This window comes from Peromyscus leucopus, chromosome 6, assembly GCF_004664715.2.
Source record: "Peromyscus leucopus breed LL Stock chromosome 6, UCI_PerLeu_2.1, whole genome shotgun sequence".
Classification (NCBI taxonomy): Eukaryota; Metazoa; Chordata; class Mammalia; order Rodentia; family Cricetidae; genus Peromyscus; species Peromyscus leucopus.
Genome location: NC_051068.1, coordinates 83,406,652 through 83,477,942, shown reverse-complemented (window position 1 = coordinate 83,477,942; position 71,291 = coordinate 83,406,652). Strand labels below are relative to the sequence as shown.

At 44.7% G+C, this 71,291-nt stretch overlaps 1 protein-coding gene across 1 annotated transcript; it reads left to right on the top strand.

Annotated features, from left to right (window-relative positions):
- Window positions 1–10,652: 10,652 nt before the first annotated feature.
- Fam102b (family with sequence similarity 102 member B) lies at window positions 10,653–64,826 on the top strand. The gene is made up of 11 exons (XM_028879330.2): window positions 10,653–10,888; window positions 34,033–34,153; window positions 38,811–38,840; window positions 41,402–41,518; window positions 45,892–45,938; window positions 49,038–49,141; window positions 54,536–54,631; window positions 55,436–55,625; window positions 55,724–55,851; window positions 56,743–56,812; window positions 60,441–64,826. Exons 1-11 carry the CDS (start codon window positions 10,752–10,754, stop codon window positions 60,481–60,483), a joined length of 1,083 nt encoding a protein of 360 aa, XP_028735163.1. The 5' UTR covers window positions 10,653–10,751; the 3' UTR covers window positions 60,484–64,826.
- The last annotated feature ends 6,465 nt before the right edge of the window (window positions 64,827–71,291 follow it).

Below are 71,291 nucleotides of genomic sequence, written 5' to 3'. Positions count from 1 at the left end.
ATCAAATTCAAGTCACCAGGCGCGGGAGGGAAGCACCTTTACCCCCTGAGACATCTTGTCAGCTCAAAAGATGTGATTTTTTTAACTGCTACATTTCCTTTGAAGTGAAATATAAAAGCCTTTTTAAAAGCTAGGTATTTGATTATGTAAGTTCCACATTGTATCTTCTAATCAAGGCCAAATAACTGTAGCTCACTTGTGTGTGTGTGTGTGTGTGTGTGTGTGTGTGTGTGTGTGTGAGAGAGAGAGAGAGAGAGAGAGAGAGAGAGAGAGAGAGAGAGAGAGAGAGAGAAAAGGAGAAAGAGAGTCCCTATATAGCCCAGGCTGGCCTAGAACTCTCAATCATCCTACCTCAGACTTGTTAGTATTGGGATTACAGGCCCACACCATCATGACCAACAAATTCATGCTTCCTAAATAACCTAGTTGATTAATTTTCCAAAGATTAATTATGGGATTGGGATAAAAGGGTTATGGGACCCTATTATTGATTTTTTTCCCAAAGTTTTCTTCAAAACCTTATATGAAGTATTACAAATAAGCAAATTTTCATCTTCATCTTCTTCTTCATCTTGGTTGATCTGGAGGTAATGTAACTCCTTTCGTTGTTAGCAATTATGTTTAACCGATCACATTGACCATTCTTCTTCAAATATACATTGGCAACATATTTCTGGTACCTTTGGGAAAAAGTTATGTCATAGTTACAGTTAATATTGCTCTGACGAAGCATCATTACCAAAAGCAACATGGGAAGAAAAGTGCTTATTTGTCTTACATATCGAACTCAAGCAGGGCAGGAACCTGGAGGCAGGAGCTGGTGCGGAGGCCATGGCGAGGTGCTGCTTACTGACTTGCACCTCATGGCTTTCTCAGCCTGCTTTCTTGTAGAACCCAGAACCACCAGCCCAGGGGGGACACCACAGACAATGGGCTCAGCTTTCATACATCAATCACTAATTAAGAAAATGCCCTACATTCTGATCTTATGGGAACATTTTCTCAATTGAGGCTCCCTCCTCCCAGCTGACTCTGGCTTGTGTCAAGCTGACATAAAAATTAGCCAGCACAAGGTATATGGAAAGTGACAATGATACCGCTCTTGCTCCTTTCCCACCCCACTCTCCATCCCAAGCCTAGGGCTACAATGCTCAGCCAGTCCTCTACCCCTAAGCTACATCTCCAGCCACTTTTTGTTTGCTTTGCTTTATTACCATCATTGTTATTATTATTTTATTATTATTTACTTTGAGACGAGGTCTTGCTGGCCTTGAATTTGTCGTCCTCTGTCTCAGCCTCCCATGTAGCTGAGATTACAGGCCTACGCCACCAGACCCAGCTCACTCTTTTTCCTGTCGGTGACTACAACCTCTCTGTTCTCCGGCTGGATTCCTAGCTCTTCCGCTCACTTTGATTCTGTCCAGGAGAAACTGCTTGAAGTTGGCAACCCCAGTGATTCTACCTTCCACAAGAAGCACCCAATCAAGGGTGGACTTCGCAACCTGCCTCTGTTTCTTTTTCTTTTTCTCCCCAACCCCCTTGGACCACAAGCTTTTTCATGGGCGCCTTGATGGCCTGATGGTGATTTAAATTATTATAATTGTTTCTGAAGATTTGTTTGTGTGTACCTGTGTGTGTGTGTACAGGTACCCATGGAGGCCAGTAGTGGGTGCCCAATCCCTTGAGCTGTAGTTACCCACACTTGTGAGCTGCCTTATGTGGGTGCTGACATCTGAACTCCAGTGTTCTGATAGATGCTGTACCATCTCTTCAACCCCTGTAACCATCTCTTCTACAGCAATAGTAAACTCGAATTTAGTTGTATCGGGACTTTTATACAACTATAAATCATTATAAATTTGATTACAAATTAACAACAACTCAAGGTTCACTTAGACGATAAACATTGGCTTTAGAAGTTATTGCCTGCTCCAGGCACACAATATGTATTTTGGTGGTTTGACAAATTAAATGTTTAAGCACTGCGCTAGAATGTCATCCTAGCGTGAATGAAGCCCTGAGTTCAATCCCTAGAAAGACAAAAAGAAAAAAGAAAAACTAAACATTCAACAGAAATAGGCTTGTCACAAAAGGATAAATACCATTATATGAGTTCCCTACGTTAGTCAAATCTACAAAGAAAGAGTAGAATGGTCCCAGGGGCTGTGGGAGGTAGATTAGTTACTGTTCAATGGCTAAAGAGTCTCCATTCTTCAAGATGGAGAGTTCTGGGAAGGATAGTGGTACACAAGATGTACTTAATGTTGCTGAGCTATACATTTAAAATGATTAAAGATGGATGTTTTTATGTATATTTTACTGTATTTTAAAAATAATAATTAAAGGCCTAAAATGTAGACCATATGCTTAGCAGACAAGACATCCTAGGTTCAATTTCCAAAACCAATAGTAATAACTCTATTACTATTATTTTTTAATTGACTGATAATTTCTCACTCCTTCCAGACCAGTATTCTGGCTAATGGAATTGGGAAAACAAGTAGGATCTTTGCTGTAAGGTGCCAGTAGGGGACCCAGGGTGATGGGGGCTTGATTCCCCCATCGTCCAAGATTATCTTTGACATCAACATCCAGCTGTCAGATAGAGTGAAAACATCATGCGCACGAAGCTTGTATGGGCCATGCCTGAGAGTTGCACACTAACTGGAAAACGTAGTCAAACTATTTACTCAAGCAAACAGGTTTCATGATGGCCCCGAATTTTCTGCCATAGTCTATCCATTTGCTCACCAAATAACCAAGTCATTCTCTTGACAAAACAAATAATATGCACGTTCCCTCCCCAGTGAGATGGCCCAAACTCTCACACAGTCTCTGCATGTAAGTTTGACAGTACAGGACACCAAGGTCATGCTGAAGAGTTTCCATGAGGTCTGGATATAATTCCACATCCTACTGTGGGCTACTTACTCTTGATGGGAGGGATTTGGGTCCCACAGCAGATATTAGTCAATGTCTAGACATACTTTTGACTGACTCGGCTGAGAGGGAGGGGAATGCCTAGAGGCCAGGAATGTTTCTGAACACTCTACAATGTACATAACAGTCCCTACAGCACATGGTCTGGTACGACATATCACCAGTTCATGAGCCAAGAGCTAATAAAACGTCTTTCCCTACTCCTCAACAATGACAGGACACACGGATGTGGTAAATAGTTCCAGATGCGAAAGCAAAGGGGCGGTGCCAGCCCATCACTAAGATCTAATTCTGCCATTGTGACGGCATAATGGTGAGGTGCCTCCTTTGTCATGGTCCTCTGTGGTCACTTTTCTGGCCTCTGGAAGTTTTTTTTCTACTGTGGAATTTGAAGTGGGAAGCACCACTTCCTTGGGGGAAACATAGCTTTTAAAACAGATCTGTGTTGGACAGTGGTGGCGCCTGCCTTTAATCCCAACACTCAGGAAGCAGAGGCAGGTGGATCTCTGTGAGTTCAAAGCCAGCCTGGTCTACAGAGTGAGTTCCACCACAGCCAAGGCTGCACAGAGAAACCCTGTCTCAAAAAACAAAACAAAAAAGCAAACAAACAAACAAACAAACAAAAAAAAACCCTGAGACTTCTTATCAGTCTGTTTCCAGTCAGTACTATGAGCCACTAACATTAAAGTGTCCTACAGATAGTTCTCAGTCCTGATTTATGTCTTTGCTGCTTCGATCCTAGGCCTTTTCCTCTCAGGTTAAGGCAGCTCCTTGGAGACCATTAGGCTGCAATGTGGAGCCACATCCAACCTAATCTTTGTTGCATGGCTGAGTCTTAATGGGCCCTTGTTGCTCAAAAGCCTTTTCAATCTCATTTTCTATCCTTTGAAGAACAGAGCAGACCGTTTTTCCAAGCCCTGGAGGCTTCACGTTTCCAGTACTTTATTTCCTTTTCATCCATGCCTACAAACCTGCTAATCATTGCATGAGTCCATCTGTGTTGGCAGTATCTTGTTGAATGCAGCCAATAAACATAACCGACAGCACTCCCATTTTCCAATATTTTTATAAAGCTATGTGATTTATAGGCATCATGTTTCCTTCCAAATCATTGCAGGCACCTCTGATCAAAAATGTCTTGTGCTGTGATTTGAACTGTGTATGAAATCTAAGCCTTGCTATGAAATATTAAGAAGTGGGACCTTCAAGAGGTGATTAGAGCACTACTCTCATGAATGGATTTATTCGATCATCTAATTAATGGATTGATGGGTTAATGGGCCATCTAGAGTGAGTCTGCTATAAAAGCCAGTTTGGCTGGATCTCTTTCGAGTTCCTCGACTCTCCCCAGGAAATGGATGCCCTGCACTACGCACTACTTTGGCATTATGTCAGCATTTGACCCTGGACCAGAACCATGAGCCAAAATAAACCTCTTCTCTTTACTTAGCCGATCTGTGGTATTATTCTTTTAGCGAAAAAAAAAAAAAAATGGACCAAGGCACTTGTCAAGGATTTCTGTTTTTCCACCTCCAGTGTTTCCTCATTCCTGCCTGAGTAGAGATTTTTATAATTTTACCCTGCCTTCTGTAACAGTTTTTGTATTAAAGCATTGCTAGCTATTTGTGGCAAGAATACTTCAAACATTTATACTGGAAAAAAAAAATGTTTCTTGCTCACACAACACTTCAGTGTAAGCACTCCTGATCAGGAGTGCAGAGGTGAGGTTCCCCTCTGCTACACAATCACCTAGGGACCCAGGCTCCGCCATCTTTATTACGTGACTTCTAAAGTTTCCCTTGACATCAAAATCCAACCAGCAGATGCCAGAAGTAAAGGAAGGTGACCTGTGGGAGGTTTCTATGGAGCCTGGAATTAGTGCCGTGATTTCTCTCAAATGGCAAGGGGATTTAAATAAAAATGGATTATGCATCTTTCAGGAAATGTTCTCAAGGGAAGAGAACACACCTTCCTTCCATCCTCCTTCCTTCCTTCCATCCTTCCTTCCTTCCTTCCATCCTTCCTTCCTCCCTTCCACCTTCTTGTCATATTTAATCCACTGTTATTTTGGAGTTGTATTTACAGCTAGCCTAGCTTTACCTTGCTCGATTGCTTGGCTATAGCTACTTTTTCTACCTCTTTGCTTTGAACAGGAAATGCCCTCCACAGGCTCACGTTGGTGAGGACTCGGGCCCCAGCTGGTGGCACTTTTTTAGGAGGTGGGGAAAACTAGGAGATGGGTCTGGGAGGAGGAAATGGTCATCAGAAGAGGGGTGGCTTTGAAGCGTATTTTGTCTCTGCTCCCTTCCAGTTTCTTTCATTCTGCTTCCTGGCCACGATGAGGTGAGGCAGCCTCTACCACAAGCTCTCCTACCAGGATACTCTGCCTTACCGTGATCCCAAAGCAACAGATCTAGCTATGCACTGAAGCTATGAACCAAAATAAATCCTTCTTTTAAAACAGTCCTTCTTGAGTATTGTCACAGAGACAGACAGTCTGACTACCACACCACCTCCACCTTCCCTTTCCGGTGACCACCTCACCCTTTCTCACAGTAGAGTGTACTGTAAGAACTGTCAAGCCTTTGGCAGCTAATAATCTTGGAACGTGTCCTACAGCTCCGTCATGCCACCTGAGGTGAAAAACAGCTTAGTCCAAGTCATTTCAAGAAATACTTATTGATGACCTAGTAATATCAGCTATATCAAACTTTACACAAAAGATACGAAGATGACTAACCAATGAGCACTGCCCTTGCAGAACTTGCACGATGAATGTTGACATCCTTGGGTACGTTACTTTCCATTCTACCATACTATTTGAAGAGCTTGGAAAAGTTTAAAAAAAAAAAAAAATTACACCACTGAGATTCCCTTGGGAATCAAACTATAGGTTCAAAGAAGTTCTGCTAAAGAGATGTACTTAAGATAAAAACGGGTATGAGTAAATACAGGCTATTGCCTGGCATTTACGGCCATTTGCAAGCAAGTTATGACGTCAGGAATATGCTAGACTCCTCTTAAGGTCCTCATGATGGGAGGAGAGTCAGCAGCAGAGTCCTATTATCAGCCCCACATCTACATTGTAAGCAGAATAAGCCTGCCTGGTGCTGTTGTAACACATAGTCTCCAAATCTCACTGGCCTGATACAAGTTTCTTCTTCCATCCAAAGTGTTTACTGCAGGTGTGGGCCATTGCTCTCTTTGTTCTTACACAGAGATCAGCGCTCTCTTGATTTTGTGGCTATTCCATCCTAGGTCAAGGTCTTCCCCATAACTCTCTATAACTACTGTGGCAGGGGAAAGATGGTCCAGAAAACTGTTCAAAGACTTGTTTTATCTCATCCTGGAAGTGGAGTATTACTTCTCATAGAGTATTGGCTAGAATGGTGGTTCTCAACCTGAGGGCCACAACCTCTTTGGCAAACCTCTGTCTCCAAAAACACTTACATTATGATTCATGAGAGTAGCAAAATTGCCGTTATGAAGTAGAAGCGAAAATAACTTTATGGTTGCTGGCCACCACAACATGAGGAACTGTGTTAAAGGGTCTCAGCATCAGGAAGGTTGAGAACCACTGGGTTAGAACAAGACACATAGCTATACCTGCCTACAAGTAGAATGGGAAATGCAAACTTTCAAATGTCAGAAGCTGGAGGACCAAGCAGGTAATGTGACTTGGAATTCAATACCCTGCAGATTTCCAATCCTCAGTCCCTTCCGAGGACTTCGGAAGAACCGAAATGCTGATTTTTTTTTTTTTTCTCAAAATATTTAGCATTGTTTTGGATTCCAGTAGGGAATGCTGGCTGAGTCAACTGTGTGCTCACAGCTTTCTGTCCTCTTATTTGGATCTGTTCCCACCCCTGTATGTGCCGCCCCCCCCCCCCCCCCCCCCCCCCCCCCGGGCCCCCCCCCCCCCGGCTGTCTCCTCTAAACAGCATTTTTCAGGCTCCTTTGTTCTCTGACTTTGGGCTAGCTTGGGCTCATGGGAAGCACCTGCAGAGATCAGAAGTGAGGGGTGAGAGGTATCAGGGTTATTTCCCCCCACCTCTCTGCCCTCCACTCTGTACCAAGTCCTTTCATTGAGCTTTCCTTTTCTAAACACTGGGAGTACAAGGCTGTTTCCTGCCTTCATCCTGACTCATCCCAGGTGTTTAACAGTCAAACTGCATGCTGTTTTCCAGTGTCACTCCAGCTGGAGAGCCTTATAAAATGCAGATCTGAACACATCACTCCTCTAGTTTAAAACATCAATGGCTCTCAATTACACCCATTTCCAAGTAGGGCTCTGAATTGCAGACAGACAGAACTAATTTCAGTTCCCTCTGTAACACAGTACCTCTTCCTCTGAGCCTCTGCTCATGAGAACAGGATAGAAACTGCTCCCCACCCCCACCATATCTCCAGGCCTCAGCTCTAGTATCACTAATCCCAGAAAGCCTTCCATAAATCTACTTGACTTGGCTACATGTGTTATCTTCTAGCACAGCAATCTCCCTTCTCCATCACTTACAGACAGCTGCTACATTGCACTACAACTCTCTGCTTATTTTCTTACATAGATGCAGCATCTGTGATACACCTCAGATCTATAAAGTGCTTGACACATAATAGGAACCCACTAAGTGCTGGAAAGTTCCTGAGTACCGCTGAAAGGTTGGAAGCCTCCTTGGATGAATGCCACCTCTCATTCAATGACAAAAATCAGGGGGGAAAAAAAGCAAAGCAAAACAAACAAACAAAAAACCCTTTTAGTCATCCTTCCTCATAACTACCTTCCACTCACTTGCGAAACCATTTTAATATCACTTTGCCAACATCTGGTGTGGAAAATTCTCTTGCTAAGGTAACTAATTAGCTCTTCAGTTCTGCAGCTGCTTTTCAATCCAAATCCTGCAAGTTCCTCTCTCTCTCTCCTCTGTGTGTGTGTGTGTGTGTGTGTGTGTGTGTGTGTGTGTCCGTGTGTGTAGGCCAGAGGTCCACATCAGGTATTTATATCAATCGTTCTCGGATGCCTTTTTGAGACCAAGTGTCCCTGAACCTAGAGCTTGCCGGTTGGTTAGACCCCAGGAATCCTCCTGTCTCTGCATGCAACACCCCAGTAGATATTAATAACTGATGTTCTAAGGTTCAAACTCTTTCTCGGCTTTCAGGCCATCTCTCTTAATCTCTTTCTCGGGCTGCTTGTTCTTGGAAGCCTTCACAATCACCTCCTCCGCCATCTGCCCATTAAATATTCTCCAGAGCAGCTCACTCTTACCCGCCTTTTGGGCTTCCGCCATCAGCGAATACCACAATTCCCAAATGCATAGTTTCAACCTTAACCTTTCACAGGCACTGTAAGGCCCAGCCTCACTCCCTGCAAACTGCCCAGATCCTCATTATTTCCTCTCTTCCCAGTCTGCCCTCCTGCTTGCCATGCTCCGTCCCTTCGTCTCTGCAAATTACAAACATCAGAATCCACTCTTTCCCTGTCTCCTTCTGTCCCCGAAGGCAGCAAGCTTCCACTACCAAATTCCCATGTCTGAGTCTGTGCTTCTTCACCAAGAATACCTCCTACTTTCTCCCAAATCCTAGCTATTCTTTAAAGTTCATAAAGCTGGTTAATTTCAATTTACCACTTTCTCTTCTAAATTCTGCTGTTTGAACTTAGTTCTATTTTTTCCCTCTGTCTTGGGTTTTGTCTTGTAAAAATTATTATGTATTATTATTCTCGTGAGTGTGTGTATGAGAGAGAGACAGAGACAGAGACAGAGACAGAGAGACAGGTATGTACGTGGAAGCGTGCATGTCATTGTGGTGTTCAGGACTCAAAGAGCAACTTTGTGAGGCTGCTTCTCTTTCCACTGTTACATGGGTTCTTAGGATTAAAGGTGCTTCACCCACCGACATCTCACTGCATCCCAGTTTTGTCTTTAAAAGTTTTAAAACATATTTACTTAGTATGTATTTAATGTGAGTGTATTTGTAGGCGTGCATGCCTCACAGTGAACCTGTGGAGGTCGGAAGCCAGCCTGTGGGATTAGGTGGCTGTTTCTTTCCACCACAGGAGTTCCAGGAATCAAACTCATGTCATAGGAGTGTCGCAAGGTCCTTTACTCACTGACCCATTTTGGCCAGCTCAGCCTAATTCCTAAGCAAACTTCCTAAGGGCAGTTTTTTGGGTTTTGATCATGGAGTCTAGCTAGTGACTGATGGTTTAGGCAATTAGAATATTTATATGAATAAATAAATGTGTGGGCTGCAGAGACATCTCAGCAGTTCCAAAGGACTCTCATTCAATATCCAAATCCACATGGTAGCTCACAACTGTCTGAGACTCCAGTTTAAGAGTAGCTGGCACTCTTTTCTGGCTTCTGCTGGTACTAGGCACACAGAGGCATACACACAAGCTACATAAATTGATATAAAAAAAAGCGACTAAATGAGTGATCTAGGTAGAAGAATCTTTTCAATTACACCTTTTCAAAGATTAAAAAGAACAGATCCTAGGCTGGAGATGTAGCTCAGTTGTGAGGTCGCTTGCTAGCATGCGTGAAAGCCCTGGGTTCGATTCCTAGAACCGCATAAACCTGGCGTGGCAGCACATTCCTATTACCCCAACACGAGGATCACAAGTTCAACATCATCTTTGGCTACATTGGGAGTTTGAAGCCAGCCTGAGCTAAAAAACAAAACAAGCAAACAACAATAACAACAAACAACCTCCCTGAAAACATTACGTAGCAAAATTAATAGCATAGATTTTTAACAATAGATACTGTATGTTCTTGCGTGTGTGCGTGTGTGTGTGTGTGTGTGTGTGTGTGTGTGTGTGTTATTCATCTAAGGAGAATTTTATTAAGCATGCCTTCAGAATCTGACTTCATGTGTTAATGGTTCACAGAATGGACAGATTTTAAAGGGGTAAGTATTCAAACCCCTCTGGTCCTTTTTCTTTCCTGGGTGACAGGAATGAAATAAACAAGGCCATCAATGAGAGGAAACACATGGCCCAGCCCCGTACTTGGGCGGTTGATGCGGCCACAACACAGTTTAATCTTTTCCTTTCCCCTACCTGATTTTCATGTCATGTTTAAGGGCTAGTGAATTTAGAATCCCTACTGGTAATTTCAGGTTTGGGATTCTGTTTGTCTCTATCTTCAAACTCAGAGGCCACGAAATCCCTGGAGGGGGAGGGGAAGAAAGGGGGCGGTGCAAACCCCAGAAAGGAAAGGCGCAGAGGAAGCTGCAGAAGGAAGCTTTTTCGGCTGGGTTTGTCTTTTTTTAACCCGCGGGAGGCGTGACGAGCTTACTGCCGTCGCGTGTTAGCTTCCCCAGCTTTCCCCGCCCGCCGGGCGTGCGCCCGCCTGGGGTTTCTCCGCCCTCGGCCCTCCCGCCGCCCGCTTGCTCGCTTCCGCGCTGAGTGCGCTGCCGGCCGCGGCCGCTAGGGGCGCCTGGGGCCGGGAGGCGGCGGCGGCGGCAGCGACCGTTCTTCCCGAGGCGCCTCTCCCTGCTCGCAATCAGACGGGCGGTGGCGGCGGCACCGAAAGGGCGCCCACTCCCTCCCCGGGCGGGCGGGCGAGCTGCAAGGCGACCGCTCCTCGCGGGCGGCCGGGGTCCGCGCTGCAGCCGCCGGTGCGCTCCGGCCCGGGCTGCCGCGACAGGCGGCCCCGGCTCCCGCCGGCTCGCGGCGCCCCCCGGCCGCGCCCCCAAGCGCTGCTCGCGGCCCCGGCCATGGGGCTGGGCGGATCCGAGGCTCGGCCGAGCTGAGGCGGCGGCGCCCGTCCGCGCAGCCCGCTCGCCGCCGCCGCCGCCTGGCCATCACGATGATGAAGAAGAAGAAGTTTAAGTTTAAGGTGGACTTCGAGCTCGACGAGCTCTCCTCGGTGCCCTTCGTCAACGGGGTCCTCTTCTGCAAGATGCGGCTGCTGGACGGCGGCAGCTTCACCGCGGAGTCCTCCAGGTAAGCGGGGGCTCTCGAGCTGCTCGCCCGCGCCCTCCCGCCGGCAGGGGCTTGTTGCACCGCCAGCATCCCTCTCCTTGCTTGGCCCCTTTGCTCTGCCGAGCTGCCAGCCCTGTGAGCTCATCGTCCTCCGGGGACGAGTCTGAAATCGGTCGGGGCATCGAACGAACCGCACCAAGTGGTTCGCAGTGGGTTGGTCTGGTTGGCGCTCCTGCTCCAGGTGGCCCCTGGTGCCTGCTCTCCTCCCAGTTCTCCAGGAATGGGAGTGATGATGGAGACCATGGGAGGGAGGATGCTTCTGGTTTCTCTGAAGACATTCCCATGTTTGCAAAATACAAACCAGGACTTGAAGCTTTGAGCAGCAAAAATGACCCAAACGGTTCCCCCTTCCAAGAGCGCCCACTCGGAACCGTCTGCGGTTGACATTAATTCCTGTGACTCTACTGTGACTTCGGGTGGCCAGGCCAGCATAGGGCTTGGGATACGCCTGGTCGGGCTTGACTTGAGTCAAGGGTTCCTGGCAGACAAGGCTGTAGTCTTTGGCTCGCCTAAGAGCTTCGTCTCCGTTTGATGCGCTGATCGTCTCAATGACCCATCTTCTAGTGGCCGCCGGTGCGTTTCAGAGTGGAGGACTTAGAACTAAGAGAGCCCAGACCCTGTCCTCATTTTGAAATGAGCCCCTAGGCACTGTGGGAGAATCCTTCAGCGGTGACAGAATGCAGCCATGTGGGGCAGGATTCCTTGAGTAATTTAAAGGCAGTTTACAGAGTGATAGGTTTATCCTTTAGGTATTTTTCTCTACAAGAAGACAGAAAACTGGAAGGAGTTTTAGAATGAACTTTTAAGTTCTTAAAGTCAAGGAGAAGGGCTAATAGTCCATGTCTATATTCCATCTGTATATACTTAATTTTTACACTGAAACTATTCCTTTTATCTGCTGTCCCATTAATAATCTAAAGGAAATAATGTCAATGGGTTGTGGGATGGAAACCAGAAAATTGCCCTCTGTGGCAATAATGAAACCTATGGAAGCCAGAAAACGCCTCATTGCCTAATGAACAGATGTGTGAAATTTCTCTTACAAAAATTACCCCCCCCCAAAAAATCCACTAAGGTTAATTTTTAATATTCAACTGTGTTGACAAACCTGTAGGCATTCAGCTGCATGGTTATGATACAACCATTTTTACACTCCTGTCAGAGAGCTGTACAAAAGCAATATATATAGTACTAGCTCTTGGAGTGGAAAAGCCTAGGCCAATCCTGAACGTCATGTCGGGGTCAAGTGACAGCCTCACCCTGAGGCCGAGACCAAGTTTTCGTGCAGGGTTCTTATCCCCCCTCCCCCAACGTGGAGCAGTCAACTTGGGCTTCTGGCCCAGTGCTGACACCTGGTGGTCAGAACCCGGGCCTACACCTTCTTTCTCTTCTGCCTCCTTTTCTGCCTGGAGTGTTTGTTGATTTGGCTTGCTTTTTCTCCCAAGCCAGTTAGTCATCAAAAACAGACTTTTTTTTTTCTCTTTTTCCTGGTAAACTAATCCACTGGGTCTTTTAAACACACTTTCTTGTTTACTACCCTAAGCGGGACTGTGAGGTGGAGGTTCTTATTTTGCCAGTAAATGGATCCAATCTTGGGAAACCTACCTTCCAGAGATCCCCTCCTATCTGGTCAAGTAATGCCAAGATTCTGGTCCAGGTCTAGCTTCAAACAGAATGATGCCAGCCAGACAAAGGGAAAAGCTGTGTGCTGCTGACGAGTTTCTGAAGGCAGCTTCTAGTCATTTCAGATGTGAGGGCTATGACTGGATTTATCCTCAGCAGGAAAAAACAAAAATTTTAAAAAAGAAAAGCCAAGTAGCCCGGTGTTAAACAAACCCTTCCTCCAGCTAAAATCTGGCGTTATCAAGAGAAATAAGGTTAATAGTGCTCCTACTAGCTCTAACTAAAAAAAAAAAAAAAAAAAAAAAAAAGTGTAGTCTGACGAGAAGGCTTGTGATCAGGAACACGTGCTTTTGAAGCTGTGCAGCGAGGTAGCGTGTAAAGCTGAGAGCCAAGGGCTTGGAATGAGGTGGGTCCAAGTAGATCTCAGTTCTGCTGTGGTAACACTTCCTGGGCTTGCTTGGGTGGGCGCAGCTAAAATCTGAAAAACTGAAATAGTCAGTGATTTGAGATTGTCATAAGGGTTTCATAGGACATTGCCCCTGAAACGCTGCAGTACGTTGGCGTTCAGTGATGAAGAACGTCTGTTTATTTAGACGTTCTACCAATTCCTTTATCCTAACTACCAATGCGTTGACTTGAGCCAGCTACAGTGGTGCAGACCTCAGTCCCAGAACTTGAGACAGAAGCAGAAGGAGGCTAACCTGGACTACACGAGACAGCCTTAAAACACACATGCACACATAAGCTTGAGTATGCACACTGATAGACATGCACTTGCGCGCGCGCGCGCGCGCGCGCGCGCACACACACACACACACACACACACACAGTCACTCACCAATTTTAAAAAAGGTACCTTCCTTCACAAGGAGAAATAGAAAACCTGAAATGTCAGACTTATGTAGCACCTAATAGCACATGCCAGTGTAGACAACACACCTCTAAATGTTGTATTTTAATTTAAAAAATTATTCCAGGGGACCTTTATGAAGCAGAAATGATTGGCACTAACATTTCTCCCATAGCACTGAAATGACTTCTGTGTAGAAGAGTTAAAGCAGGCTCAAGACCGCCACCTTGAAAGGCCTGCTGACAAGACTGCCTTTGATTAGTGTCGTGGTCTCCTTGCCTGGATGAGGAGCATGGCTTACTGTACTCAGACTGTTGGTATGAACCACGTGGTTCATGCTAAATGCCTCTGAGAGCCTCGAGTTTTAGTCCCACTAAGCAGAGGGCATTTGCCTAAACCACCAGTGCTCATTCCACCCAGTGAGCTTCCCTGTCGGACGGCACATCACCACAGTCGGATGCTAGAGAGGCTGTGAGGAGCTGATTCTACGGTGCACCTAGGAACTATGACGTCTTCAGCAAGGACTACAGATGTATGCTGAGTCCAATGCATTCTAAGGAATCCCCAACCCCTAAGCATGGTCTAATAATATCTGTACTGTCAGAAAAGAGTCTTGGTGGACTCACAGAAGTTACACAGCAAACACACACACACACACACACACACACACACACACACACACACACAGCTTGGCTTTGTTCAAAACCTAAACGTGCAGATGACTCATAGCTCCCCAAATATCACTTAAGCACTTAGCAGATTTCTAGCTCTCTGTCTAGGGATGTGAGAAGCAAAGCAAATACAAGGATCCATGAGGGAATTGCCTCTAATTAGCGAAATTAGATCATAGATGTTTGCTTGCTGGACAGTAGGAGACATATATATGGCTTACTGCTTAATCAATGGCTCAGCTGCTCTGTGCGTTTCAGAAAGAAAAGGGCTTTTATTTACAGCTGTGATGTTTGCTGAAGTATGCATTAGTGGTCCAGCTGAAGGTGCCAGGAGGGTGAATTTGCACTGAGGAGAGAGTGAGGTGGGAGGACAGCCTGAGCAAGCCATTGATAGAGTTGGTGCTGCCTCAGCCTGAGGGCAGAGCTCACATGAACAGAAGCAGAAGGCAATATCAGAAAGGGGCTTTGAGTGACATCCTAGGGTTTGATTTCCCTGCTCGAAGGATAGAATTCAGTCCAGGATTCTTGCACGGCGCTGTAATGTGATTAAAGTGGAATTTAAGCTGGCTGGCAGCCTGCTGCTGTTTGGATTCAAGTGCCGATAGATAGAGACAGGGAGACAATGAGAGGTTGTGAAAATAACCTGGGTCTAGTGAGACCCTGGACGCAGGCTTTTCATGTCCAGTAACGGAGAGGTGGTGGGCGATGCAGTGGCCGATGCCTTGCACCATTGCCATTGACAGAAGTAAGGAAATTGAAGAAATGCCCTTTGGGTTTGGTGGGGGGGGCATTGTACGTGGCTGTAGAGCAGCGGTTCTCAACCTGTGGGTCTTGACCCCCCCACAGGGATCACATATCAGATATTCTGAATATCAGATATTTACATTTATGATTCATGACAGTAGCAAAATTACAGTTACAAAGTAGCAATGAAATAATTTTATGGTTGGGGGTCACCACCACATGAGGAACTGTATTCAAGGGTGGCAGCATTAGGAAGGTTGGGAACCACTGCTATAGAAGATATGAAGAGTTAAGTTGTGTGCTTAACGTAGAACATCTAAGATGAAGTGGGCCTCACAACCGATCAAAGACACAGTTATTTTGGTATGTGGCTTTCTTATATTCTTGGGGCTGTACAAGCCTGTTGATATTCCCATAGAATTTCCATACACTGTTTTGTCCATTTATAGATGATTAGTGAAAATGAATTTTCGAAAGACCTAGATTCTCCTGTGAAGGTTTAATCAGTAAAAAGTTAAGAAGAACATGAAGGTCTTCATCTTGAATAATAAAATGATTAGGGCAAGTGGTTAGATCTCACCACGGTTAGCAAAGCGTTTGAAAATATAATGCACTGTTACAGCGGTCCACTCAACTGAAGCCAAGTAGCTGCCTAATAAATTGTTTTTGAAGACATTCCACAAAAACAGAACATTGTATTATTTGAGTCTTTCCAGAACACTCCTTAGTAAAGCATGTAAATCACTTTTAAAACTTATTGGGGTTGTAAGGACATGTTTAATTATGGTCTTTTTAACCAAAGAAATGATGGGAAGGAAATTTCTCTACATACCTATGATTTCTCAGTTTGCCTTGTCTTCATATGTGTGCATGTGTATTGTATGTGTTTGTGTTGGTAACTAAGTAAGTTTCCAAGTTTCACATGAGCTTGTGGAAAAAACCCATGTGAACTCAGGGAGTGTCCGGGAAGCTAGTGAGCACATCTGTGTATTGGATCTCTGACTTTGTAAACAAGCTAAAGGGATTTCTTTTTTCTTTTTGCCAGAGAACATCTTTGTTTTCAAGGTTTTAATTCACTGCACATTGTGAACTTTTTAGTTAATTTTTGCCTTACTGAAAAAGTAAAAATGTTTTCATACTGGAAAACTTAGAGAAGCAGAAATAGCAAATATTGCCCATAAATAAACCATGCAAAGCTTACCATCATTATTAATATTTTGGTATATAACCTAGCCTCCATTGGTTCTTACACATGCACGCACACATGCACACACACATGTGCATGCACACACACTATCCCCTCCATAATGGTCACGGTATTTATTTACTTGTTTATTTTTTTATTTTTTTTTAAAGATTTATTTATTTATTATGTATACAGCATGTATGACTGCAGGCCAGAAGAGGGCACCAGATCTCATTACAGATGGTTGTGAGCCACCATGTGGTTGCTGGGAATTGAACTGAGGACCTCTGGAAGAGCAGTCAGTGCTCTCAACCTCTGAGCCACCTCTCCAGCCCTATTTACTTGTTTATTTATAAGAAGGGTCTCACCATGTAATTCTGACAGGCCTGGAACACAATATGTAGACCAGGCTGGCCTCCAAGATGCCTCTGCCTCCCAAATGCTGTATTTAAAGGCCTGGCCACTGATCTTTTTGAACCAAAATGAGATCATGCTGTACCTAATATATTTTCAGTTAATCTTTCAGTCATTAAATACTCAACTACAAAATATTTCAAATAGCTACATATTATTCTATTATATTAATTGCAATGAATGAACTAGACCCCTCTGAAGTAATTTTCCTCTTTCCTTTTTATTAACAACTTTATAAACTATTGTAAACATCTTTGTAACTAATATAGTACACATCTGTTATTATTTAAGATTGTTATTTAGATATGGCATTATTGAATTTTTAAGCTCTTTGACAAATATTACCAGCCTTCCTTTCATTGCATTAAGCTGACTTTTAAGGTGAGAAAGCGCAGCAAATATTTAAAAATGGCCAATATTTATTGTTTGGTTTGGTTTGTTTTTTGAGATGGGGTCTCACTATGTAGTTCTGACTGGCTTTGAACTCACTATATAGACTAGCCTGGCCTAGAAATCACAGAGACCCCCCTGCCTCTGCCTCCCAAGTATTGGGATTAAAGGTATGTGCCACCAAATATGGTTAATGTTTTTGTTTTATTTTCAAACTCCTCTTCCACGCTGAGATCACAAAGTGTCTTAGTTAGGGTTTCAACTGCTGTGAAGAGACACCATGACCACAGCAACTCTTATAAAAGGAAACATTTAATGGAGTGGCTTACATTTTCAGAGATTTAGTCCATTATCATCATGGTGGAACATGTCAGTGTGCAGGCAGACCTGGTACTGGAGAAGTAGCTGAGAGCCATACATCTTGTAGGCAACAGGAAGTGAACTGAGACACTGAGTGGTATCTTAAGCATATATGAGACCTCAAAGCCTGCCTCTACAGTGACACACTTCCTCCAATAAGACCACACCTACACCAAGAAGACCACACCTCCTAATAGTGCCACTCCCCTTGGGGATCATTTTCTTTCAAACCACCACATTCCACTCCCTGGCCCCCAAAAGCTTATAGCCATATCATAATGCAAAAATGCATTCAGTCCAACTTCAAAAGTCCCCTTCGTCTATCACAGTCTCAACAATGTTTTAAAGTCCAAAGTTCAACCATCTCTTCTGAGATTTGTGCAACCTCTTAACTGTAATCCCCTATAAAATCAAAATCAAAAAGCAGATCACATATTTCCAAAACATAATGGCTCAGGATATACATTACCATTCCAAAACATAGGTAACAGAGTATAGTAAGGAAATACTTGACCAAAGCAAGACCAAAAACCAGCTGGGAAAACTTCAAACTCTGCATCTCCGTGTCTGATGTCAAAGTGCTCTTCAGATCTCCAACTCCTTTCAGCTTTGTTGACTGCAGCACACTTCTCTCTCTTGGGCTGGTTCCACTCCCTGTTAGCAGCTCTCCTTGGCAGGTGTCCCACAGCCCTGGCATCTCTAACATCTTAGGGTCTCCAAGGCAATCCAGGCTTCACCTTCACAGCGTGACACAATGACCTCTCTAGGCTTCCGTTCAGGGACACCCCTGACACATGCCTGGCTTCAGTGGCTTTGCTTAGTCACTCTTGGACTCCGAAGCCAAAACCGCATGGCTGAAGCTGCCAAGTTCTGCTGCTGGCTGGGGCTGGAACATGGCCCTCTCCTTCAATTACATCTTCACCAGCTTTCCGTCTTGGATTGTTACTTCACTGCCTGAGCTTGGCTGTCCTTGAACTTGATCTTTAGACCAGGCTGGCCTCAAACTCAGAGATCTGCCAGCCTCTGCCTTCTGAGTGCTGGGATTAAAGGTGTGCACCACCACACCCAGTTCTAAGCCTTTCTTTAATTCCTTTTTACAAGTTGGAAACTTAGCTGGATGGGATCTTGCCCTGAGGTCACCGCTCCCTTTATTCCATTTCTTAATCCGTTTATCTCCTTGAACATAGGGGTTAGCTCTATTCCACTCCCTAGTGCTCCTTTGTCCTTGCTCAGCTTACTCCTTTTTATTATAAATCTTTGTAAGTATCAACAGTAGTAACCACAAAACAGAATCTGTACTAGACTGTTTTGAGATTCCCTCTGCCAACAGAATTAATCCAAATCTCTTCACTTTATTCTCAGGCAGCAGACTCTTTGGACAAGGGCAGAAAATCAGCCACTTTCTTTACCAATATCACAAGAATGATCTCTAGGCAGCATACTAAAATTCTTTTCCTCTGGACCTCTTGAGCCAGCCCTCCACAGTTCAAATCACTCTCAGCCCCAAGGTCTTCCATGCTCCTACTAGCATGGCCCATTAAGCAGTGCTTAAACCATTCCACTGCTTTCCTAACCCAAAGCACCAAAGTACAAATTCCTCCAAACTCAAACATGCTCAGGCCTTTCACAGCAATATCCCACTCCTGGTCCTAACTTCAGTCTTGTTAGGTTTTCTATTGATGTGAAGAGACACCATGACCACAGCAACTCTTATAAAAGAAAACATTTAATGGAGTGGCTTACATTTTCAGAGGTTTAGTTCATTATCATCGTGGTGGGGGCATGACGGCATGAAGGAAGACATAGTCCTGGAGAAGTAGCTGAGAGTTCTACATCTTGCAGGCAACAGGAAGTGAACTGAGATACTGGGAGGTATCTTGAGCATATATATGAGACATCAAAGCCCACGTCCACAGTAACACACTTTCTCCAACAAAACCATGCCCACTCCGAGAAGGCAACACCTCCTAATAGTGCCACTCCCTTTGGGGACCATTTTCTTTCAAACCACTACACAAAGTAACCAAAAGTAATCAGTGTTTTCAAATGTTCTCCAACTAGAAGTTGGAGATTTTTTTTATGCCCTGAACCCAACAGTCCTTCTTCTGAGTATATATCCCAATGTAATAAAAGCAATATGTTGAACAGATACCTGTACTTAGTAGCCAAGACATTGAAACAATGTAAGTGTCCACAAGCAGGTGACTGGATAAAAGAAATGTGGCATATTGATGAATTTTTGTTCCATCTTCAAAAACAAAGAAATTCTATTGTTTGTGACAGGGCAGATGAGCCTCGAAGACATCATGCTAAGTTAGAAAAACCAAGAGCAGAAAGACGGACACTGCATGACCTCATGTCTATGTGGGCTCTATAAAAGGTGAGGTGATCACCACCCGGAGGCAGCCTACTCTGCACAGCAAGCCCTTGTCTCAGAACGAATCAGGTTCATTTTAGGGCATTGGCCTTCAGAGGACACTACTGAATAGACACCCAGAGAAGATACTGGATGCTGAGGAATCTGGAACACTGTTAATTATCAAGGTCTTGGGTTAGTCTCAATATCTTCAAAAACTAAAATGGTGTATGTGTACTTGTGTATATTTTACCCTCTTGTTTTTGTTTCATTCTTGCAAAATCACTTTAATAGAGATGGCTTAGGAAACGTCAGGTGCTGTAATGCAGAGTTTTGAAGATAAGTGGCTTATACAAAACAGGTTTCTCTCTCATGCAAAGTCTGGGTGGTCTTGTGGTTCTGCCCTGTCAACCTGTCAGGTACCTGGACTCGTTTTATATTGCTGCTCTCAGGGTAAAATCACATCCCTGGAGACTGGCTCACCCTGCATCCTCATCCCAGCCATGAGAATGAGGAAACGGGAGAGAACCCTTCTGTTCACAGTCCGTAGACCTGAGCTGAAACATGTCTGATTGCAGGGAAAGCTGGGAAATGGCGTCTTTGCTGGGTATCCCTGTACCTAGCAATAAATAACTCAAGTAAGATAAATAAATAGGAGGGCCGATATCAAGGGATGAGAAATTTTCAACACCTGAAAGAGTGCAACAGAAGAAAAGCTACCCCTGTACAACTAACAGTTAAATGGCCTTGTCCATTTGTCAAGATTGGTGGTTTTATTTTTTAAGATTTATTTTTTTAATATGTATTTAGTCTATCTTATGTGTATGAGTGTTTTGCTTGCATGTACATATGTGCTCTTATGTGCCCCATGTGTTAGCATTTTACCTGCAGAGGCTGGGGGTGGGGGGAGGGGGGGCATCAGAGCCCTCAGAACTGGAGTTACAGACAATTGTGAGCCGCCGCCATGTGGGTGCTGAGAACCAAACATGGGTCCTCTGGAAGAGCGGCAAGTGCTCTTACTTGGTGAGCTCTCTCTCCAGCATTGATTTATTTTAAATTACGTGTGTGTCTGAGTGTGGGTAGCTCAGGAGTACAGGTGCCCATGGGAGCCTAAGGTATCAGATCTCCTGAAGCTAGAGTTACAGTCAGGTGTGAGCCACCCTGTTTGGCTGCTGGGAACCAACCTCACGTCCTCTGGGGGGACAGTCACACTTCTAATGGCAGAGCCATCTCTCTAGCCCCAGGAATGAGTCTTTTTAAAGACCATTGTCAGACTCCATGATTCCCGAGACTTTGGCAACTCCAAGAGTCTGTGGTTACGTTTTTTGCTTTGTTTCTCAGCGCTCTTCTTCCTACACCATCCTTTCACATGTTTGTATTAGCCAAATAGCCATGCATTCGGTGTCCTTGGTACGCTGTCCTTTCCCACATCCCCGCTTTCATTTCATTTGAACGAATCTCCAGGCGTCCTTCACAGTCTAGGTCCGAGCCCCCCCCCCCCCCCCCCCGTTTTACATCCACCACAGTCCTCAGCCCTCTCCTTGTTTCTCTCTCACCGTCCGCTCCTGTATCAACTCTGCCCTGAACGCGTTCTGCCCTGAACAAGTTCGTTATCTGTTGTCTGAATAAAAACCTTCCCCCACTATACACTATGATTTCTTCTCACAGAATTCCTGAAGGTTTTTGTCTGTACCAGTCATTGGCCACCTTTGGATCCTTTAATTGCCTTTTTGAGAAATTGACACCCAGGATCAGTTTTGCAATAATAAAAATAGATGCAGGAACAAGCAGGGAGGAGGAAGTATTTACTGACTTTTTCTTTTGGAAGTTGGGAAAGAGTCAAGGACAATGTCGTGGAAGAAAAATCCTCAGCAAAGTTCTTACCTTTTCTTTGTTTCTCTTTTTGCTTCTCCTCTTCCCCACCCCCTCCCAGGCAGTCTCCAATAGCCCAGGCTGGCCTCAAACTTGCTGTGTAGCCAGGGATGACCTTGAACTTTTGATACTGTTGCTTCAGCCGTCCCACGTCAGGGTTACAGGTGTCCACCTCCAGGCCTTGTTTTTAAAGTTTTTTTCTCCAAGTCCAGCTGCTGTCCAGTGTGTCACTGCTGCCACATGAAGAGGGGAAAGAAGTAGTCATATCGAGGGGTATAGACCTGAGCCTGCTCTGCATCCCGGGGAGCCAGAAGCAGAGGAATGACTTATGTGGAGCAGGAGGTTGGTTTGGGGCTGAAATGGAAAAGACTGCTTATCTGAAGGACCACCTTTGTTTTTCAGTAGTGATCTAGAAAGGAAGCAGCATGTGGTAGCACAGCCACATAATCTCAGCAGAGGCAGATGCAGCAGAATCATGAGTTCAAGGCCAGCTGGGGCTACATAATGAGACCTTGTTTCAAAAACAGAAAAGTAAAGGTACAGTGATAAATGATAGATAGGTAGATAGGTAGGGAGAAAGAAAGAAAGGTAGATAGATAGATAGTTGAGAGAGAGAGAGAGAGAGAGAGAGAGAGAGAGAGAGAGAGAGAGGCTATAATAAAGGTTAGAAAATTTTCCACAAGGAATCGGAGAGGAAATTGACCAAGTCCAAAAGGCCTGCCTGCAATTTCAAATATGAATTTCAACAATAGCAACACGCATATTCATGTGGTTTTCTCCAGCGCACATGTGAGCTAAGAGAGAATGGGCGGAAGGGGTGGTTCGAGTTTAGAAGTTTATGGATAGATGGAGAAATCAAGAGGCAAGGTAACTAAGATAAGCACAGGATTTAGAATTTAGTCTCAGAATTCCACATGTATAAGGAAGGAAGTCAGGCCGGGAAGGTAAATCAGGTAACGAGCAAGGTTGCAGAATGGAGGCTTCAGTGGTCTCCGAGGAAAACGTGTACAAAGAATGATGTGTAGTCCTTGAGTTGAAGGGCCAAAGGTTGTGCTCAGAGAGTGGAATATTATTTTATTTTTATTTTTGATTGTTTGAGATGGGGTCTGTCTTAGTCAATGTTCCATTGCTGTGAAGAGACGCTATGGCCATGGCAACTCTTATAAAAGAAAGCATTTAACTGGGGCTGGCTTACAGTTTCAGAGGGTTAGTCCTTCATAGGTTTTGTCCATTATCCTCATGGCAGGGAGCATGGCAGCATGCAGGCAGACCTGGTACAGGAGAAGGAGCTGACAGTTCTACCTCCTGACCTGCAGGCAGCAGGACGAGAGAGACACTAGGCCTGGCTTGGGCCCTCGAAACTTCAAAGCCTACCCCCAGTGACACATTTCCTCCAACAAGTCCACACCTGCTCCATCCCTACCACCTAATCCTTTCAAATAATGCCACTTCCTGATGACCAAACCTTCAAATACATGAGCCTATGGGGTGGGGGAATGGCATTCTTATTCAAACTGCCACAGGGTCTTCAGTAGTCCAGCTTGGCCTCAAACTCCTGATTCTTTGCACCCATCTCCTACGTACAGGAATTACAGGCATGAGCCATCATACCCAGTTAGAGAACAGAACATTAACACTTGACGTTACTTCAGTAGAACCGTAGTCAAGAATTGGCTTGGTCCAGAATATGAGTGTTGCTGAAGTGTGTGAAGGTTGAGTAGGCAAAGAACTCTGAACGCAGAATATGAGGGTTCTTCTCATGGTGTTGAAGTAGGCAGAGGTTGGGGTGGAAAGGGATTTCTGTGATGTGAGCTACAAGAGTGTGACATATCTAGGTACCTCATGCCTCCAGGTCTTAAGCCTGGCTTGAAAAAAAAGACTTAGAGCTTGCAAGCGGCAAGGGATTTAGGAACAAGCTGCCTCTCAACCAGAGGAAGACGGGGAGGAGGGGGAATGTACATCGCCTCCCTGTAGGTGCACAATGCCAATAGTGTCATCAGGAAGCTACCAGGTTTCGGTCAGCCAATGAGTGAGGTCAGGAGGTCGGGAATGTGAGAGCTTGTCTAACCCTGGTGGTGGTGGTGGGGCGGTTAAATGGCAGAGTAAGTTGGGAAGGAGAACAGCACCAAGCAAATGGACACTGAGAAGGGACCAGCAGAAGAGGTGATGCGGACTTTCACTGTCTCTTTCTGGGACTTGCATGGGTGAAAGGTATAGTCAGAGCTGTAGTCCTTAAGATTCCCAGTGGAAAATGAAACGCTTCTGTGTGTCCTACCTCAGGCCCATGTCATCCAAGGCAATTCCTCCAGTTCCCTCTGGAGCTGCAAAGGGAGGCCACATAGGCCTTGTCTTCCGAGGAGGTCTTGCATTTTGTTATTTGAGCTTCTTTCTTGGTCTCACACTTTGCCCTCAGACTGACCATCATGAGCAGAAGTCTTTTAACTCATTTCAGAGGAAGGAATGTACCTCCTCCTATCCCTTCCCACTTCCCCATACCTCTCCCTCTAACCATACCCAACTCCCTGCTTCTCTACTATATACAATACCAATCCAAACTTTCTGGAAAAGAAAATAATCTATATGACCTTTCTCATTCCTTTTCTCCTCTCAACCCTGTAGTGTCCAGGTCTGTCCCACCACATGACTGAAACTGACTTTCCCAATATCAATCATTAACATAGTCAATGTTTTCTCATTTGCACTCTAACCAGAGCTGTGGTAATTACCAACTTCTTGAAACTTGACTGTTTGGGCCTCCGTGGAACCTACTCCCCATTTCTACCTCTCAGCTCTCGGATTTCCTTTATGGCTTTTCTGAGGGTCTTACTTATAGCCATTTCATTAATAGATTTTCTTTTTAGAGCAAGCTTGAGTAGAAAGTACAAAGTTCCCCTATACCCCCTGTCCCTCGCCCACATAGCTTCCCTGCTTTTAGCACCCAGCACAGTGGTACATTTGTTACTGAGAATCAGCGGTCTGCATTTACACACCATGGTCATCCAAGGTTCATAGTCCATCAGCATTCACGTTGGTGTTGTGTAGTATACGATGACATGGACCCACCATTTTAGTAACCTGCAGGATAGTTTCACTGCTTTAAAAATGTCAGCTCTGCTTCCCACTTCAACCACTAACATGCTTACTTTCTTCCTTATTTTGCCCTTTCAAGCATGTACCTAGCTGGACTCACAGTAGACAGCCATGTCTTGGGTTTCTGTTGCTGTGATGAAACACCATGACCAAAACAACAAGTTGGGGAGGAAAGGGTTTATTTGGCTTACACTTCCACATTGCTGTTCATCACTGAAGGAAGTCAGGACAGGAACTCAAACAGGGCAGAGACCTGGAGGCAGGAGCTGATGCAGAGGCCATGAGGAGTGCTGCTTACTGGCTTGCTTCCCGTGGCTTCCTCAGCCTGCTTTCTTGTAGAACCCAGGACCACCAGCCCAGAGATAGCACCGCCCACCATGGGCTAGGCCCTCCCCCATTTATCTCTAACTGAGAAAATGCCTTACAGCACATCCCATTGCCTCTTGTACATGTTACCTTTGTACTTCATCATTTTTCAGTTTCCCAGCAAAGTAGCAGAAGGCACAGACATTTGTCATGTGGCCTCTAGTCTCCACGGGACAGAACATCCTCTGCTGTTCCCTCCAGAATACATTACGCTCATCCCAGTTGACGCACCTGCATAGGCAGGCAAATTCCCGCCCACAGCCCATCGTTTGCGTTGGGATCCACAGTTGGTGGAGTCCATCCTTTGGATTTTCACATGTGTAATGCTATCCACTGTCACACCTGTGGAATAGCTCACTGCTTCAATAGCCTTGTGCCCAGCTGCTCACCCGTTCTCCTTCCCTCCAGCCTCTGGCCCCTTCATGATCTGCATGGTTTTCCCTTTCTCAGAATGCCATAGCCCATAAGTGGATTTTCATTTCCTATATCCTTCCATGGTTTTTACCTTATTGAATTTGGGATTTTTTGTTTAGTTTTTCTTTTATTAAGTTTTCCTAGACTGTGATATATATTCCCAAACTTCCAGTGTGGGACCTTTCCTTAGATTATTCTGGATTTTTTTCCTATTGCATTTTTATGCATCATATATACCTATATTGTTCTGTCTAGAAAGTGTGGAAGTGATGCTAAATGGAGCTTATAGTTACAGAAAAATAAATTCATTTTCTTCAATGAATTTGACAGTTTTTTCGATTGCACATGAAAGTAATGTACAGTATTTTTCTTTCTTGTTGATATTTTCACCTAGCATAATATCCTCTAGGCCACATTACTAATGGGTAAATATCCTTCCTTTAAAAGAAAATGCAGTGTGTGTGTGGTGTGTGTGTGTGTGTGTGTGTGTGTGTATCTGTGACATTTTCTTCATTCTTTCGTCTGTTGATGGACACATGGGTTGTTTCCAAATCTTGGCTATTGTGAACAATGCTGGAACAAACATGGATTGCAGGTGTCTCTTGAAAATACTAATTTCAAGCCATTGTGACCGCACTTGTCCATAATCCAGCACTCGGAAACCTGAGACAAGAGGATTATGAGTGCAAGGCCCAGCCTGGGCTACACAGCAAGACCCTAACTTCAAAAACCAAAAAACTAACAAACCAAACCAAAGAGCCCTGATTCCATCTGCTTTGGATACATACCCAAAGATATGTATGGTTGCTGGGTCATGTCATGGTTCTATTTTTAACTTTTTGAGGAACCTCCATACTCTTTTTTTATAATGGCTTTACCAAAACTATGTATATATACCAGAGTTCTCTTTTTTTCTACATCCTTATCAGTATTTGTTATATTTTAACTATTTAATAACAGCCACTTTAGTTAGTGTGGGTATCATCTCATTTGTGTATATATGTATGATTCTCTGATATGAGTGGTGAGCACCTCTTCATAAACTTGTTAGCCAATTGTACAAACATTTTTGAGAAATGATTATTCAAGTCTTTAGCCCATTTTTAATCAAGATTTTTTTTAATGTTGCTATTATTGAGTTGTGAGTTCTTTATATGTTTTGGATATTAACCTCTGATTACATGCATAGTTTATAAATTTTCTTCCATTCCATATAAGGAATGCATTTTCTCATGTGTATGTGCTGTGTGGGCATGTGTATACATTTTCACATGTATTAAATACATGTGTGTCTTCATCAGGATATCAGTCAGTCACTGGATGCAGCTCTTTTCTTACATGAAGCTGTAGAGGCTTTTTGTAATATTTATAGCAGATTTAAATAAGCAAGTATTCAGCTAACACTTATTTGAGTACCTACTATGTGCCAAGGAATGCTGTGTTTTATATGAAATTCTCCTTGGAACAATTCAGGGCAATAAAGAATTGTCGGCTGACATCTTGGTTTACATTCAATTTCATTCTTTACCTCATGATGAGAGGTGATCCCTTCTGTCCAGGTCCAATCCCTAGTTATGGTCTGGGCTCTATTGTTTCTGACATTCCCAGAGATCGGTATTCTCTGGCACCATTACTCATATATCCACCCAGATGGTCACTTGGTCCCTACACTGTTTTTCCCCATTCGTACTGAAGCGTGCTTAGCTTTCCTGCATATGTTTAAGCAAAATCTTCCCCATGTCGTGTCCTCGGTTGGATGCAGCCGTAAATGTCTCCACTCTCGCTTCATTCCTAGCGGATTTGAAATGAGTTGCCCACATCTCCGTATCTGTGCCCCATAGTAATCCACTTCAATCCCACTTTGTCACCAAAACTTCAGTCGCCAGCCTTATGGGTGGCTCCTTTTCGCCCTCTGTCTCATCTGACCTCTCGGCCACATTTGACATTGCTGAGCAGAGCTTCTTAAAGCAGCTTCCGGTTGCCTTTGCTGGCGCTCGAGTGCCCCTTCCCCTCCTGTAGACACTCCGTGGCCTCCCCTGCCTCTCCCCTGCTCTGATATTGGGGGCTTGCAGGCTATCCTCGGCCCTTCCTCCTTCGCCACTCTCCCCAGATGGCCTCGTCCTCTCCCATGGTGAAGACTCGCGTTCATGATTCCAGTCCTTTCTCCTGAGTTCTCTCTAGGTACCTGTCTGCCTACCCAGTGTTTCCAAGAAGGAGACTCTAGGACTGGGCTGTTGTCTCCCTCCCTGCCTCACCCACTAGTAAAATGAATCAGTGAATGAGTAAATAAAGCTAGACCTCCTTCTGTTCCGTTTTTCTGATGCTGTTACTGCCATGCATTTACTCAAGCCAAAAAAATGCTGCTGGAGTTGACAGATCCGTGGATCTGTAGTGTTGCAATTAAAAGTCAGTTTTACAGATCTAACTGATCCTCACAGTCTTAAAATACCTGGTTCACAAAAGTTCCTTCTTTGTCAGAATCTATGTGTCTTTTAAAATAGATAGATCGTCATTAAATCAAGAAAAGAAATCTCTATAAACTTGGCCATTATTTCACTTCGGCAGGCAAATTTGAGTGGACTTAGAAGTACATGTATCTTTGAAAATGACAGCCTCTAACATTTATTATCGAGCTACACTGTACCCCAGGCGTTGTTTGGAACAGCGTGTAATAATGTATTTGGTTTCCCTGAGTTCCCATTGGGGGGTAGGTACGGATCTCAGAGAAAGCACTGTAGATATGAGCAACTGGAGAATGTGCCAGAGGACAGCTGGCAGCTGACTGAGGTGGGGTTTGAATCCACACAAACCAACGGTGGGTAAGCGGCTAACCTCCAGCTGTACTACCTGACCAACTGCTGACATTCCTCATTAGCTCTTCGTTTTCTATCACTGTTGCTGAAAGGTGTAAAATGTCTTCAATAATCAGGACACGGAGCCATTCTAAACATGTGCCTAGAGTCCACATTTGCTGGTTACTGGAAAATAATGATGACATTAGAATAATATTTAGTCACAAAGATTGGCTCCATCCACTTCCATTCCAGTTTATGTTGGAGTTTTCAACAACATTCCCGATTTCCTCTGATTCTTTGAAATATAAACAATGGCCATAGCAGCCTTCTCTTCTTCTGAGTCCTCTACTTATTCCATGTTCATTTCAGCAGCTTTATCGTGTTATCTTTGAAATGTTTGGTTTTCCACAGTGTCCACACAAATCACATTCCTTTGCGCTCTCTCTAGACAGTGGTTGAGCAACCGTCAAACTCATAGGAAGTTAATGACTCACCTAACAGAAAGCAGTTACTAATGTGACTTTTGTCTCAGTTGCCAAGGAGTTTGCGTGGGTTTCCGTGGTAACCCATCAGTATAACAAATGTCACACACTAACTGCAGCTTTTTGGATTTGTTTAGTTTGGACAGCTTTTTCCCAAGGTCTGTGTGTACACGGGAAAGATTACCAGAGAAAAATCTGAGTAATCGCCTTAGGAACACAAATACACTTTTTTTTGTTTTAGGGGTTTTAGGGTTTGGGGTTTTTTTTTTTGTTTTTGTTGTTTGTTTGTTTGTTTTTGAGACAGGGTCTCTGTAGCCCAGGCTATCCTCAAACAAACTCACTTAAGTTTTTTGTTTTGTTTTTTCCCTGCCTTGGTTTCCCAAATCCTTGGATTACAGGTGTGAACCACACTCTCAGGTAGAGACCTGGGGGAAGCAGATTTAAGCAGGGACCATTAAGGAGGCTCTTAAAATAATCCAAGGAAAAGATGCTAAGAATCTGAATTAGGATAGTGATGCTAGATGCAGGAAAGGAATTAATTTCTGGATAGTTAGAAAGTGATGGGCAGGAATTGGTAGTTGGACAGTTTCTCTCTGTTCCTTTACTATTGTGCTACAGTGTTTATGGTGTGTAGGCTCTGGTGTATTGAAAGCACTCAGCAACTGCTGTGGACATTTTCACTAAAGGGAAAGTCAGCAGGTAGAGGTGGAAATGAGAAGCATATTTTCCTCTGGAAGATCTAATATCTTTATTAAAACCCATTCCTTACATGCTACAACCCTGCCCACACTTACATTGCTATTCCCAAGTCTACCAGACTTCCTGTTGGTTTCCCACCCTCTAGATAAACTAGATAATATGAAATAAACTAGATAAATATGAAATACTTCCCACTTAATTGTTTTCTAAGGACAACAGGTACGTGCAGAGTGCACTTGGTGTCTTTAATTTCGTTACTCAGGCCGAAGCTGCCCTCTGTTTGTGCAAATGATAACATATGAGATTTGGTACATGAAATCATTATAAAGATGCCACCTTGTAAGGGTGTTTTAAACTAGATTTTAAAATAAAACTAGTGTGTGTTTCTAATTAGTTTAGTTGGGGAATTACTGATATTTCACAAACAAACAAAAAGCTACAAAACATAAACCAAGGTTTGGGGGCTTTGTAGTACTCGTGCTTTGGTTTTTATTTCTGACATAATTCCTAGAGTATTTAGCTTAGTAACATTTTAAGGTGCAACTGTAATTTGGACCCAGATGTTCATGTGGTAAAGGCTTGTTCCCAGCGTGGCGCTATTAGGAGGTAATGGAACCTTTAAAAGATGGAGCCAAATGGGGGGTACTTAGGGTCATTAGGAACCATGCTCCCAAAGGGATTCCTGGCCCGTTCCTTCCGTTTGCTTCCTAGCTGTGAAGGGAGGGGCTTTTCCTCCACCTCACACTCCCACTACACTAGGCTGCCTGGCCCCAGACCCAGAGCGACCCAGCCAGTCAGTCCCAGACCAAAACCCCGAAGGAAGCCTCTTCTCTTTGGAAGTTGATTTGACTCAGAAATGGATGGTAGTGACAGGAAGTTGGCCCAAATGAGGTTATTTGATTTTCGTATATTAGACAACAAAGAATATTCACCAGGTGAAAACTTAAAACAATTAGAAATAATGGCTTTCAGTGTTAAATATTTTTCTTTTAAAGATGGTCTTGGAGTCTAGCCCAAATTGGTGTCCAGCTGTGTTCCTCCTCCTTCAGTCTCCTTCTGAGTATTAAGATTACAGGCGCGGGTCACGGTACTGGCTCTCCCATGTGTAACTTCCTTCCGTTTTGAGATTTTTCAGTACTTAGTAATATTCTCAGTTTTCCAGTTCTTATTTTAACAAAGGTTAACATGTTCATAGTTCAAAGCCTACATACCAAGCCCTTGGGAAAACTGCAGTCCTCAACATCTGTCTGTTTCTGATACACCTAAGAAGGGAACATGCGGGAGATTGAACGTCTCGTCTTTTCTCCCTGCTCCTGCCCTTCCCCTCCCCCTCCCCTCCATGCTGCTCCTTTTGCAGGGTAAGAGCTAGTCAGCAGGAAGCCTGGTTGTACAGTCTGTGAAGGCTGGCCTCTGGGCTATGAGAGAGGTAGAGGGAGTCCAAAGCAACAAACGGAAGGCCCAGCCCAGTAGTTTGGTTTCCATGAACATGTTTTAGGGGCCTGTGATCTTGTTGTTGTTTTAAATACCATGTTAGTCCTGTGTAGTCGATGTGATTTCTTTTTCTTATTACATGTATTTGTGCGTGTACATGTGTGCGTGTGCATGCATGTGCCTGAGTGTGAAAATGGATGGCAAAGGACAACTGTGAGGGTTGAGCCATCACTCCAGCCCATAATTTGTTTTCATTTGAAAACTTCTCTTCTTCCAGCACCAACTGGAAGTTTGGTTGAAGTTGCTTTTTTTTTTTTTTTTTTTTTCTGTTCATTTTGATCTGTTTTTCCTGGTAAGAGCTTCTCCTACCATGCCAGCCTAGATATAACTGCAGTTCTGAAGCTGGTGAAGCTCTGTGCAGATGGAGGGTACTTGGCATCTTGGGTTTTTACTACAGGCTGAGATGGCTTGGACCATTTTGTTGGGCACCTTAGTCTCATTAGAATTTTTCCGATGAATTCATGCGTGTTTCCAGCATTGCCGGAGCTAGCTGGAGAAGAAGGGCCAGTGCCCATTCATCTTCCTCTCCTCCGCTCACTATTCTGTCATGCCACTGAGACCTGCCCTGGGGTCACATAGGCCAGAGAGTCATCTTCTCCCCCCCCCCCCCTCCGCCCTGTCAGGAGCATAAAGCTGAGCTTCCTGCAGGAGTCGGGGTCTGGCCGCTTCTAAAACAGCTTTCAATCGGCCCTCTACCTTTGGTCCTTCCTTCATTTTATTTCAGAACCAATTAAAAATTCCACTCTTGGCTTTCAACGTTAACAGTGTCAGGTTCAGATTTCTTTGGTTGCTAAATTAACTACCAGTTGTCTGTCCCTGAATACTTGTTTTTGTCTTCCTCTGAGATGTTGCCTTTTAAAAAATTGATGTTTAAGAGAGAAAGTTAAAGCTATCTTTAGCTAGAAGTTTATATTTTCTAAGGACAATAAACTAGCATACTTTTTAAAAAATATTTAGAACAATATTTTTCGGGCGGTGGTGGCACACACCTTTAGTGCCAGCACTCTGGAGGCAGAAGTAGGCAGATCTTCAAGTTCGAGACCAACCTGATCTACAGAGCAAGTTCCAGGACAGGCAGAACTATACAGAGAAACCCTGTCTCGAAAAAACCAAACCAAACAAAAAATATTGTTCTTGATAGCTGATCCCGCACTAGTGGTGTTAGTGACAGGAACAATCACGAATTCCTGAAGGCCCCAGGTCACCAGTATATCTGCCTGCCTTTCTTGGGAGCTCCAGGCACATGGCTGATGCCTTCAAGTCTTGGGACCCAGTGATGCTGAGAGGGAAACAATAATTTAAAATCCTATGGGTGTTTGTTTGTTTTTTTATTATTATTTTCATGATTTTTTCTGGGCGTTTTAAAAGTTTGCTTATTTATAAAACCAAACTCAGTGATCTTAATACACATTCGTTTATTCGCAGAGGCAGCTAAAAGTTGCCACACTACTGCATTCACCTTATTTGTCCTTTCTCCAACCTTTATCTAAATTGTTGATCTCACTCATCAGTCTCTGTTGCCCCAGAGAAGTGATCCAGCTGTGTGCTTTCTTAAGAAAATCAGCCTCATCACATCTGTGCTCTGGGGACCATCACAGAGGAGGGGTGGGGAGATGAGGAGATTGCAAGTCAGAGGCCAGGGCGGGCTGGGCAGAAAACAGCGGTTTCTGGTCTGACAGGATGATTGCCATCTTGAGCTCCCAGCAGCTCTGTTTGCCTGCGCACAATCAAGCCAGTCAACATCCGAGCATGGAGTGGGGAAAGACTCAAGATCCCGAGGAGCCAGGGGTGCCACTTCTGGGACATGGGGTGTTCGTTTACTTTAAGGCTATGGTTCCTGGTAGGTCATTTGTGCTTCAAGATGAACCCTACACCCATGAGTGTATGAGCTGCACAAACTGGATTCAGTTGGTTATTTTTTTTAAAAAAGACATGAAGTTGGGAGGTAGGAATAGATGGGTGTGGGAGGAATTAGCGGGTCGGGGGGAGGAGTGAATATGATCAATATACATTTTATATGTACATATGAAATTCTCAAGAATTAATACAAATATTGAGGCCAGATGTGATGTGCTTAGAAGGCAAGTTGAGTTGATCTCTTGGAATTCAAGGCCAACCTTGTCTACATAGTTCTAGCCAGCAGAACTATATAATAAGACCCTGTCTTTTAAAAAAAATGCTCTCTTGCCTCTATTAAATGGACTGATGAGTAAATCTAGAGAACATTCATTCTTTGCTTTATCCATTTTGCACATTCATGACCACCACCCCCCCATTGTCTCTCTTCTTCTGGAAGTAGAATAATTATGTTTGCTTTCTAAGGCTAAGTCCCTTGGACCTACACAGAACAGCAAAGAGAACAACTCGTACAAAAGTCAGGAAACTTGAAAGAGGAAAGTTGTTGGAAAAACAGCAGAGTCGGGGCTGTGGACGAAGGGCTTCAGAGTTAAATGGGCTTGGCTTGCGTCTGATACCTGCACTCACCACCTAAATAACCGTGGTTTTAACTCCCCTCCTGTGCTTAAATTCCTGGTATGTGCCTTGAGGGAAAGGCCAGCTACATTCTAGAGTTGGTGTGAGATTAAAGCATCATGTTGTGAACTCTGAAATGGTAGTTCATGTTGCTAAAATAGAGAGAAACTTAAGAGTATTTGTGTGTATTTCTGTCTCTTGCACAAGGTTAGTCCTACAAGGTTAGGAATGCTGCCCTTCATCTTGTATTTTAAACATTTAGACGTGTACCCAACACACAGAAAGTAATATACATTGAATGAGTGGTGAAGAGTCACTTTAAACTGATTGACAGGTAAATTAACTACTTTGCATTTCTAATGGCCAATTATTCCTGTTCCACTGCTTGCAAATACTGGCTTGATGAATTGATATGTATTCCTGTGTGTGCTTGAGTGTGGAAGCCCAACATGATGGCACGTGGCACCTGAGATGCTCAGTGTGGAAGCCCAACATGATGGCACGTGGTACCCTGAGATGCTCTGTTCCTGATGTGTAGAGTCAGGCTGTCTAGCTGAACCCAGAGCCTGCCGTTTTGGCTAATTTGGCTAGTCAGCTCACTCCAGGGAGTCCCTGTCTCTCAAATGGTGGGATGGCAGGCGCCTGACTTTTACTTGGTCCACACCCCAGTCCTGTGTTGTGGAATGGTCATTTTACGCCCTGCGCCGTCTCTCAGCGCCTGCAAATACTGACATCTATATAACTTCGTGTTGTAGACGTGAGTGAAATTGAGAGTGCTTTTCACATAGTAATTAATTGGCTTTTCGGTTTTTGTTTTTTTCCCTATCCAGGGAGGTGGTGCAAGCAAACTGTGTTCGCTGGAGAAAGAAGTTCTCATTTATGTGCAAAATGAGTGCCAGTGCCTCCACTGGCATCCTGGATCCTTGTATCTACAGAGTGTCTGTACGGAAGGTATAAAAATAGCCTATTATTCCTCCTCTTTCAGAAACCGTAATTAGCTGCAGTCACTGACTCACTTTATTTAGATCTGCTTTAACGGTCGAGCTGTAACTCCACGCTTACAGCAATAAATTACATGTCTATGGAAAATCTGGTGGCAAACCTGAGGTTGTTACTCAAGAATCAAAAAAAAAAAACTTTCTCTCAGAAATACTGTACATATGAGTGTTATCCGCATTTGGAGTCGTTTGGGAGTGTCCATGTCTGTAGCCTGTCATTTATCAATTCCTACTCTTTACTTTTTTTAACTTTTTTAAAATAATATTTTCATAAAATTCTCTGAAAATTTCGTACGATGTATTTTGATCATACTTACACTCCTCCCAACTGCTACACACGCTCCCTTTCCACCCTCACTGCCCTACCCACCTGACTTTGAGGTTTCTTTTCATTTATTTTTTCAATCCAGTTCAGTTTCTATTGGCCACCTGCTCTGGGGAATGGGGCCGGTCCTGGAGTGTGGTGCATCATTACAGAAAACTGACTGTCCCTCTTCCGGTAGCTTTCAAATGCCAGTATCTCCCCAACCAGTCAGCTAGGAGCTGGACTTTATTTTTTTTCCCCACTCCCCACTTCAGGGGCAAATTAGGACCGGTCTAGGCTATGACACATGACCCTGCCTTGAAAAATAAAAACCCAGCTGTGCATTTTACATTGTATACACTGTTTCCCCCTGATTCTTTCTGAAACAGGCTCATTTTGTAGCTCAAGCCAGCCTGGAACTCACCTGTAGCCTGGACTTGTCTCAAACTCATGATCCTCCTTGCCTCTCCCTCCCAAGTATTGGGATTACAGGCATGCTACCCAGCCCAGCTTTATATATTAAAAAAATATATATATTTTAAGTTATCAGAGTACATGTATATGTTGGCAAAGATAAAGACTTAGGATGAGAAATGCAAGTCTTTTCGCTCTTTCCCACTCTGGTCCTGCATCTTTCCGTATCCGATTAAAAAGCTATATTCTTAGATTTGTTATCCCATGTTTTGAATGAATTGATAGCAGTATGATGTGCATGGCTTTATTCTAACCTTTTTTATATTGCTTAATACACTCAGAATATAACAAATACATGTGTACAGAAATGATCTTACAGTTTTTAAAACTTTATGAAAATAGTTGTTTGGAGCAATCGTAACTGAGTGGAGGCTTCTGCAGAGGAAGTGTGGTACAGCGAGGGCAGACATGCAGTTGTACCAGCCTGCCTTCGAGCCCCAAGCATGCCCCTTACCGACTGCCAGACCTTAGGCAATCATGACTTTAAATCTCTACATCCAAATAAGGCGTTATTCCCTGATTCTTCGTGAATGTAGAGATTAGCTGACGAAAGAAGCCAACTTCACCTTGCTGCTCTGACTCTGCCGCCCTTTCATTGAAACCCTTCTGAATGGAGTTCTAATCATGATGCTTGAAGGACGGTGAGCTAGTCTTTGGATTTTAAGGGAAAAATATATAACCAGCTTAGAGTAAAGCCTGACTACGAATTAAATGATCTCAAACTCTAGTAAAGCTGCCAGAGACCGTAAGTACCAGTTGTACTAGGTCATACCTCAAATCAACCCTTTCTCATTTTATAGGGCTTTGGCATATTCATTAGGACATGTTCGCTTCCTTTTGCGGTGATAAATACCATGGCCAAACCAACTTGAGGAGGGACGGGTTTATTTAGTCTTACAGCGTACAGCGTGAAGAGAAGTCAGGGCGGGAACTAGAGGCAGGAACTGAAGCAGAAGCCATGGAGGAACTCTGCTTACAAGTTTGCTCCCTGTGGCTTGCTCAGCCTGCTTCCTTATACACCTCAGCCCAGGGTGGCACCCCCCGCAGTGAGCTGAGCCATAGCCCTCCCACACACACACACACACATACACATATACATCAATCATTAATCAAGAAAATGCCCCCATAGGCCTGTCTACGGGCAATCTGATGGAGGTATTTCCCCAGTTGAGAAACTAACCAGCACAAAATACGTATGTTAAACTGCTAAAACAGACCCCAGAAGTCAAAGGCTTAAACAAAATGGTATAGAAGTTGCTTCAGAACCTGAGATAAAGAGAGTAGCTTCGCCACCTTTAGCATATGGTTCCATCTTTAGATCTAAGGGGGCAGCTCCAGTCTTGTTCTCTCTTGACTGGTAACATAGGGACAGACATGATACAAAAGGGGTGCATGTGTCTTTTGTACACATCCCTCTGGTTAAAACTTAGTTGTGTGGCCACACCAAGCGGAAAGGCCATAGTTGGGTGGCCAGTAGGTTCTAACATGTCAGAAGAGAGGCTGGTGAGTCACCAGTGGTCTTCTGTTTGTACTTGAGTATGCAAGGCAGCATAGTATGCAAGTCTGTTCTACGTAACCTTCCCTGAGTATTGTATAAAGGAAAGGTCAGAGATCTCATCTATTTAAACATGTTGACCATTGCAGGGGGGGGGGGCCCGGGAGTCATAAGCAAAGTCACAAATTAGGGGAAGCTACTTGTGACTCATGTCAAAAAAAACTGATGAATATAGAAAGAGCACCTCTACACAGTGTAAAAGAGTCAACAGCACTTAGGGGAAGGTGACAGCTGACAATCTGCCCCCCCCAAAAGAAAGTATTTCAGACGTACAATATACCCAGTCTTAGGCAAATTAAAACTACAGATAGACACCATTTTTATCTACAGATCTGATAAAGACCAGTTTGGTAGTGAACCCTGTTGCCTAGACACAGTCACCAATCAATAAATCTGTTAGTGCCATCCATGTGCCACATACTGGAGTCTGGGAAGATGAATGAACTGGAACCGAGTTCAGACCACTTACATCTTACTCTCTGGTGAGAATTGGGTAACAGAAAGCAGAGTTTATCAAATTCAACTTTAAATGTCACACATAAAAAACCATGGGGAAACAGAGAATAATTTAGGAAAGAGCGATTGGCTTAGAAAGTTGAGGAGACATCTCTGCTCTTTGCTCCCACCCCAGTATTGGGGTGACAGGCACATGTGGCCACACCTAGCTTTCTAAATGGTGCTGGGCATCTGAACTATGTAGGCCTCATACTCTACAACAAGCACTCTTTCCAACCCAGCTGTGTCTCCCCAGCACATTTCTGGTTGGTTGGTTGGGTTGGTTGGTTGGTTGGTTGGTTAGTTGGCTTTGGGGAGAGGGACCTCATGATCTTCCTGCCTCTACCTCCCAAGGGCAGAGAGTATAGGTAGACCACCATGTCTGATTCATTGGCAGATTTTAATAAGGAGACTCATGATCTTTTATAAGACCATGCTGCTGCTGCTATGGTGGAAAAGTTGGCTTTAATATCTCAAAGTAGAAATGCTTAGGTTTGGGGGTAGTGGTTTTGACTATTACCAGAGATGGTCGTTATTAGGGGCAACCAGATACCCAACTAAAAGTACAGGATTCTATGACATGGACAGCAAGAGCAGATACTTAAGGTACAGCTAGCATTCTTTCTGCAGAAGCTAAATCAAGACGTGGATGCAGGAGAGGGGAGACGGGAGGAGCAGCAGCCAGGGAAGCAGAAGGGAAACGAGGCAGATGTGGCATCAGGAAGGTCTAAAGAGGGAAGAGATGGGAGAAAGGAGGTAAGTGGGCAAGCCCATCACACACGGATGAGAGGCTAAGATGGAGACAAGGAGCTTTTAGCTTTAACAAAATGAAGATCGTTAGGAATCTTGAGCTACTAGAGAGGGGAAATGAGGACAAATCCAGTTTGAGAAGGTTGAGTAGAACAGAATGCAGCAGGTAGAGGCTGATGTCTTTTGAATGTTTTTTTTTTTTTTCAGTTCTTCTCTCATACATTACATCTGGACCTCAGCTTCCCCTCCCTCCATTCCTCCCAGACCCCAGCAATCAGAAGTCTTGAATTTTGACCATAGAGGAACAGCAATGAAAATAATCATGTTGAGGAACAAAGGAACACCTCGAGGACTTTTCCTTGTGTTTAAGAATGGCACTGTTAAGGGATGTGAAGTGACCCAGTGAAGAAGACATTCTGATAATTCATATGGACTAGAAATGGCGGCAGGAAAGGGAAAGAGCAGCCGGCGTTCATAAGTAATAACAGAGCTCCCTGGAGACTGTTGCAAGGTAGAAGTGGTAGATAGCGCTTCAGTATCAGACTTGCAAAAAATAAGCAACAGTTCTCTCAGTAAAGATGTTTTTCATTTCTGTTTTAGAGCGCGGAATTTTGTCCATGATAATAGAAGGAAACCGAGTTCACAGTGTGGGCACACATTGTTCTAAGTGCTTACACTTAGTCCTCACAGATGTGCCCTGTCCTAAACTCAAAAATGTGGCCCAGAGCCCTGGCTGAGGGAAGCTGAGGCGAGATATTTGAGCTCCAGGAGCTCAAGGCCAGTCTGCACAATGTGAAGAGATTCCATATCAAAAACTGACAAAAGAAATAAAATTGGAAGCAAAGTAAAAATTTTGATAATTTTTAGGATGTTGTTATTGATTTGAATAGATGGATTTAAAATTGGCCTATTTTTATTTTCTGTGACATATACTAGCATATAAATGTCTACTTTAGAATCCTGTAACTTACATTTAATCTTAAATTCTCCCTTCGTCATACAGTGTCCTTATGGTGTTTTCTGTATTTGCAGGAATTAAAAGGTGGTAAAGCTTATGCAAAGGTAAGCAGATGTTCTCTAACTCTTTTTGTAATTCAGAACATTGTTACTGTAGTCTGTAGGCTTTTAATTGTTACTCAGACTTGACTCATTTTAAGTAAAGCAAATTGGAGGTTGAATAATTGGGACAATAAAGTATTGCAACATTCTTTTGGGGGGCTGGAGAATGGCTCAGTGGTGAGGAACACTGGCAGTTCTTCCAAAGGACCCAGGTTCTTTTCTAGCACACAAATGTGACTGTAACTCTGTAACTCCCGTTCCAGAGGACCCCAACCGCTCTTCTGGCCTCTTCGGGCCCTGCATGCTCATGGTACACAGACATACAGGCAGACAAAATGGCCACACACATAAGAAAAATAAATGGAGCTCTTTCTTTTTTTTTTAAGAAAAAAAACATAATATTCTGAGAGCTTGTTAGGGGCTGTTACCTTTTTGTCTTAGCCTCCCTACTAGAGAATGTTCCATGATTTTCATGAAGTTATAGCTTACTGATGGCACAAACCAAGTAGATATGAGATATTGCTACTCCAGAATTGGTTAATCCACTGACTAATAAAGAATGTGGTCAGGAATCCATCATCCCCTTCCCTTCTGTAATGACCTTATTCTTGGTCAACACTGAACATCAGGTGTCTAGTTTAGGCCCAGGCACAGCGGGAGAGGGGCTGCCTCTGGCAGCGAGAGCTTATGGAAGTTAGGTGCTCTTGACCGCCCTCACTTCCTGAGTGAAAGGCAGCCAGGCCATCAGCAGGGGGATGAGACCGGAAGAAGTACCGGAGCATTAAAGGGGAGAGAGTGTGTGGAATGGCAGGTGTTGATAACAGTGATTACGTAAGTCACACGTGTCTTCACATGCTCACTCAGATATGTCTGCATGGACCTACCCTGGCCTCCGTCCTGTGCTGCCCCACTGGAAGGCAGGAAGACCGGGCTGACCCTGAAAACCAGGCAGCGGTTGCCTGTGTCTTGCTGTGCGCCTGACTTACTACATTGAGCTTACATAATTCTCTGAGCCATTGTCTTTATTCTTTCCTACCAGTTAAAAACTACTGAAATAGGAGGAGCAGGGCTGTCTCTGACTCTGTTGCCTGCTTTGGGGACCCTTTCCTCCTACCAGGTTGCCTCATCCAGCCTTAATAGGAGAGCAGGTGCCTGGTCTCGCTGCAACTTGACACACCATGTTTGGTTGATGTCCATGGGAGGCCTGCCCTTTTCCGAAGAGAAGTGGAGGAGGAGATGGGAAGAGGGGGTGACTGGGAGGATTAGAGGGAGGGAAAACTGTGATTGGGATGTAAAAACAAAACAATTAATAATTAATTTTAAAAACCCTACTGAAATAATGCTCCAGTCTGCAATTAAAGCCATCCTCTTGCATGCCCCTGAAAGTGGTCTAGAGAGATGGCTCATGTGGACAGAGCTGGCTGCACAAGTGTAAAAACCTGAGTTTAGAGCCTCAGAATGTGTGAACCGGGAATCTCTGTGCTACAGTGAGCGCGGACGTGAAGACGAGAGAATCCCTGCAGGCCAGCTAGCCTGGCATAGTACAGCGGCGATAACAAAGAGGCCCTGCCTCTAGCACGGTGGAAGGGGAAGACCAAAGCCTGAGCTTGTCCTCTGACCCCTGCACATTGCTGTTGGATGTGCATACCTGTGCATACACATACATACACATACATTATACACACACACACAAAAAAGCCTTGAAGCCAACAACCTCAGCAATGTTTGAAGCATATCATACAGTTTATTAATGTTCATAGAGATGTGCTTAATTCACTTTTTTTGTTCACAGCAATTGTACACAGTTAGGTGGGAGTAGGCTGCTAAAATGGCAGTGATGAGGGGTACACTTGAACAGGGAATCCGGTTAAGCAGCATCGGAGGAATGACTAGAGCCAGCTTTGATGCCGGCAGGAAATGGCATTTCTGGGTAGTAGTGTGGAAGAGGAACAAGTTTAAACTGAACTTCCGGGGAGGAGCAGAGAGGGAGGGTAGGTGTGAGACAGAACCTTGAGCAAGGGAAGCAGCTTCCTCGAAGAGACTCAGCTGAAGGAGGATTGGCAGGAAGGGAGAGAGGAAGAGGTGCCCCTCCTCAAGAATCGAGGAGGCTCACTTGAGTCCTCTCGTGAGTGCGGGGAGAGTGGGAACCTAACCTGTCAGGAGCTGCCGTCCCGTGGCTAACTCAGCACAGGGCGGATCCAGAATGGCTGAGTCAGAGTCGGGACCGCTCGTTCTCCCCACAGGCGATGGGGGTGTAGGTGTGACTCCGAGTGATTTTGCTTTTCAAAGTCCTTAATTTTACTATCACAGTCCTATGTTTACTTTAACGCGTACAGAAATGTATTCAGCACAGCCCATCAAATCCATGGTAAAAGATGAGATAAGTAGTCGATTTTTATTAAAAAGCAACTAAGGACCCGTGTAAAGCAAATGGCAACGCAGGTCGTCGTATGACGACAGGAACTGAGAGCTTTGAGAAAACTCAACGGTTGAATGTCTATTTCAAGGAGATATGATTGAGCCTGCTAGATGGTCTATTAATATGATTCTCTTTCTTTTCATAGCTGGGCTTTGCAGATCTAAACCTGGCGGAGTTTGCTGGATCAGGAAATACCACCCGTCGCTGTTTACTGGAAGGCTATGATACCAAAAATACAAGACAGGACAATTCCATTCTTAAAGTAAGCACTCCTCAAGACTTCCATGCCAATAAAAGAGATTTTTTTCTGCCTCCAGCTAAGCACAGGTATCTGCTGTCATAGATACAATGGGACTCCATACTGAGGTCATGAGCCTCCACACCACCAGGGAAAGACCCTTCCAAGCCATAGGAGCCGTGAAAAATAATGATCATCTTTATGGTCCAGTGTGTTTCTCATCGGTGCTGTGAACAAATACACCACCACTGCAACAGAAGTGCTTGCTGGGGGAGAGGGGACATGATGGTTAGATGCGTGGCTTGAAATCCGTACAGCTATCAGGGCTGGAAAGCTGGCGGCTTAGTAGTTAGGAGCACTTGCTGTACAACCCTGAAGAGCTGAGTTCAGATCCCAGGACATGGAAGAAGCCAGAGCTAGTTCTGCTCGTGCTTGTAACCCCAGTGATGTGGGGAGTGGAGACAGAAACTTCACTAGTGTTTGATGGCTGTCAACCTGGCTGTAAAATGCAAGCTCCAGGCTCAGGGAGAGACCTTGCCACAAAGGAATAAGGTTGAAAATGATAGGACTTCTGATGCCCTCCTCTGGGTGTTGTGTGTGCACTGGTCTGTACACTGACACACACATTTGCCCCCATGCACATGCACACACACACACACACACACACACACACACACACACACATCCCCTCAGGAGAACTCACAGAGAAGATGTGATGTGTATGTAGAAATCACTGGCTTCTCTTGTAACTAGTGAAGTGACAGGACTTGCAGACCCACTCATGGACATCTGCCTTATTTCTCCAAATCTCATCAGGGGCCACATGTTCATGAAGTTGATGGAAATGTTAAATGACACCCATTGGGAAAATATTCAGAAAATATCTTGTACGCAGGAGAATCTTTGCTACATTTTACTTAATTAGTAAGTTACCTAATAAGAAGAAAGACAGATATTTAAAAACCAAATGGTTTTTATTCCAAAGCTAGGAAAGTGAAGAATTACTTTATAACTACAGCTTAAACTGTGTTTTCAGTGAATATTTAGCTCTGGAGATAGAGGAATCTCTGAACTGGTTCCTAGAGGCAGACATCCCTTGCACACATCAGCAGCTTTAAGAAAGATGGGATGGGCAGTTGATGTGGAGAGGAAAATGATAAAGAAGATGAGGAAATGTCAGGTATGGTGGTACTCACCTATGATTATAGCACTTTGGAGATGGAGGCAGGGATGATCAGAAGTTCAAGGCCAGCCTTAGATACATGAGACCCTGTCTTGAAAACCAAGGTAGGAGCCAGGCGGTGATGACACTCGCCTTTAATCCCAGCACTCAGGAGGCAGAGGCAGGTGGATCTCTGTGAGTTCAAGGCCAGCATGGTCTACTAAGTGAGTTCCAGGACAGCCAGGGCTACACAGAGAAACTGTGTCTCAACCAAACCAAACAAACCAAGGGAGGAAATTAAAAGAGCACCATCCTATGAACTTCAAGTTGATTTGATTTTGTTGTTATATAACTCTGAAAATATCTCAGGGCACTTGCACATATCCCCTACCGTGAGATTGGCAGGTCTAGGTAGATGGTGTCTTAGTCAGGGTTTCTATTGCTGTGAAGAGACACCATGACCATGGCAACTCTTATAAAGGAAAATATTTAGTTGGGGCTGGCTTGCATCATCATCATGGTGGGACATGGTAGCATGTAGACAGACACGGTGCTGGAGAAGGAGCTGAGAGTTCTACATCTTGATTCGCAGACAGCAAAAGGAGACCATCACACTGGCCAGACTTGGGCTTATAAGACCTCAAAGCCTGCCTTCGCAGTGACACACTCCCTCCAACAAGGCCACACCTAATAGTGCCACTCCCTATGAGCCAGGCATTCAAACACAAAAGTCTATGGGGGCCACCACAGATAACAATCCATGCTTTATAATGAGTCTCAGAAGGCTAGGTGTTTTCTGTAAGAGAAGTAGTGAATGACAGAGCTGAGACCAGCATGCGTATCTGCTGTTCCGTGGCCTTTTCACATTAGCATGCCCTCTAACCCCAATCTCAAAACCCACGGACTATGCTGTTCATTATATGTTTCTTACATTAAAAAACAAATAACCCATGCTGCTTTTGTGTGTGCATGCCTGTGTGTGTGTGTGTGTGTGTGTATGTGTGTGTGTGTGTGTGTCCTCTTCTTTGTGACAAATGCTTTACCCATCAAGTCACGTCCCCCGAAATAGTTTTTTAATTTTAGGTGGTTTCCCCTCTCCTACCACCATCCCCTATGTTCCCAGCCCTCTGTCATGTCACACAGCTGTCTTCAACCCTGCCCCTTTCTCATGATCTCCCAGGCCTCACTTGCTTCCGCTTCCCCCTTACGTAGCTTAGAGTGCACAGTTCATGATTATCCTACGTGATATCCTACTCCGGGTCCCTTTGCCTGTTGCTGTCCCTGGAGATCTGCAGTCCCACTTGGTTTGACTCTGTGTCCTCCCCGAGTCTGTGTCCTGAGCTGGACGTTGCTGGAGGACACACAGATGAGTGGGCATTACTGGAATCGGGCTCACCTCCAGCTGGCAGCCGTACTCTGCCTCCTGTCCCAATTTAGACAGTCGCCTTCCTGCCTTTTTTCTCAATGTGTTTTCATACCCCGTGTTTTACCTCGGCTAAGCTTCTCCTTTATTGAAGAAGTAGAACTCATTAAACTCACATCCCCTCATCACCCCAGCATAGAACTTACAGCTCTTCTTGTCTCCCCTGTTATTGCAGTGCATGCCTGCTGCCTTGCCCATGGTTACAGGGAAGACATGACCCTCTTCCTATGAGAAGTCAGTCCTTCCTCTTGGGCTCTAGATTCCACGCAGGCATAATCAAAGACTTTTCTCTTGGTTCATCTGCTCTTGGTCATCTCTCCCTTTAGTGAACCATCCTTGTCAACACCCAAAGAAACAGCTGCGGTGTCCCCCCATATCTTAAGGACAGAGCTCAGCCTCCCACCTCTCATCTCGGCCCCCACTTCTCTGCTCTGCCTCACTACACAATTTCTTCCATCCCAAGACATTCAGACAGTCCCAAGTGCTGTCCTGGAGAGTTAGAAGCCAGATTGGAGGATCGAGTGACAGAAGACGCAATGAGAGAACCAGTGCAACAGGATAGGTCTGAGAGTTAAGGAAAAAATAAAGTAAAAAAGAGACCATAGTGGAGGTCCTGGATAAAGAGGTGTGAATGAGTAAGGTTGTAAAAGATGCCTGTCAAACATTAGCTGGAAAATGTGCCGTGACCTGTATGTGTCCTGTTGGTCATTAAGACTATGAACTCAGTAAGCCTGGTCCTGGGTTCTGCCCTATGCCAGCTGTGATTCGGAAACTATCCCGCAATCTCTGTGGTCTCAAAAGGAGAATGTGACTCTCTCATGGGAGTGTTAAAGATGAAGTGAGATGATGTGGATCAGACATGTAGTTTATATCTGGAACTAAGTTCCCAAATCCAGCCAAGTGTGGTGGTGCAATGTGTATAATGAGATGATGTGTATAGAACTTGTAGCTTATATCTGAAACATAAGTTCCCAAATCCAGCCAAGTGGGGGCTTAATATGTATAATCCCAGCACTTAGGAGGCTGAGGCAGGAAGATCTTAAGTTTGAGGTTATCCTTGGCTACAAAGCAAGTTTTAGGGTAGCCTGGAATACTGAGATTCTCTCAAAGAGCCAAAACAAAATAAATTCTCAAGTCACTATCATTGTGAACGTCATTATTATTATTTTTCCCATAAGAATGTGAATTTGGGGCAGGGACTATTGCCACATAAAGGGTACGGTGGCACATGCCTGGGATCGCAGCACTCAGGAAAGAGGAAAGGGCGAAGTTTAAGACCACCCCGTGACATACAGTGATTCAAGGTCAGACTCCCTCAGGGAAAAAAAAAAAAGTGGGATTGTCCTGTGGTGGATTCTTAAAAGTTCCTTAGCAACCAGGGAATATCAGCATCTCAGAAAGAAAAGGTCAAAGCTGGTGCAGAGGCACTCTGCCCTTTAGAGCTCCGAGCAGATATCCCATGAAGCCTCAGCCTGTGGAGCTGGAGGGCCTGGTTATCAAATATTTACACCCCACAGGAATCTGGAGTAAACACAGACGCATGCCAAGGAACGGGTATCGCTGGGGAAGTGCTTACTTTTTATTTTTATCTTTTCCACGAGGTTTTGAGCATTAAAGATGATTTTTAATCCTTGTCTGCATAAAGCAGTAATTGAATGTTGGGCACACCCTCATTAAACATTCATTTCACTTAATGCTTTCTAGATAGACAATATAAATAAGACTAGTTGTCACGGGGGAAATACGGATTAGCAAAAGCTGGCTTCTCGAGAAGTCTTTTGTAATTGTGGCATTTGTTGCTCTTTTGTTTAGGTTTTGATCAGTATGCAGCTGATGTCTGGTGACCCATGCTTTAAAACGTAAGTTGATAACCAGTAAATGGATTATTTATCTGCAAGCATGATACAAACTGAAGCAGATTTGTAGGCACACAGTTCCTTTCGTGGTGGACTGACCTGAGCGTTGTAGAAGTGACTGTTTCCTATTGCCAAGTGAGCTTTCCACTCTCAAAATGATGCAAGTTATGGATCGTTTGCCGTCTTTGGGTTTTCAGGTTTAAGGTGGCATTGTACAAATAAGGTTTTAATTTGCTATTTCCTTACTCACCTCTTTTAACAGTAGGTGCCTTAGAGCCTGTGGGGCTGCATTCTAACTTCAGAAACAGCAGCGGGCAGAAGACACTGCTTTCTTACAGTACAACCCCAGGGCTTGTACTGTAAGAAACCACCAGGTCATGATAAACAGAGAAGGAGCCTGGGAATAGAGGCTCTGATGAGGAGTGGCAGGGCGTGGCAGGGGATGCCATAAAGAGCTTGCTGTTTTATGTCGAGTATCAGGGGAGGCCTCCCTGCTTAAGATGACATTTGAGAGAGACTTGAAGCCACATGGATATTTGGGGAGAGAGTCTTCAAGGTGGAGGGACTACGGAACAAAGCCTGGAGAGGGTCCTGTTCCCAGCATGCTCAAGTAGCTGCCTGGAGACCCACATATCTAGCGCAGAGGGAGCGAGGAGCTCAGTAATGGGAGATGCGGTCAGATGGTCATCTTGTGGGCCATTAGAATAAGGACTCCACTTACCTTCTGAGGAAGATAAAAGGCTGCAGAGCTTTCAGGTGAAAAGCAAATGCTCTTATTACGACGCACGGTAGAAAAGAGACAACCCGAGGGAGCCGTGACGGGAACAGGATGGAAGAGGTAGATTGTGTGACGGTTTCATTAGTTAATGTTTCTCTCCTGAGAACTTACGAGAGCCGCAGTTCAGAGCTCAGATGTAAGACACAACAAAACCCACGTCTAAAAAAAAAATTTTGTAAAGCATTCCAGCGTGATCCAAATTCTTACCTTACAAATGAGGGAACTGAGACAGAGCAGTCGCCTTGGCCAAGTGTGTCTGGTGGAACCAACGGTAAATAGCTACAGATGCGTGCCTGCTCTGCTGGGTGCCCCTTGATGTGGGAGATGTGCACACAGCACACGATGTGACGGGGCAGAGAGCAGAGGGCCTCTGACCACCGCCGTTCCTTGAAAGCCAGAAAGTCCTCACTGAGGGGGTGGTACTGGGGTAAGTGGTGATGATGAATAAGAACGTACTAAGCTTGGAAGGCAAGCAGAGACATTCCAGGAAGAGAAAACCGTTTGCACACACACAAGGCATTGTTAGGGTGCACGGGGTAATGATGTCACTTTAGGAGGTCATTCTTCACAGGCTCTGAACATTACTTTACAATTAAAATAATCCCCATTTCTTTCATCTGCAACTGTGCTGTATCAAGGGATCCTGACAAAGACTGTTAGACATGTTTTAACAAAAGGAGTGGTAGAACAGAGCCAGCACACAGTGGGTCCTCAGGGGTTGGTCACTGAACTGGGCTGCCCTGGGGTAACAGAAGTGCAGCAGCCTAGTCAAGATTTCAGGTTCGAAGTCTGCTGTACTCACAGCCCGTGGTCAGCTTGCTCCGTCTGAATGCTGGTTGCCCTGTCTTAGAGCACTCAGCAGGAGCGACTCCAGTTCTCTGAGAGAGCAGGACGGGAGTGCCAAATTCATGGCCGTGTTGGAAGTGTTTGCCTGTAATCACCTGTGGCAGGGAAGACGACTGGCATTTAAGAATCGAGGATTGCAGACATCGGCCAGTCACTGGTGATTTATGACTGTTACTATAGACTTCATTCTTTGCGTGAATCTTTTATATTTTTTTTTACCGTGAAATATTCAGTGGAGTTTCGTTTTGTTTTTTAACCAAGTTTTTTTTATGTTATTTAGACACGTAACTCAACTAGGCCTGGTGGTACAAGCCTGTAATCCTAGCACTCAGAAAACTGTGACAGGAGGATCTTCATGAGTTCAAGGCCTGTCTGGGCTACATACAGATTACCAAGCCAGCCAGGGCTACTGAGCAAGATCATGTCTCAAAAATATTTACCCCCACCACAGCTGGGCAGTGGTAGTGCACGCCTTTAATCCTGGCACTCGGGAGACAGAGCCAGGAAGATCTCTGTGAGTATGAGGCCAGCCTGGTCTACAGAGCAAGATCCAAGACAGGCACCAAAACTACACAGAGAAACCCTGTCTCAAAAAACGTGTGTGTGTGTGTGTGTGTGTGTGTGTGTGTGTGTGTATGTATATATGTGTGTGTGTATACACATATATAAAATAATATAATATATATAAAAATAAAAGTCAAAATACAACTATTGGTAATTAAAGAGGTTGGTCTAAAACAGACTGTGAAAAACCTTGGGAGTCATGTGAGGAGCTGAAGCTTTGTCCCAAAGGCACTTTTGAAGAGTTTGCCTTGGCCGGAAGATAGATAGGCTTATGTAGCCCAGGTTAGTCTACAGCTTGCTATGTGCCCAAGGATGATCTTGAACTTCTGGTCCTCCTGCCTTGACCTCCTGAGTGCTGAAATTATAGGACCGTGACACCACATTGGATCCTCTCTCTCCCTCTCTCCCTCTCTCTCTCACTCTCCCTCTCCCCCCCCCCACCTCCATGAGACTCTTTCTGTTCCCAGTATTTTGTTGTATAAAAGCCCTTTTTCCACAGGCAGGAGAGGTGACTCAGTGGTTTAGAGCACCTGCTGCTCTTACAGAGGACCAAAGTTCAGTCCCCAGCACCCACCCAGCACCCACATCAGGTGGCTCACAATCATCTGTAACTCTAGCTCCATGGGACCCACCATCCTCTTTTGGTCTCTGCAGACACCTGCACATGTGTGCATGCACACACTTGTACATAGATAAAAATAAAACCTTTATGTAAAAATTTCTCCCACATTTATTATTCAGGTTTTTAGTGCTCTAAAAGATGCTCATGGATTATTTAATGGTTTTTATTTCATCCTCAAAAGGCTATCTCTAATAAACAGCTTTCTCAGGCCAGGCACTGGCCACACGATGACTCTCTAACACTAGTTCAAACCTGCAGGCTCACACATGATTCAAGATCTGTCTGTTTACAGGCCTCCCTCCACGTCCATGTCAATACCCATCGCTGGGGAATCCGAGTCTCTGGAAGAGGACAGAAAAGGCGGGGAGACCCTCAAGGTGCATCTCGGAATAGCAGGTATGGGTATATAGCTTCCTGGCCCTTTACTTTCTGGAAAACAATACGATTTAATTTCCTAATAGATCCCTAAACCCTGAGGGGCTGGCAGGATGGCTCAGCAGGTCGAGGTGCTTGCCGCCAAGCCTGATGACCAGCGTTTAACTCTTGGAATCCACACAGTTTAAGGAGAGAACAAGTTATCCTTTGACCTCCACACGCATTCTGTGGCACATGCATGTCCATACACACATACACAAAAATAAATAAATGGATGAAAAAAAAAAAAAGTCCTACAACCACCCACATGTAAATTTGTATGCACTCCTGACTTGAAATAGGCCGGTTAGTATGGTGCTCCAACCAGGACTAACTTGCCTAGGGTCATGTGCACTAACAGTGATAGCTGAATGTTGGCTAACACTGTCTCGCTAGCTGCATCCACGCCTCACAAACACGGGACCCTCCCATTCCACCCACCACAACCCTCCAGCTGGGCCCATTCTCCCGCCAGCTCTCTGCTGCTGCTGCTCCTCCTCCTCTTTCCTTTCTTGCTGCATCTCAAGCCTCGCTGTGCACTTGATTTACCTGGGGGTGGAGGGTGTTAAAACACCCCGCTAGCCCCGGCAGCCGGTTTGGGACTTGCTGGATCCTTGTGGGTGCCTGGGACTTTATGATACACACCGGTTCAGCTCCTCTGTTGCTGCTGCTGGTCCCGAGCACACTTTGAGATCCACTTCCCTAGACAGTCTTCCAGCCCAGGCAGAATCGACCGCGGTTGCTAAAAGCAGGAGAGGCAGCGTGCCAATCCGGCTGCAGGGAAGGGACCTGAGAGTTTCCTTCTATCCCCCAAATGATGGGAACAGAGTGTATCATTGGAAAGAAAGGTGACGCGCTAGGATTAACATTTTTCACTACCTTCTCAAATGTGCAGCGAGAGGGTTTCTCCTAAGTAATTGTGAGTATGGATTTCTTGATTTAGGATTAGCTGATCTTACGGATACTGTTAATTTTTCCATCAACTCCTCCCTCGGCACTTAAATGTCCTGAGCTGCTGTCTATGCTGAGAAAAGATAAAGTAGACCCTGTCATCCTTCTCATAGGATAATATCCAGCTTCTCTATCTTCTGCTGTCCTCTAGACTCCAGCAGCCCAGTGTCGGATAGATAGACAGACAGACAGGCAAGCAGCCAGACAGACATGGAGAAGTCTCATCAAGAGAATACACATTTGAGGCATGCATCACAGTTATGCAGACAGACTTCTAGAAAGCAATACTGCCTGGACTCATCACTGCACTCGCTGTGACGGAAGAACTTGCAGGATGTTTGGGCTCGCAGTTCCAGGATGCAGTCCGTCCCTGTGGGGAAGTCACGGTGGGGTGGGAGGTATCTGGTCGCCTTGCGCCCACAGTCAGGAGACAGAGAAAGAGAAACGCTCGTGTCCAGCTGCTTCCTCTTTCCCTTTCTCCTTCAGCCAGGACCTCAGCTCAGGGAATGGCTCTGCTCATATGCAGGGTGGGTTTTCACCCTTCGGTTAGTCCTCTCTCTGGAAACACCCTCACGGACACGCCCGGATGCGGGTCCCTTAGGTGACTAGATTTACAGTGAGAGTTAGCCATCACACGGTCCGTTCATTGTTAAACTCCTGGGCCATCTGCTTTGTGTCCTGTCCTGATGCCTACAGTTACATGGTCACTGACTCGTTTGGGCATTATTCCTGCTCTTGTCTGACTCAGCCACTAATTCTTCCTTGAAGCCTTCTCTTCTTTTGACGCCTACCTTCATGACCTTTCCTCTCCTGCTTCTCGGGGATTTCTTGCGCAAGCTAGGTGGTCCCGTGAGTGAAGATGCTTGCTGCCCATCCTGATGGCCCGAGTTCAGTCCCCAGGACCCACTGGTAGAGGCAGATGTTTGCCACCAGCTAGTTAGCTAGTTGTCATCTGGCCTGGCCTCCACGTGTTTGCTGTGTGACACACGTGTATGCGTGTGTACGCACACGTGCACACACACATGCACACACACTTAAATAAGTAGGTAAATCAATGCAAAGAGTTTTGTTGTTTGTTTGTTTGTTTTTTTAAGCCTAGAATCTGTTAGTAATTGGTGGCTGCTGGGGGAGGGCGGTAAGTCTTCTTCAGGGGTGTGGCCCCTCAGAGGCCACCCATGCTCCAGTGGATGGTCCTGCACTCATGCACAGAGAGACTGCACTAGTGGATTCAGTGAATTTAAGGACAGAGCCCGGTAAGTTGGTAGAGAAAAGTGAGAAAGACGTACAAGAGGAATTGGAGAAGAGGGAGGAGATGGTGCATTGGACCAAAACACATTATATGCATGCATGAAATTCTCAAACAATAACAAAAAATTATAAAGAGCCCTCCTAAAGTGCCGGAGCTGTAGCTGTGATACAGAACTCTTGCCTGTGTGCTTGAGCCCTGCGTCTAGTCCCCAGTCCTTCAGAAAGAGAAACTAAGGCATAGAAACACCCCACTGCTCTCCAGGGGTGCTGTTCCACGGGGGCTTGGTCCCGTCTACTTAGTTTTCTGGGCAATATCATCTACACCCCTGTATTTAACAGTCTCATAAATGTAATGCGGTTGTATAAATGTGTGTTAAATACTTTCCATTCACAAATATGTGTTTCTAAATGTTTTGGGGAAGGTCTGCTTCACGCCACGCATCGTGACTGAAATCTATAAGTTCATCTTTCTCCCCAGCCAGACCTTGGGTTCTTTGTGATCGGGTCTTGATATCCCAGAGACCAGGGACAGGTCAGAATGTGATGACTATTGATTGTCAACTTCACATACTCAGTGCGGATTTGCCCAACTCTTTCTCCTACTGTTCGGGTATCTGGCACAAACTTCTGCTCAGTCGATGGATCCCGCCATTGTGCTAAACATCTCTCACTCTCAGCTGGCTTATAATCAAAACCTTTGCTCTTCACCCCAACCTGCTTCTCCCTTACTAAAGTGATCTTCACACCGTGTAGCCTGCAGTGGCCCGCCCTGGCACAAAGTCACCGAAGTATCACTGAAAGTATCTTTCGTTCAGCTCCCAGAAAGGTCTTCATCAGCTGGCCTGTGCTCAAGTCTTCAGTCTCTTTTCCCATTGGTCATCTCCCACTGCTCTGTGTGCCAACTTCACCAAACCATTTGCTGATCGACAAGCTTGTGGTGCCCGATGCTCCTCCCTCCTCAATGAGCTGAAAGACTCCTATGTGGTGGTATTGTGTTCCCCAAAATATTGTGCACCCTAATAAACTTATCTGGGGTCAGAGAACAGAACAGCCACTAGATATAGAGGCCAGAAAATGGTGGCACTCACACCTTTAATCCTAGCATTCCAGAGGCCGAAATCCCTCTGGATCTCTGTGAGTTCAAGGCCACATTGGAAACAGCCAGGCATGGTGACTCACGCCTTTAATCCCAGGGAGTGATGGTAGATAGCAGAAAGGTATATAAGGAACTAGAAGCATTTGGCTGGCTAAGCTTTCAGGCTTTCGAGCAGCAGTTCAGCTGAGATTCATTCTGGATGAGGACTCATAGGCCTCCAGTGTGAGGAAACAGGACCAACTGAGGAACTGGCAAGGTGAGGTAGCTGTGGCTTGTTCTGCTTCTCTGATCTTCCAGCGTTCACCCCAATAACTGGCCTCAGGTTTAATTTTATTAATAAGACCAGTTAAGATTCCTGCTACACTCCTGCACTGGCAGACCCTGGGCCAGCCTCCTCTCTGAGGTCTCCTCCCCTGTAGTATTGTGTACTGGCTTTGGAGTTCTTACTACCCTCTTTGGTTAATGCTGGACACGCTGTATTCCCTTTGCTTCTGTCTCCAAATTCTGAGCATGCTTTATCTCACTTACTTTGTGTCCCCAATGCCTCCATTTCATCTCTACCACAGACACTGATTTGATAAGAGCTTAATAAACTTTTATATGGACTGAATGAATGCATTTTGGAAACCAGAAGACAGGTGGCTGAGTTCTGAGCCAAACACTGGGGTAGACTTTTGGGTGTCCAGGAATCCCTATGAACTGTCTGTCTCCTGGCGAGGGTTTTGTTGGAGCTAGCCTTTGGTTTAGTGCTGATGTAGAGGTCGATACTTGGGACCCTTGCAGTCTGTCTGGATATGAGCAGTCCTTGCAGAGGACCAGTAGCGTGCGTGCTTGTTAGCATTTGGTGGCCCGACTGTTGCACCATCTATCTATCTCATTTAGAGAACTGCTGCTGTGGTAACTGTCACACTCAGCTGCCGCTGTGGTAACTGTCACACTGAGCTGCTTTTCTTCTGCTCCTAGGTTAACAACCGTTCTGGTTTCCAAGTGGTTTACACTAATGCTCAACAGTCACAGTCCTGTCTTCTGTGCAGAAAGGCTGGTTCTACAAATATGTAACTGCTATCTAGTCTATGAACGTGATTAGGGAGGTTCTAGAAACAGCGTTGGGACTGCTTTGTCTACTTGCTTTCAAGCTATGTACTACCATCAGTTTCTTTTTTTACTCTGTTTCTGAGATTTTATTGATTTTATTTTTACTGTGTGGGTGTTTTGTCTGTATGTCTGTCTGCACCACGTGCGTGCAGTGCCTATAGAGGCCAAAAGAGGGTGTTGGTTCCCCTGGAATTGGAGTTACAGGTGGCTGTGAGCTGCCGTGTGGATGCTGGGAGCTGAACCCATGTTCTCTGGAAGAGCAGCCAGGGCTGTAAACAGCTGCGCCATCTCCAGCCTCTGACGAACTTTCATCCTGGGTACTCCACCCTATGCTGTGTCGATGAAGGTTACAGCATTGCCCCCCCTTCACCCCCCACTTCCCCGTGTTAGCCTAGCACTGGGAAGGCTGACATTGAAGACTGAAGGCATTTGATTCACTGCTAAGGTGAATTCTGAAGATGGACGATCTCCTCACCACCACCTAAACACAAAAACACTGAAGGGTCAGGGCGTGGTGCTGCACACCTGTGATCCCAGCACTCAGGACATCAGGGAGAGCCAGCCTCGGCTACTGAGTGAGCTTAAGGATAGCTGGGGTTATATGAGACCCTGTCAAATAAATAAAGGGGGAAAAACTGCCAAAATCCAAAAGTTGCATGAGAATTTGTAAGAATAGGACTGACTTATAAGAAAAATGTTGAACACACACACACACACACACACACACACACACACACACCCCTAATGGTTTTAAGACACACTACTATTAAACACTACAAAAGTACTCTAACTTTCCAATGAACTAAGACATTTAAATATTCTTTCATTTCTTGTGATGTAGTTGTTTTCATTGTACCAATCTGAAGGAATCTATCACTTTACAATGCGTTTTCCTTGATTATGAACTTGCGAATTAATAAAATCTGCAGGTTAAAGTACAAATTGGACATTGACTTGTTATAGTAACATCACGTGACTTGTTGCAGATCTTTCAGCAAAGAGCGCCTCTGTTCCAGATGAACTTGGTGCCTGGGGACATTCTAGAACATCCAGCTATGCAAGCCAGCAGTCCAAAGTTTCAGGTAGAGGCCCCCAGTGGGATTCAACTCCTTATTATTCGGGATCACTGGTTCTCAGCCTCCCTAATGCTGTGACCCTAATAATACCGTTCCCTGAGTGGTGGTGACCCCCAACCATAAAATTATTTTCGTTGCTACATAAGTGTAATTGTGCTACTGTTATGAACCGTAATGTAAATATTTTTGGAGCTGGATGTTTGCCAAAGGGATTGGGAGGCACAGGTTGAGAACCACTGTTCTTAAGGGATTTGAAGCCAGGTGGGGTGGTACACACCTGTTATCCTAGCAGTGGGGAGGCTGGGAGAGAAGGATGGCAAGTTCAAGACCAGCCTCTGCTTGCTGTATATCAGGTGCCTGTCCCAAACAAAATAAAATTCAGTAATTAACTTGAAGTTACTCCGGTGTGGGCTGAAAAACATTGCACCTGGGAGATGACAGATGGTTCAGTAAAATGCTTGTCGTGCAGGCCTGAGAACCTGAGCTCAGTCACTCACATGAAAGTCGGACACAACAGTTCACACCTATAATCTAAGCACTGGGGAGACAAAGGCAGAAGGATTTCAGGGACCATTACAGCCAAATCAGCAAGTCCTAAGCTCAGCGAGAGATCCTGTCTCAAAAGTAAGGTGGCCAGTGAGAGAGGATACCCGATCCACCACTGGCCTCTCTACACACACTCACACGTGTGCATCTGCACACACATGTGCGTGCACCCATCTCAACATGTGCACACATTCGGACAGACAAAGTTCGGTGGTAGAGTGACTGGTAGCGTGAATCCATGCAAAGTGACTTTTCCTCCGGCAGGGTACAGCACATGCCACTCCCGGTCATCCAGCTTCTCCGAGTTCTGCCACAGGAGAAATACCTCAGTGGGAAGCACATCCACAGGAGTGGAAAGCATTCTGGAGCCGTGTGATGAAATGGAGCCGGCCACAGCCGAACCAAACCCTGACTCTGCTGACAGGGAAGGAGACGCGTCGGAGAAGCTCACCAGGTGCCCGCCCACGCGGCGACGCTGCGTGTAAAACACCTGTATGTGCAACTGAACCCCATCAGTACAAAAGGTGCCAACAACTGTGGTTCTTTCCGAAGGTGCCCGGTGAAGCAGGATTCGGTTGAGTCTCAGCTGAAGCGGGTTGACGACACCAGAGTGGATGCGGATGACATTGTGGAGAAAATCCTGCAGAGTCAGGACTTCAGCCTCGACTCCAGTGCAGAAGGTGTGCGGAGAACGGATGCGGGCGGGTGCTGAGGTCCACAGCTGCGTCAGCCCACACGATCGATTGATTGGGCTGCCGCCGCCCATGTGTAGAATCATTCCCCGTCCGCCAAAGCAAAGATAGTTCTGTAGCTTGTCTGACGAAGGCTGGTGATGCTGGAAAAGGAACAAACCAGTGAAGAAATCAGCTGAAGGAGGCGTAGTTCAGTAGTACAGCCAGTTCCTAGGATGTATGAGGCCCTGGGTTCAATCCCCAGAACTGGGGGTTGTGGGGAGAGGGGGTAACAGATCAATTTTCATGTATATTTTTTTTTAAAGATTTATTTATTTATTATGTATACAATATTTGCTGATGTATTTGCAGCAGAAGAGGTGTCAGATCTCATTACAGATGTTGTGACAATGTGGTTGCTAATTTAAGAGAAGCATGTCTTTCTTCTCAATGTCCGTCCGTGCACTTTATGAGTGTCAGGTCCCTGACCCACTTTGGAGGGCTGGGGTGGTGGTCTTGAAACAGTAGTGACTAGAATCCCGTAGTCTCCTCTAATTTTCCACAGAAACTGAGAATTTATATGCCACCAACTTGAAAGGTGCAATTACTCAAGCTGGTGGAAGAGAGAACACTTAACAGTTGGCTGTTTTGTTGTGTAACTGGCTGGAAATAGAAATAATTAAACCTCATGAAAAATGTGTAGAAAGAGCTGTCATTCCTGTTCAGAGAAAAAGAGCTTTGGGGAAGTTGGTGAGAAGGAGCTGGAGGCTGGCTCCAGTTGTCTCTTTCAGAGCTTTGATACGTTTAATCAATGTAAAATGTGGATTACTACAATATGCATATTATTGGTAGTCATCTGATGGCCGTCTGCTTAACGAGCATTCCAATTATGTGTTGCAGAAGAAGGCCTGAGGTTGTTTGTGGGCCCTGGAGGAAGTACGACCTTTGGCAGCCACCACCTTCCGAACAGGTATGTCGTCCACCAGATACCACCCTGCTAAAACGCAGAGCATCCTGATCCACGAGGAGAGGAGATGTCGCTAGTTGTTAGAAGGTTTGCCCAGCAAGAGCGAAGCCCTCGAGTCAGCTTCAAGAGTGACGTAAACATGCCTGGTAGCTCCCTCCTAAAATAGCAGCACCTGGGAAGTGAAAGCAGAAAGTTCAAGAGATCAGGGTCATCCTGGGCTACATAGAGAGTCTGATGCCAGCCTGGGCTCTGTGGGAAAAAAAAATCTCAAGTAAAGGACGGAGGTTGCAGTTTTCATTATGCTGTGGCTGAAATAGGACCAACCTTTGTACACCCTTGAGAAGAGTTGGTTATTACTGGAATCCTCTTTCCTTTCCTGCACGTCCTCAACATTATATTCTGTGTTAGTTTGTTACTTGATTTAAATGTATTTCTAGACTATATTGGACAAATAGAGCACTGACAATTGTACCAGAAAAGCTTATTTAGAACAGAATTTTAGCCTGCTATTTTAGACAGAACTGAGCAAGCATTTCCAGCCAGTGCCCTTACCTCTGTGAACAGCTGTGCACCCACTCACAGCAAAGCTGGTTTTAACCTTTCTTGACCTTAGGGACATTTCACTTTCTTCAAACAAGAAGCCTGCTTCCATTTCTAGTTTTAATTTTTCCTACAGAATTTGTGTATCTGGCTGTTTTAAAGATTTATTTTTTTTATGTGTGCCTGCATGTATGTATTCCGTGTGTGTGTGTGTGTGTGTGTGTGTGTGTGTGTGTGTGTGTGTGTGTACTTGTGGGGCCGGGGCAGGGGGAAGGGGAATCCACAGAGGCAGGGGAGAGCCTTGGATATCCTGGGGCAGTTACAGTTGCGAGACACCGATGTAAATGCCGGAAACTGAACTCAGGGCCTCTAGAAGGGTAGGAATGGCTCTTAACTCCTGAGCCATCTCTCCAGCCTCTCTCTGGATATTTTTTAAGATTTTCTTTTTTTAAGGCAGGGTCTCAATGTATAGCCCTGACTGGCCTGGAATTCATTATATAGACCAGGATAGCCTCAAACCCCCGAAAACCCACCTGCTTCTGCCCCCTGAGTGCTAGAGTAGAAGGCAGGTGCCGCCGCACCCAGAAAGATTTTTTCTTTGTCACTCGTTTCTTAGAAGTTGGAGTGAGATGTGACTGGGTGTTTCCCTGTGTTTATTCTGTTTTAGTTTCACTGAACTTCTCGGATATCCATGCTTATAGATTTCATCAGATTTGAAAATTCTCCAGCCGTTATTCCCCATACATACATACTCCCTTCTGGTATCCTGACGTATTCTCATCTTCTCTATGCTAAGATAAAGTGCAATGGAGCAAACTAACAGTTCTGCCCACGCCCCGTGTGGTGAGCTGGTGAGCTTCCCAGGCTTACAGAAGCAAGGGTGACTCACGACAGCTCCATCACCAAGAAAGTGTACCCCGTCATGGCTGACGGCCCCCCAGAAGCCCAGCTTCAGCTAGCCTCCCACCCCTATACACCGAGCATCTTCCAAGAGCACATGCAAGAGGGAACGATGGGTGGAGTCCCAGGAGAGTCTTGTGACCCTCCCTCCCTTCCTTCCTTCTACAAGTATGTATTGAAAGCCCAAGCCCATTCTCATTCCCATATACCTTGTTGTCGCTGTATTGGCTTATTTCGTTGCCATGGCTACAGTGCCAGGGTTATCCCTGCTGTGTGATGGGAAGAAATGCAGTAGTCATGGTATACCTGGAAAGAAAAGGCATACCACAGACACCTCATATGAGGCTCCAAGGGATGATGAGTCCAGCCATCGTGGTTGCTTCCAGGATTGTTAAACTCTGTACACTCTGAGTGAAGCATCGGGTATGGGGTGGGGTGGGGGGAGGATTTCTGATACCTTGACAAATGAAATAGGTACCTACTGCTAACTTTTAGCAGTGAGACCCTCACCTCCATGCAGCACTGCCACTAAAGTTCCCCTGATCACCCAAGATGCTTCTGAGAAAAGGTACAATTATGACCCATTCAAAAGCTTAAAGCGGGGACTGGAGAGATGGCTCAGCGGTTAAGAGCAATGGCTGTTCTTCCAGAGGTCCTGAGTTCAATTCCCAGCAACCACATAGTGGCTCATAACCATCTGTAATGAGATCTGGTGCCCTCTTCTGGCCTGCAGGTATGAATGCAGCAGAACACTGTGTACATGATAAAGAAATAAACCTTTAAAAAAAAAAGAGTTAAGTTTGTCTGAACATGAGTTTAAAAAAAAAAAAGCTTAAAGCTAGCTGCCATCTAAAAGACACAGTGAGAACCTTTCTTCTGGCATACCAAGAAACAACAGCAGAAAGATGCGTGCTCCTCCTTTGACTTCACAAAACTGAGGTCCTAAGCACATCCATCTTAACAATAGCCACAGGAAGTCTCCTGTTGATGAGGACATTACTTACATAAGCCATCTCAGAATGGGTTTATTCACAACTCTTGCAAATTAAGTTACTTAGCCTATTTCGTTGTTAGAGGTCAATTCATATTGACCTGGCATGTTACAGTAAAGGCTGTAGCACAGAATCCCAAGAATGCAATGGCCAGGCCAATGATATTTCACCTTCCTGGACTGCTGGGGTAGCTACCAACCCAGGGTAAGGAGTCCTTGCATGCTAGAGAGACAGGAGTTGCTATAGCTCTTCATTTGTGGTTCCTGGGGGAAAACTTAATCACGTACCCACAGGGGAGTTGAGGAAAGAGTCTCCAGCTAAACTATGCAGAAGAGAAGAGGTGGAGGTGGGGGACAGCCGGAAGTCTTCTATGCCGAGATGCTAGAGGAAAAACCCTTCTCTTCAAGAACATTTCCCCTTTCCATCTCCATCACATGGTGGATTCACAATGCTGGCCGTACAGAGAGCCATCCGCACACATATTGACTAAAGGGACCCTGAGCCCTGTCACTCAGAATCCCAGCGCTTTCAAGGTTGAGACAAGAGCAACTGTACTTCAAAGTCATCCTTGGCTACATAGAGAGGGATAGACCAGTCTAGGCTACTTGAAACCCTGTCTGAAAAAGAGAAAGTCGAGAAACAGAGAGAGAGAGGAGAGGTGGGGTGGGAGAGAGAGAACAGAAAGAAAAAGCTTTCCACTTTCTAGAAAGATAGTAAGACCTACAGTATTATAACTAAAGATTCTCATCGTTAACTTCATGAAAACCCTGTGTACTGCCTGCCCTAGCTGAGACTGATCTTAGGATTGTCTTGTGTGTCTGTGCATATGAAACCTTTAACCCTTGTAGAAATAAACTCAATAAAAACCACCTGGAGCCACGTGGTGGCGGCATATACCTTTAAACCCAGCACTCAGGAGGCGGTGGCAGATGGATCTCTGAGTTCAAGGCCAGCCTGGTCTTCCGGGACAGCCAGGGCTGCAGGGAGAAACCCTGTCTCAAAAACAGAGAGAAGAGGGAGGAAGAGAAGGAGGAAAAGAGGGAGGGAGGGAGAGAGGGAGGGAGGGAGGGAGAGAGGAAGGGAGGGAGGAGAAGAGATGGGAAGAACCACCTGGTGTGTGTACCTGGGAGAAAATGTATTCATAAGTTGCCACCTTTACAGTTCAAGTTCTGAAAGTATCCCCCTCACTGCTGTTTCAGGGTAGGATCTGGAGCCTATGAGCAGGTTGTGATCAAACGCTAGAGGTGCCGCCAGCAGACAGAAGCTTCCCTGTGTACGTGAGGTGTGGACAATAGGTGTTTCACGGTGTTTAGGTCAAGCATGTAAGAAAAACAATGAACCTGTTTTCAAAGTGCAGTTCATCTGTGAAGAGGAAAGCAGTGCTGATTCCTTCTCAAAGCACGCCCACCGTCATTCCAAGCCACTTACCCACTGAGGGAGCATGTGAATGGAAGCTGAAGGCCTGGCCCCAGTCAGCACCCAGCCTGCTTGTACTTTCGAGGCACCTCAGAGGAAAACGACATTGGACACATCTGGGTGTGATTCTGGTATTCCAGCGTAAAAATGCAAGGCAGGGGTGCTCGACAGGTCTGGGCTCTGTTTTTAAATTTTACATTTAGGAGACAGTATGTGAGGTCAATTTAAACCCATAAATGCTATCAAAATAATTATAATTCCTATTAAGTAAATCTTCCATGTCCTACTACATATAGCATTGAACTAAGTGTATTAACGCCTTTTATGCAATAATTGACAGAAAGTATCCGTGCTTTGGGAAAATGTTATAACTTAAACATTTTAAATACTTCATAATTCTAAACGTGTCAGACATAAGTCAATGACAGGTGTGTTCAAGTCTGAGCTAGGTGGATGGAAAGAAAGCTTTGAATATTCGATATATATTGTTCCTTGTCATTAATATCAGATGCACTGCAAACGCCCCAGTAACACTTTGTAAGAGTCAAGTAAGCTTAATAACCAGTCTGTTAGGCTACCAGGGGCAAGCTAGGAGAAAAGCTGATTCTTTATCCATTCAGTACTAAGACTTGCTGGTCTCAGCAGTCAGATCAGAAGGAAGACTGTAAGATGATCAGGAAAATGGCACCCTTCCTTAGGAAGCCAGACTTTGGTGAGCTGACACTTAACCATGTTAGTGGATAGACGTCTGAGCGGCTGCTGGATTTCACTGATGCCATGGGGACTGGCGCTCTTCTGTTTTAGCCCCTTTGACCAGAGACTGTTTTCTTTATTGTGTCAGAATTTAGCTGTGTGAAGCCAGAGCAGACTGTGACATACCTCTAATACAGCTTTGAGGGTACAAACACCTAGCCTGGATCCATGGTAACAGCACAGCACACAAGCTGTAGTTGTTCTGGTTTTGACAGTAATCCTGTGCAAAGAGCTTTATAAACTTCCCTTTGTTGAAGAGAAGCCTGAGGTGGGCACAGAGCCAGCAATGCCCCAGGCCTCATCTGCACAATCATGTCTGAGGACACAGTAGGTCAGCACAGAATTACTCTGGCCAAGACCTTTTTATGTTGACAAAAGGAGGATCGAGTTATACAATGTTTGAATATCCAGATTGGGAAGTTTGGAAAAAAAGTGGAATTGTTCGTATTAGAATTTTTACTTTAATATCTCAAGAATTAGGTAGTCTACATTAATCCAAAACTATTTTTACAAGTACATGCTGAATTTTTTAAAATGATGACACCCTGTTTTAGAATATTTTGAATACTAAGAGAAAGAATTTTCTGAATCATGTGAAGACATATTTGGAGGTTGGGATATTGGCATGAACATCTTTACCGGGGAAGATGTTATCTAAATAGGTGAAGACATGCTGTCTGTTTTCAAGTGAGAAGATCCATTGTATGCTACAAAAAGATCAAAGAAAGTTTTAACTGCAGATAATGGAGATATTATTAAGAGAAGTTTATTCTGACAATTTTAAAAGCATATTTTTCTATTTTAAAAATAATTTCTAGGCTTTATTTTTATTGGCACTTCTGCAAATGAGTTTGGATTCTAAAGGTGATAATAGCTGGATTGTGAGCTTGGTTCATGGAGGCTACTTGTCAGACACACACAAGGTGCTGTGATCAGGAAAGAGTTGCTACCGCTCTTGGCCCTCTGTCTTTACACAAGATTAGGTCCTGGTATTTTAAACGATACAGAATCCTTTTTTTTTTTTTTTTTTTTTAGTTAGAAAAATAAAATGTGTGGGCCTGGGAATATGGCTAAGTCAGTAGAGTGTTTGCCTAGACTACACAAAGCCCTGGGTTAAATCCCCAGTACATAAACTGTGCATGGTGGTGCACATCTGTCACTCCAGCACTATGGAGCTGGAGGCAAGAGGACCAGATGTTTAAGGACATTCTTGGCTTCATAGGGAGTTGAGGGCCAAAAGAGGCTGGATGATACCCTATCTCAAAAAGGAAAAATAAAAATGTGAAGAGATCTTGAAAATTGTAGAAAATGCCTTTTTTATTTTAGCAGCTACTAAATAATCTTGATTTACATATTGTTAAGGAATAAAACAATCACTTAATAAGTAGAAGCATTGAGTTGGAAGGGGAAAGGCTAGCTGTGACTCTATAGTCAGCAGAAATCTGGACTCTCCTCCCCGGTGTTCTGGGGTCTGTCCTGCATTCATATTTCAGTACAGTCCTATCAGAACGTGAAGGGTTGCCTGAGTGTCTGCCTGTCTACTCTTTACTTTCTGCAGGGCATCTATTGTCAGTCTCTCAGCCACAAGGCTCGTTTCAAAGCTGTTTGCTGAGTGCCAAGTCTACTTTTAATTCTGCCTTGAGTTTAGAAAACAATAGACTTGGAAAAGTGGAGTCCTAACAAATTATTTTTTTTACTATTTAGGTCAAATTTTCAAGTCCAATCTTGTAGAATTTTGTAGGGATGAATTTTCTTCTTCTTCTGTGCTAGGAAAAGACCACCTGCACTCTTTAGAGCTAGTACTTGTGATGAGAAGGAAGCATCTAACCTGCCTTGTTCAGAAGAATGCACAGGAGAGCTTCTCCTGCGACAGGCTGGCGACAAGACTGTACAGGATGTGCAGCATAGGGAAAGGCAGAGAAGGCCCTGAGCCATGGGTTTACACTTGAATGTGGGCTTCCTTTTGTGGTGGTATTAAAGGCGTCTGGGTGCAAACAACTAATGTAGATTAACACTTTTGATATTAAAGGCTTGACCAACAACCCTAAATTCCACCATCTCATTCCAGCATAAGTCCATGAGAATAATATCCAAACTAGATTCTTCTGTGTATGTTTTTGTTTTTTTAGTTTGTTGTTGTTCTTCTTCTTGTATAAAACTGTGAGCCACAGAAGTTGACCACTTAACTTTTCCTTTGTTACTATAAGGAAAAAAAAAAAAAATCTTCAACTAATCTCTATTCTAAACAGATTCAAATCCCAGCTCACACCTGTAATCCCAGCACTTGGGAGGTTGAAGCAGGAAGATCTCTGAGTTCAAGGATAGCCTGGGTTAACTAATCTACTTGAGTTCAAGGGCAGTCTGGGCTCCATGGTAATCATGAGCCCAGAATGAGACCCTGACTCAAAAAACATTTTTTTTTTTTTCAAAATCAGGTAATTTTGATGTCAAAGCCTCCAGAAGCAATTCTAGACTCTCAGATTTCCATGTTAAATAAACCACTTTTGAAGTATAAACTGACAGTTTCACTAAACATTTCACTGAAGCACTTCTGAAACTGTAGGCTTCCGTGTTTATAACAAATCTCTGAGAGAGGCAGTGGGCTCATATGACGGGATTGTATTGTTTTCTTCACAAGTCTTTCATGTGGGCGTCTTAGAAATTCAGTTCTCTTAGATGGTACGTCCTGTGAATATCATCAAGTAAGGTAGCTGAGACTGCGTTAGGCCACTGTACATATTGGCTTAGTTAGGTGCTGTGCATAATGTTAGTAGCTGAGCTGTAAGAATGAAATATTCCTGTTGTAAGCCTAAGTTAAGACTACCCTGGAAATAAGGCCTTATCCCCTTCTCCATGTGATTTTCATCAGAAAATGTAGACACAAACTATTTTAAATGGTAATAGGGTGGTCTCCCCATACAACAAAGCTGATAACATTTTGATTTACAATGTGTTCTGTATTTTCAAATGTGTACATTTATCTTACATATTTCTTTCATCAATATTCATTGGCCAAATCAATGTAAGGAAAGACAGACTATAGAAGAATTTGATTAATTTTGACAATATGTCTTGAGGATTACCTTCCTCTATATTATTTCAATCATTTGGAGGTTTACACAGTGTTTATGAAGAGTGGTATTAATAGCTGAGGAATAGTTCAGTGGTAAGGAACCTTCCAGCATGTGCAAGACCTGGGATTGGCCCTTACCACTGAACAAAGAAAATGAAGTGATTCCGTCAGTATTCTAATACTTGGAGAATGACCTTCATAGTTATATATTTTATGTCTTATGTTTTAACTATACAGTGATAAAATCCAGGAAATGTTTTATAACAAAATAAAATTTTGTTTGTAAAATGTTTGTAATAATGTAAAAGTGAATCTTATACATGTTCAATAAAAAGCAGTATCTTTAAAGTCTAGATGCTCCTAATCTTTTTAAGACTTTATTTTTATTATTTTCATCTATGTGTATGGGGGTTTGTGCATGTCCGTGTGGTGCTCATGAAACCCTAGGAACAGAGTGCAGATCCTTAACCACTGAGCCATCTCCCCAACCCTCTATTTTTTAAAATATTAGGAAGCGAGGTAGGGTGGCTCATTCCTGAAATCCCAGCAGTCAGAAGGCAGGGGGATCACCGTGGGTTTGCGGACAGCCTGGGCTACATATTGAGTTCCAAGACAGCTTGGACGACAGAGTGTGATCTTGCTTTAAAAAGAAAAAAAAAAAAAAAATCAGTAAAAAGAGACACGTGCTGTTTCCTCTGAGCCGTTGGACTGAGGTTCCCAGCCATGGAAGATCTTTGCTACATCAGGAGGACTTTGCCAGTGGTCTGTAGCCTGTACTACAGCCTGGCTCCAGGCCGAAGTTAGCTAAGTGCCCACAATAACTACAGACACCCTGCAACTTCAGCCAATGGCACTCTTCCTAGGATCCAGTTACCCTGTCTCTTCATTGAGCAGACTTCGTGAATAACCAGTAGCTATTCTCAGTGAAAGTTCCATCAGGTTCAAGTGTGATCCAAGACAGTTAAACTTCACAGGCACCAGCCACTGACCACTGGGTGCGCTAGAGTCAAAGCAGCGTCCCAACTAAGGCTGTGTTGAAAAGGGAGAGGAACATGGGCAGGGATTTAAAAGGCTGATGTGATGGAAGCGTTCACTGTCACCTGAACGCAAACACATGGGAGACCAGTTATTTGTTGCCTGGAACAGTTTTCCATGGGTGTGGACGAGAAAAATCTTGCTCCTTCCTGTTCAGTGTAGGAATTAGGCTACAACTTGTGGATGATGCAGTAGTAACCTTCTAACTCTGCCCTAGCTAAGGATTTCACTGCCTCTCACCAACTCTGCCCTGGCTAAGGATTTCACTGCCTCTCACCAGCGGGTCTTGTGGCTGTAGACATTACCTTTTGCCATTTCCAAGAAGATCTTTTTAAATATTTACAAATGCTTATGGTATACCACCCATCTTTGTAAATGCTTTGGGTGTGACAAAGGGTTTCCATAGATTTTAAATTGGTCATAAGGATACTTCTTAAAGTTCTGCCCCAAAAAATTAAGAATTAGGTTTTTAAAAAATTACATCGAGTCACCCATATCCTTGTACAGACCTTTCTTACCACGGGTTAGAACGACCACTTAGGAAGGAAATGCAACACCAGCACTTCCCTCTGTTGATGCCGAAACAGCAATGGAAAGTTAATAAAGGGCTGTGGTTAGGAGTTGGAGGCCAGATCCTTTTGCCCATCATCTGGGCCCCTGGACAGTGCAGCTCATAAAAGGTTTAACCACTAAGCATCTTTCTTGTTGGTGGGAGGGGATACAATATGGGCACTATAGGGAAGAGTCTCCAAACCCATCCCCAGGACACAGGATAACTTGGTACCAGATCGTAGCAAAACCAGGCAGGACCTCCGACCTACCTCTTGGCTGCGTCTCCAGCCTGGAGTCCCCATGTCTCTCTGCATCTGGTGGCTTTCCTGTCTCCTGACCTTCCTCCTTTTCTTTCCCCCACCCATTTCAACCCGTGGACCACTGTCCTGGCCAGTGTGTAGTCACCTTGACACACGCTAGAGTCGCCTGGGAAGAGGGACTTGAGGAAACACCTCTACCAGATCAGTCTGCAGCACGTTTACTTGATTCATGTTCGAGCTGGGAGAGCCCAATCCTGGAGAGAGGTGGCCCTGAGTGGCGTAAGAAAGCAGGCTGAGCAAGCCACGTATTCACCTGATGATGATGCCCTGTGCTGTGGACATAGGAGCCCAAGAAACCCTTTATTACAGCAACAGAGAAAGCAAGCTGAGACTACTTATCACTTACGTCATTATTGAAACTTTCCGTGTGGGTGAGGTAGAAAATCATGGGTCAAATTAATCTAGCCCCTGTTTATGTAACAATTAGAAAGCAAACTGGACAGAGCCAAATTTAGACATTCCCTGGAGCTGTGGTTTCTGGTCTATGTGAAACCCTGTAACAAGGAAATGTCAGTCAGAGGTATTCCTGTAGGAACTGCTTCAGACACATTCCTATGCGATTACGACTCTGCTAAACTGAGGTGTCCTCTCAAGCTGGTGTCCGAGGCGGGTTTTGGGTTGGTTTGGGGTTGGTTTGCTTCCCGTTGTATCTTAGCTCTAATTCGAGTCAAAACCACAGTGCATGCGTTACTTTAGGGAAAGTGTGCCACCTCCTGGCACTGACCTTCAGTGACTCCCCAGTGATTCTCTGCACATATATTTCATGGAATAAAACCGGGGGGCAGGGGAGGCACATTGGATATTTTTTTCAGTAGTAATTTTAAATAATTTAAAATATCTGCCAGAAATGTGTATGAAGTCTTTCCCCCATGCTGCTTAAGTAAGGTGAAATGTTTGCTGTGGTGTGGGATTAATGAAAGGTTCTGAAAGTGCAGGTCCATGAGGAGACCCAGCAGGAAGCACCGAATGAAAACCACGATAAAGCACCCACAGAGATAGGCCAGGACACAGACGTCACAGTGGAAACGCAAGGGTCATTCGGTGAACACCCACAGTCCAACGGGTCAAGGTTAAGGTGTGGATCTAGGCTGCAGTGTTTCTAGGAGCAAAGAAACTGGTTTAAATAATTTGGCCAATGCCAGCCTGAATCACAGACTACAGAATGAAATGGGCAGAAAAAAAGATAATTACAGGAAAAAATGTATATACAATTCAGCGGGTGTAACAGGCCTCCAGATCTTAGCACAACTGACTCCATGATGGACAACTCAGCACATGGACAGTACCACCTGCCAAAACAAAAACCAAGACCTAATTCATCACAGTCCCTAGTTCTGGGAAAGTCTCTAAATGTACTAATCTTGCTTTTTGGTTTCTGAAGTTCCACTTCTGGCTAACTGTTTTGTTGTAATAGCAGAAAGCTAAGTTTTAGAGCTGCCCAGACTGGAAGTAGGAGTTGGAGGCCATGGTTGGTAACAAGTTTCACATACAGTCTGGCAATGTGGACCCTGTTGAGTGACAATGAAAACTTATTCAGGCAAATGTTTAGGTAAAATTCTGCCTCTTACAAAGCGCATTCTTCATCCCCTGGGCCACACAGCAGTTTAATCATTGGAGAATAAACATCTTGAATTACTGTGCTTAGAACTATGTTGCCCAGGGGATGGCTCAGTGGTTAAGAGTGCCAATTGCTGCCAGGTGGTGGTGGCGCACACCTTTAATCCCAGCACTTGGGAAGCAGAGCTAGGCAGATCTCTGTGAGTTCGAGGCCAGCCTGGTCTACAGAGCGAGATTCAGGACAGGCACCAAAACTACACAGAGAAACCCTGTCTCAAAAAAAAAAAAAAAAAAAAAAAAAAAAAAAAAAAAAAAAAAAAAAATGCCAACTGTTCTCCCAGAGGATCCAGGTTCAATTCCCATTACCCACATGGTGGTTCACAACTGTCTGCAACCCCAGTTCCAGGGGATCCAATGCCCTCTTCTGCCAACCACATGGCAAAACACCTATACACATACACATTAAATAAGTAAATAATTTTTTAAAGCTATATGGCTCACTCAAGTGAAATACCTGAGGTGGAAGGATGCTGGGGTAAGAAACAACCTGTCCCCCAAAAGGTCGTTAGTTCTTGCAAAACTGGAATCTATACTTAGTGAACTGAGGACAAGAGATGTTTTCAGTTGTCTCTAGGAAGGGATAGGAAGGGCAAGCTCTTTAGGAACATTGCTTTACATTCTCAAGAGTATTTGGGGGTGGGGTGGTCAGTGGTTAAAAGCTCTGGCTGCTCTTCCAGAGGACCAAGGTTCAATTCCCAACACCCATGTGACAGTTCACAACTGTCTTTAATTCCAGTCCCAGGGAATACTATGCCCTTTTCTGGCCTCTAAGGGCACTGTATGCACACGGTTCACAGACACACAGGCAGGCAAAACACCCTACACACAAAATAATCAAATTTTTAAATAGAGCAATTGGGGATTTTTAGCATGAATTTCCATATACAACCATTAATGTTTTGCAAAAGAACATGTTGTTAATAAAGAATGGAGCACATCCAGTTGCACTTATAAATTGCATCAAAAATATACAATAGGGGCTAGAGAGAAGGTTCAGTGGTTAAGAGCACTTACTGCTCTTGTGCAGGACTAGAATCCAGTTCCCAGCCCCCACACTGGGTGGCTCACCACCGCCTGAACTCTAGCTCCAGGGATCCATTGTCCCCTTTGAACCTCCACAGACACCTGCATGTAGTATATGTGCATACATTACTCACAGATATGCACAAATATCCATAAGACTTAAAAAATAAATATTTAAAATATGTATCAGTAAAAGAACAAGAACAACAAGTAAAAACTTCATGCACTTATGCTGTTTGGGGGAAGCTGGTGTAAAACAGACAATCCACTGGACTCTATGCAGAATAGTGGGCAGAGCTGCTCTTCAGGAAGCAGTGAATAGGAGAAGCCAGCAGCCCCCAGGAGGCTGTGAGATGGTGAGTATGAGGATAAAAAGAATTAAGGTATTATTAGCTTTATTTTAGATTATAGAGTTCTGAACTGTAGCTGGAGTTTTCTCCAGTCCCAACCAGGCCCGCAGCCACTCAGATCCAAATAAACACACAGAGGCTAATATTAATTAAAACTGTATGGCCCAATGGCTCAGGCTTCTTGCTAACTAGATCTTACATCTTAAATTATTTCTATAGTTTCTATAAATCTATACCTTGCCACATGGCTCGTGGCTCACCGGTATCTTTACATCTTGCTTCTCATGGCGGCCCTTTCAGCCTTCCTGTTCCCAGAATTCTCCTCTCTGCTTGTCCTGCCTATACGTCCTGCCTGGCTACTGGCCAATCAGCACTTTATTTATTAACCAATCAGAGCAACACATTCACAGCATCCAGAGCAATATCCATAGCACTGAACTCTACTTTTCCTTTCATAATTTAAGTTATAAGGTTATAAGAAAAATAATTTGCACAGTTTTTCCTCCTTTGTTTAGGTTTTGGTTTTTGTTTGAAGGCAGAGTCTCACTATGTAGCCCTGGCTGTCCTAGAGCATGGAGTGTAGACCAGGTGGACCTCAAATTTGTCCCTGCCTCCTGAGTGTTGAAACTGTGGGTGTGCGCCACCACGTGCTGCTAAGGGATCAAAATCAGGCCTCGAGCATGCTGGGAATGAAAAAGGGTCTTTGGGGCTTAGTTGTTGTTTTGTGTTTGTTTTGAGGGAGACTTTAAGGTAGCAGCAACCAGATCTCAGCTGTCTGGGGGTTGAGGATGCAGCTCAGACGGTAAAGTGCTTGCCCAGCATGTATGGAAGACCTGGGTTCAATCCCCAGGACTGCAGAAAATGGGCCTGAGATCCCAGGCCTGATGATTTTCTACACAGGCCTGAGATCCCAGCACTTGGGAGGTGGAAGCAGGAGGTTCAAGGTCACGCTCAGCTACATCGTGAGTCTGCAAAACAGGGTCTCAGACACTTGAAATTCAACCAGAATTTAAGTTTGCAAGAAAATGTACTTTCTCTCCTCCAACTTCTCAGCACAAACCAGTGCTCAGTCCAGAAAATATGACAGCAGTGAACATGCTTTACTCGAGATATGTGGGACAATGTGTTCCTAGTAGAAAAAGAAGGGAGGGGGGTTAAAATCACACAAACACTTGTGGCTGGGGTAGAGCGCGTCAACGCACCTGCTTAGCGTCTGCAGGGCCCTGGATTGGATCCCAGCACAGAGATATTCTTAAATGTCTCCAGATAATAGGACCTAAAACAGCCCCCTCGTTCCGAGGCTTGAGGGTCTCAAAGACTACATTTCCCACATCTGATTTCTTAGGAAGCTCCCTGAAAACTCCCAGATGGGGATGGAATAGGGATGGAGAGATCTGTCACTCAACATCAAACTCCAAGAGCAAGGGTCAAATGTGCTGTGATAGGAGAGTGAAGGGCTCACAGGTGACAGGTTAGGGGCGATGACAATGACCAGAGAGGGCACTGTTTCAGGGAGTCTCCGTTCTGCAGTGTGTGTGTGCGCGCACACGTGTGTCGAGTCTGGTTAGGAGCCGCGGAAAAGCCGTTCTGTAGAGAGCAGAGGGAACTGTGAGTGTGCTAGGATGTGTCCTTGCACTGTTCTACTTGTTTCTTGAAGGCTGCCAGGTGCTTGGCCACTCCATCTGAAAAACAATTTTGATGATGACGCAGCTCTCTAACTAGGTCAGTGCTACAATACTCACTCTTTAGCTTTTATATGAGCTTCCCATGATGGCCATTTTACACACAACTGCAACAAAACTTCCCTAGCAAACCTGATGATTTTCTACATTTGGTTTTTATTGTGTGTGGAAAGGGTTATTTTTGGTTGTTTTTGAGACAGGGCCTCACGTAACCCAGGGTGGCTTCAAA

Bases quoted from the DNA above. Each gene is read 5' to 3' on its own strand.
- Fam102b (XM_028879330.2), top strand. From the start codon at position 10,752: ATGATGAAGAAGAAGAAGTTTAAGTTTAAGGTGGACTTCGAGCTCGAC. The intron at 45,939-49,037 runs GTAAGTTGATAA...GTCTGTTTACAG, and splicing joins GGTGACCCATGCTTTAAAAC to GCCTCCCTCCACGTCCATGT. The intron at 49,142-54,535 runs GTATGGGTATAT...GACTTGTTGCAG, and splicing joins GGTGCATCTCGGAATAGCAG to ATCTTTCAGCAAAGAGCGCC.